Genomic DNA, 71,668 nt, shown 5'->3' on the forward strand with positions numbered 1-71,668 from the left:
CAGAGATCAGCAAAATTTTGGAGCCGGACCAAGGGCAGATACATTGGGGTCCGTTATTCTATTCTCTCTACTTTGGTGTCTATTTGAAATTTTTCACAACGAAAACTTGGGTTTTTTGTTTTTTTTTAACAAAATGTAAACTAGTTAAAACAAACAGTCATTCTCTTAAGGCCCTCTGTCTCAGTAGCTGGGAAACAAAGCCCACCTGGGGCTGTCCGTTAGACTCAACTGGGAGCCTTTAAAGGCGCCAGCTGCTGAGCCACACCCCAGGCCAATGAAATGGGACCTCTGGGACCTCCTGCCACCCGCCCCGGCACTTCTGAAGGCCACAGCAGATGGGGGTCCTCTTCTGGCAGAGCCTGGGAACAACCTTGTCAGGGAAAATTGCCAAGCCCAGAGGACACGTGAGCTGCAGCCTTGTCACTCTCTTCTCTCTTCTCTCTGATGGAAACGGGAGTCCCGGAGCACAGCAGCCACAGTGTGAATGAACTGCACACCCTTGGGAATCCTAGAACCATGACGACACAGATACACTGCAAGCGTTCAGGAAGAAACAGACCACGCAGAAAACTTAAGAGCCTGGGGCTGTGAATGGGAGCTGGAGGCAGGTGAAGGTAGGGGACTCCCAATCCTCACGCACGAGGCTGGGGTTGAAGCATCTCACCGACCGAAGACCACACCAGGGCACTACTGTGAGCACTGACCCTCTCGTGCCTCAGGCTGAACGTCCACTCGTTTTCTGACGTGAGATAGTCGGCCTTTGAAGAAGGCAGGAGCGACATCATGTGAATCAGAGTTAAGAAACAAAAATGTTGCAAGTGAGCAAATGAGCAATGGTTTAGGAATAAATGACCAGAGACACAGGCTAAATGGGATGGTTAGATTTATGACTGGGAGTAGGAAATGTAGAGAATGAAAAATATGCACATGCACATGCAAACACACACACATACATGTGTACCCACACATAGGCACAGTGTGCACACACACACATGCACATGTGTGCAGAGTGCTATGCAGATCATTTTGTTGAGTGCTTTACAAGCACCGTGTACTTTAATCCTAGCACCTCTCGGTAGATACTGATAGAAAATTTAAGGTTTAAGAGATTAAATAATTCGCACAGTCACGTAACTAGTGAGCAGAAGTGAGGGTCAGAAATCGCCTGATACTATTATGGAGTAGGAGACCCTCAAAGGAGCAAGCTCTCTCTGGACCTTTCCATTCCCTGGTCCTTCACAGTCTTAATTAAAGCTCTCCTGGGAGCTATGATCAAACCGTGACACCCCGTCCCAGCTCCACCCCCAGGGTGACTAACATTTGACATTACACAAACTGGGCTTTCTTCCTTCTTGCATCACTGACAAATGTCTTCATCTAGAGAGGCCTGTGGAGGACCCCTCTCTTGGGGTTCCAGAGCCAGGAGATTCATAGACCGCAGGGCACGGGAAGGCTGGTGGGGGTAGGTGGATGGACCTGCCAGGGGCCAGTCTGAACGAGGAATCAAGGAGGAAGATGATGGTGACAGTAACGGTGATATAATACCCACATATTACCCGGACTCATCACGGGCCGGCCACCATCTCCACTACCCTGTGAGGTACCAAAATGATCCCCACTTAGCAGGGAAGGGACTGAGGCACTGGAAGGTTACCTAATCTGCCAGGATCCCAGAGCTAGACAATGATGGGGCTGAATTCACACCCAGGACATCAGACTTCAGAAGCTGCTCCCAGCGTGGCCTGGGAAAAGATGGAAATGGAAACCACGCGGAGGCCACCCATCCCCAAACCAGTTGCCTTCAGCCACTGGGCAACAAAAGCAGCTCTGGTCCTCCGTCCCTTCCCAGGCATTGTGCCAGCTGGGGGGACTTTGGGGGTTCATACAGTAGACTGAGGGGCCCCAGGGGGCGGACGCCCAGGTTTCCCTCTGAGTAACTCCCTGCAGATAGAAGCCAAGTCCTAGAGGCTGGCTGGCTGAAATGACCAGTGGGCCCAGTAAGTCCCATCCCCAGAGATGGTGTGCACTGAGGGCACAGACCAGGCCGCAGGGGAACATGGATCACCCTCAACGAGCCTGTGTGGACACCCACCTGTCCTCTCGAGGTAGGACAGGACTCATGCCCCTCCTCAACACAGTGCATGGGGCGGGGCGGGGAAGACCCACATTTCATCTCCAATTTGGGGTTTCCACAGGTATAATCTCACTTCCCAGAAGACTTTATTATAGAATTTAAAAATTAAAATTTAGATTTTAAATGAGAGAAAAGGCCTCTCTGTTGAACTGACACATCTTCCTGCTTTCACCCAGTTTCCTTCTCCATGTGTGAAGGTCAGGATTTCGCTGTGGGATCATCTGGGCAGACTGGTAGGGAGCAGGAGTTTGGACAAAGCGGGCCGGGCCGGGTGGTGAGAGCTGCAGCCAAGCAGTGGGAGTGGGTCTCGTGATGCTGTCGTCTCGACTCCAGACACGTTTCAGTATTTCCTAACCCAATTTTTTTTTTAATGTGAAGGCAAATGATTTATGAGTCATCAAATATCTTTTATTTTGAGCATCAGGCCACACGGTACATCTTGTAAAAATCCCATGATACTGCATGCTCAAAGGATTCCTAACGCCTGTGTGGGTCCTCCACGGAGAGGGGTCACTTCTCTCGCAAGGGACACGTCCTCCCTCAGTCACAGACCACACTCCAGTCTTTGGATTTCTCAGGGGACTCGGCTTCTCTTCCAGCCGGGAATCCACCTGAATCAACCTCTGCCCCTCTCGTCCCTGGCCAAGGCTTTCTCTGCCTCGGGGACACAGGCCCTGTGCCAAGGTGGACGGACACGGGGTTGGGACATGGGCGGGTTGGCCTAGGCCGAGCAGGAGGAGGACAAGGGGGGCTACCCTCAGTACTCGATGTTGAAGGGATAGTCCTTGTGATTTCCAGCTCTGAAAAACAGAGGACAAATCCAAACCAGAAACAGAGAAGGATGATTATTTTTGCAGAGAAACATTTTAAAAGACGCAGTTATGGATCTTTAAACTCCCTAATGTATTAAATTTAGTCTTGGGATTCGTCCAGTGGCTCATCCTCAAACAGAAAAGAATCATGAGAAGCTAAAATGTGTATGATAAACACCTACTGAGGAACCAATCATTCAATCTGAGTTTTCTGAAAGGAAGCAAAGGACGAGCCGTATTTACATGGGGAACGTCGCCAGTCGGAGATTCCTGTCCAGGCCTAACATGTCATTCATATCCTCTTCTGATAATTCGAAGTCAAACACCTGGAACCAAAATAAAATGTTCATAGGAAATTCAGTTCAGTGAGCACTTGGCTGGCATATGTTACCTGCAAAGCACTGTGCTAAACCTATGGGGGGGGGCGGGCACAAAGACGTAAATGGGACACTTCACGCAACACCCGAAACTTCCCCTGCACGTCAGCCTCGGCTCCTGGATGCTCTTGGACTTGGACCATTTGCCCGGGGTTGGCTGAGCTGGGGCCGATTAGGAGCCCTGGAAAACATGGGACATGTATTGCATTGGTGCTGTAGGAGCGAGGGACATGCTGTAACCATTAAAAGGTGCAATGAAGAATTCTTCCCATTTCTCAAGAAAAACCCCAAAACAAAAGAACATCTGTTCCACCCACCCCACCAGCTAGGGAGACACTTGGTCGCCGGGACTGTTAACTCTATAACACAGTGCCATTTTTATTTCTGTTCCTTCGAAAACAGTATTCTAAGCTGCCCCACCGCCCCAGGTTTAGGATTTTTTATCCTAAAATTGGGGCTTTTCACACAGGTGAGCCAACCCCACCCCACAGCTGAGGAGCCGGGAAAGAAGAGAGCACGGAGTGATTCCGTCTGCGCCCGGGAGGGGACAGGTCACCTCGACCCACAGGACATCCCCCGACCCCGACCTCCAGCAGAAGCAGGGACTCAGTGTCAGTGGTTCTGACTGGAGGGAGAGCTGGGGACCGGGGTGGAGTTTGGGTTAAGGGGGGAAAGAGCACGGTTCTTGGAGGGTCCCTACACATCAAGTGGGGCAGCATGGGGAGCATCACTGAGCAGCGCCGGGACAGGCAGTGCCCTGAGCTCTGGCCGTGCCCTGCCTGCTCGTCACCTCTCCTTCCCCTATAACCCCGTCTGCCAGCCCCCAGGCTGGTAAGTGCCTGCCCCGCCCTTGGCGCCTCCTGATGTGGCTGATGCTTCATCCCGCCCCTCTCCACCGCGTCAAAGCCACAGGGGCTGGGCCTGCTTGGGACAGGGGTGAGCCCCATAGTGAACACAAGATCCCAAACCCTCTGAGGCCAAAGAGCGGAACACTTTCCTGGAAATTCTCAAGAATCCAAGTCTGGGTGACAGACTTGGGAATCACTATCACGTGCCTCTGGATGTGAAACCGGATCAAAATCTGCAGGAAAAAAAAGTCTAACATCAGACAAAGGGAGACCGCCTGGGGTCAGCTCGGGCGTCTCCCTCACAGTTCGTGTTTGATGGTGCAGTCAAGCCGAAAAGTCAGGGATGGCAGGAGTGTCTATTACAAGCTCTTTTGTTCCAAAGGCCTTTAGAAACGAAACGGGCGTTTTCTGAACGGTTTTAGCAGTGTGCCTGTGCTGGCTGCTGCTGGAGACGCTCAGAGGACCTTGAGTCCAGTCCGCCAAACAGCTGGACATTAGAGGAAGGAAGAGAGAGAGACGCTCCCTTTCCGTTCCATCAGCTGCGGGGCTGAGGGACACGGCCTGGGGGTTCCATGTGCACAGAACTGCCCGCTGGTCAATTCTGTGACGGGCTGAGACAGGAGCGTGGCCCGAACAAGTGGGAACGTGGCGGCCCCCAAGGGGCAGGTGAACACCGGAAAGTGCTAGTCAGTCATCAGCTTGTCCAGGGTAAGCAAGCGCGTCCTCCTCCAGCCCAGTGGGCAGCCCCCACCCACCTGAGCTGAAGACTTGCTGTGCTTCTCTGCGATCCTCTGAATCACAGGGTCCTCCAGCAGGTGCACCCCCTCACTAGAGCCAAGAGCACAGGGCAGGCGCTGTGAGATCAAACACGTCTGCATCCTTCTTAAAAAGAAAACAAAACTTTCTCCAAAACGGAAAAGCTAGATTTATGTTTTTGTCTGATCACGATACTTGCTCAGTGTGGGAAATGTCAAAGATGCAGAAAAGCTGGTCACCCAACTCCTACCATCTAGAGATGACCCCATAACATTTTGGTGGAGATGGCTAGACACGTGGCTTTTCACGTATAGTTGGTGCTTTTTCTGAGAACCAGCGGGCATCCCCAGGGCATACAAGATCATAGGCTCTCCAGGGTCTGGCGGGCCCCTATCACATTTAAAGGCTCTCTGACTTCTGAGCTCTTCTTGTAGGCCCTAGAACAACGCCTACAGCACCATAATAAATAACGGTTGATGAGGATGATAACTTCAGAAGAGTTCACCTCAAATACCAAGACAAGTTGAGACTGTGAACAGGTGGGACCTAATGTGCAGAGGATTTGAAGGCCAGCACAGAAGCTCTATCCCTCAACGTCTGTCCTGCAGAGGACAGGCCCCAGTCACTCCGGAGAGCCACTTATTCAGCAAATGTTTATTAAGCATTTACCACGTTCAAACACTGGGCTAGAAACAGGCTTCGGCCTCTCCTGAAGGAACCAGCAGAACCCACTCCATTCTGGCCTGGGCCCAGGATCTCAGGGGGCTGCCCTCCCCCCCGATGGCTCCCACCACCCCAAGCTCAGCTGCCGAATATGACCCAGCTTTCTAGGAACTCCTGAGCTGCTACCAAGCTCTAACACACATGCTCTATTTCACACAGGAAACACACAGGTAATAACAGTCAAGTAATCTCAGCCTTTTCTGGGCCCCTGATACGTCCCAGGCACTGAGCTGGGGGCTGGGCAGAAAGTCATGAATTAGGTGCAGTCCCTGCACTCAAGGAGCTCTGACAAGGGGAAGAGACTGAGAAGAAAATAATGAGAAGACAGTGTGACAAGGGCTGTGGACAAAACATGAATAAGGGGAGTCAGGTGGGCTTCCTGGAGGAGGTGATGCTGAATCGTGCCTTTCGTCAGAAACTGGAGTTAGCTAGGTTAAAAAAAATACTACTACCAACAAAATCTCGAGGTAAAGAGGACAGTATATGCACCGAGACCAGAGAGAACATGTTCCATTCCAGGAACCTCGCGTAGTTTCCAACAGTACCAGTGTGTCTGCAGGAAGAAACGAGGCCAGAAGTAGGCAGAGGCCAGACCAGTCAGGACTCCTAGGCCATGCCGAGAAGGGAAGGAGATTTAAGCAGGAAAGTGACACAATCATACTGAGACAGCGCCCTTCAGCTACCGTGTGGACAATGGATTGGAACTGGGCAGATCCGGCAGGAGTTAAGAGGCGGCTATCACAGCCTGAGAGAATTCTGATTTAAGGAAGGCGGCAATGGAGAGAACAGAGACCAGGAGACAGACTCCACGTTCTCTGGCAGCGCCATCAGTGGATGTGCGGATGGACTGGACTGGGGGCGTTGGGAAGGCGTGACTTCCACCTTTCTGGCCGAGGCGGCTGAGTGGGTGGTGGCTCCTCCGCTGACGTAGGGAGCACAGTACACAGTTCAGTTTCTGGGGAAAGTTCACATGTGGAGGTGGAATCCACAGAGATCGAGCTGTCTGCACAGCATCCCGATAGAGAAGTCTGGTGGAGGACTAGATGTCGTCAGGAGCTCGGCGAAGAGGTCGCTCCCAGCTGGTTATGTCTCTAAAAGGGTCACTGCCCTTCTCAAGGCAGCCCCTCAAAGTGACTTGCCTCTGGCTCCCAGTGCCATCTCCCTCCCTCAGCCCACTGGGCCCAGGGGTGGCGACAGTGCCCCCTGCAGGGAGCCTGCGCTCTCTCCACACCCTGCCCACACCCTCATTAAGCCCTCCACTAACTAACCACGTTAAATTGGAGGGTGCGTCTATTTCCTGCTAGGGCCTCAACTGGCAACCACTGGGCATCTCTACCTGGAGCCACCGAGGGGCAGGTAAGCCGTCACGGACACACCTCTGGATTGGCAAAAACTGATGAGATTCTTCTGTGTAAGATACGGGTGGCACTCGATCTACAAAGAGAATCGCAGCTTACCAGAGGAGACTGTCTCCTAGCACCCTCGAGAAGAGGGCCGCCCTTCATGTCTGGGCTCCGCTGCTGACAAGCTACGTGAGCACCTCGGGGCCTGAGGGTCTAGGCCCGTGACATGAAAAGGCTGGACTAAGTGACAGCTGAGATGCCGGCCTGCTGTAACCAGGCTTGAGGAACACTTACGTCATCTGGACGCTGGCGCAGCACCCGCTCGGTGAGGTCCCCCAGCCCCGCCCCCTCACCTCCTCTGCAGCACCAGCTCTGTCTGACATCTCATGTGTGGCAGTTACTTGCTATTTTCTATCTGCTGCCACTAGGATGGGAGCTCCTGAAGCAGGGCTTTTGGTCTGATCTTGTCTTGTTCACAGACGTCTCCCGAACATCTAGAAGAAGCCAGCCTTCCAGAAGTTACTCAGTAAATACTTGTCAAGTGAATGAACGAAGCTGGGAGTTGCATGTGACAAACTCACGCTACAGGCAACGCCAACCCAACAGGCCTTAGAGAAAGGTCTCTCCCCATTCACCCGTCACCTGCCTCACTGCTCCCTAAGTCACGATTTTGGACAGACACGAGGGAAAAAGGCCTCCTTCACATGCTCCGCTCCTGCTTGCATTTCCAGTCCGGCCGTGTGGAGATAACAGCTGAACAGCCAGCTCCAGCCATGAAAGCCGCGCGGCTGCTCACAAGCTCACCTGGTTGTTCACCGGCTTGAACCTCAGGTTGGGTTTGTTCAACAGCCTCTCAAGCTGCTCGTGGTTGAAGTTGGACACCCCGATGGCTCTCACCAGCCCTGCATCCACCAGCTCCTCCATGGCCTGAAGAGAACTAGGAATTACTTGGGCGTATGGGCTCTGTCTACTCCACTGACAATCCACGTCGCACAGTAGTCTTAAACTGGCTCCCCCCACTATTTTTAAATCTTTCACGTGAGGCTTCATCGGCATTTCCGCACTCGAGGTCTCCTCCCAGCTCCATCACTTGGTAGCTGGGGGACCTTGGGCATATGACATGACCTCGCTAAGCCTCGATGTCCTCATCAGCAAGACGGGAACGACCTTGTCCAGGCCCCAGGGTCAGTTCTAGGATTCCATCAAATGATACACACAGAGCATTAGCTCAGGGTGGGATCTAGCAAACACTCAACACACTCCAGCTGCTGCTACTGCTAGTATTCTGAGTAACTGCGGATATGGGGCTTGCAAAGATGTCCAGTGCAGCTTTCTTTGCTCACTTCTCCTTCTACCCTAGAATATAACCTTCTTAGGGACCATGATGCATCAGCACTCTCCTAGTCCACCCTCCAGTTAACATTTTAAGGGACTCAAGGGCAGAGCCAGCCAAAGCTTTGCGCTGGTCACAGATCAGCGAGATGGTTTGGCCTTCAGCTTCAGAAAGAGCGTGGCTCGAGGCCAGGGTAAGTGACAGTGACAAGTCTTGAGTGGGTGCGGGGCTGGTGACCAAGTCATTGTGCACCAGTTACTGCCTCAAAGCTGCAACAATCACTGGGGACCTCAATCGTGCCACACAAAAGCCCCGAGTTTAACCCAAATCTTTAGGAGAGGCAACATAGTGTGACAGAAAGGGTTGGCCCCTAACACTGGTCCTGACATCTCAGACACCTCTGGAGTCTCTGCTTTGCTGGAAGGAGAGGCCAGCCTGGCCTGGTACTCCTCCCTGTCTGTGCTCCCCTCCTCTCCCTGCCTGGAGGACCTCCGCACTCCCCGGGCTGCACCCATCAATCTCACACGAATGGCTCCAGAATCTCATCTTCTGAAACTCAGCAAGTCCCGATTTGAACTCGCTTTCTTCCTGTGTCCCACACCTGCCGTCCTCTACCCTTGTGTTGTTTGCAAGACTGCACACACCTGGTCGCCTGCGCTAGAAGCCGGGGTCGGCAGGAATCCACCTGTCCTCCTCCCACCCCCTCACTTCACTGCCACGCATCTCACACCCATCACCTCCCCTGACTCCCACTTTACTTCAGGCCTCATCGCTTTTCGTCCAGACTCTGGCAGCAGGCTTGAAACGCAGTGACCCTCCCTCCAGGCTTCTCCCAGCCCCACCCCAAACTTCACCACGCTGCCAGAGTTGTCGTTCTGAAATGTTTACAAAAGAGCTGAAAGGAATCATAAAATATTAGTAGTGGTTACCACCGGGTAATGGAAAAATGGATTTTTAAATTTTTTTTATACCCTTCTATAGTTTCTGTAATGACCATGTGATATTTTTTAACCAAAAAAAATAAACATTTGAGAATAAAAAAGAGGTCTGAATTAGCTATCCCTAAAATAAATGTTTCAGAGACGAAACAAACTAAAGTAAGGAAACCAGACAGCCGTCTGTCGTCTCAGGTCCTCAGCCAGGTGTCCGTTTCCGCTTCAGACTGCACACCTGTGTCTCGAGGAGACAACCCAGTGTCTCTGAAACAACAAGCTCAGGATCTCACGGCTCAGCTCACCTCCCACGTGTCCAGGAAGTCCGTGTCGCTGGGTATAACCATGCCTTCTTGGTCCAAGGGCAACTCGTTTCTCCCAGACTGTGAGAACCAGAAGAAAAGAGCTTACTGGGGGTTTGTGGTCACCTCTGAAGAGGAGACAGGGTGGCGGGAGAATCCGGATGTAGGGGAGATGCTGGAGGTGGATCAGCAAGTCCAGGTCAGAGCCACGGCCCTCACACTAAGCCGAGTGCCTTCCCTTCTCCAGGGCTGGTGTCACCTGTACAAGACCAAGGGCTGGGTGGACTGGATGGTCAGCAAAGTTCCAGCCAACCTCGACGTTCACTGCCCACCTTGCACGGACAGGAAAGGGAGACCCTGAACCCTCGCCTGTTACCAGAAAAGCATTTAGCAATTTCAGGTAAAGAATGGGGAAAAGGGTCTTCCTTCACGTCTTAGGAGCCCCCTCCATCAACCTTCTCCCAAGCCCACTGTTGGGATCTTCTTTTCTTACAATTCTCATCACAGTGACAGAGAATGGAGAATTAACACAAAGTGCCCGGGAGAGTAGGGCAGAGGGACGGCATGAAAGGGGGACTGAAGTCATCCCTCAGAGCACCTGCAGGTACCGCTTCGCAATCTGCCTTCCTCGCCCACGCACGGCTCCGTGTAGCATGTCACGGGGGATGGGGGACGACACATGTTTACTTAACAACACCTACTCCTTAGCTCGAGCAGCAGTGGGGAGAATGTCTAAAACTGCGGGCTGATCCACATCTTAGGGAAATTGTTCATGATAAACCGAAGCTTCAAATCTGCCTCCCATGTGGACATGATATTTCTCTCTGCCTCTGCACAAACACCCTCCTGACCTCGCTCCCAACCAGCAGACAGCACAACAGGTCCACCGGTTCCCACCTGGCTGAAGACGCACTGTCTACACTGCATGAGAATAAGGCCCAAGGAGTTTCAATATTTCTGCATGATGTTTGGATTCCCCTTCTAAGCATTTATGCTTTATTTTGTTAACTCTCAATTTCTCATAAATGGAATTCTATTCGGTAATAGGTTGAGTGATCTGAGGGCTCTTCCTTTTCTATCCCCCAGGCATCTGCCAGAAGATGCGGGCCTGGCAGAGCAACGGGCATCTGACCTGAGCACCTGCTTCTGGGCCCCGATAATCTTACTCAACCTTTCTGCGCCTCAGTTTCATCATCTGTACATTGGAGATATTAACAGTTCCCACTTTAGAGAACCATCGTAAGGACTGAATGAGTTCACATGTGTAAAGTGCCTAAAACAGGACCTGGTTCATCGTTAAGATAACACTAAGAGCTGACAGTAAGTGCGACCCAGCTGTTATCATTATTTTAAGCATTATTCTCTGAGTGCACTGGATTTCAAGGATACAGAAATAATTTCTGAACCATTCTCTCTTGTTCTGCTCCCTGGGTGTCTCTGTTCTCTATGGATGTGCCGGATGCACAGTGCCACATCCTTTTGTGACGCTAAATACAAAGCCTTCACGGAGAGCTGCGCCAGAATGAAGCAGGTTCTGTTGGTGCACCAGTAGATCCTCCGACAGGTGCACCCACGGGAGGTGCCCAAGGGGCACTCGCCCACTCCGACGTGGGACGAATCCTCCCCAGGACTGCCATGCTCCCCGATGCCACCTGTGTGACTGTGTCCTCAGCCAGAGAGGCTGTCATCTCAGTCTGGGGCAGGTGTGCAGGGACATCCTGGCCAAGACCAACATGAGACTGAGGCCGGGAAGCTGCTGAGCAGGGTTTAGAGACAAAGGGGATGTGCGGAGCAATCAAGTAAAGAGAATAAAACCAAGTGGAGAAATCATCCACCGCCAGGTCGAGTGGACCTGCTGCCAGTGAACAAGCGAATGTCTCCCAGATGGCGAAGGAGCAGCCACTCCCCAAAGAGAACAGGCCCAACAAGGAAAGACGGAGCCAAGGAATTCACTTAGCCTGGGAGGTGACACGGCAGCTGCTCGGAGCAGCAGTATTTCCCGTCTCATATCTGCTCTCACCTGAAGACCTCTAGGCAAACCAATGCTCTCTCTGCTTGGAGAAGAAATGACTGGTTTGGAACAAAGAATCACAGTGTGTCAGAACTGTGGGGGCCTCAGAGGTCCCCATGTCCAAGCCTGCCCTGAGCTGAGGCCCAGAGATAACCGAATGTGTGTGTGAGGCCGACGCAGCCCGAGAACCCACACGCCCTGGCTGCTGGCCCAAGCTCGTCCCACAACCAGATGGGGTGTGATTGGGAAAGGAGGCGCTGCCAGCAGGGTATCTCACCATCTCCCGAACGGTACCTGGAAACCCATGGGCCAGTGCATGAGGTAGAGGTCCAAGTAGCTCAGCTTCAAGGCCCTGAGACTCCGGGTGCATGCTGCTTCCACCAGGGACTTCTCATGGCAGGTGCACCAGAGCTAAGAGGAGAGGGAGCAAGCACTGACACACGGGGCCACAGAGCCAGTATCAACACGACATCTGCCACTGGGGCCCACAAGTCTGGGATCCGGAGGAGGAACAGCCTCCAAGACTACATGGAACAGACACACTAGAGCAATGGCATCATCCTCAGAGGGTTCCGGGACCCCTCAGGGAGGGATCTCCAAAGCTGGGCTCCTTTGGGCTGATTGCTCCAAAAGGGAGTTGGAGACCCCGTGAAATATTTGACGGGAGGGCCGTCTGGTGGTTTGGATCCACTGGGAGCCCCACCCAAAAAACAATGCCTGCGGGCAGAAAGGATATGAGGAAAAGTCAGAAGAATTTCTACGTCGTGTTTCTCACTTAAATGCACTCTATGTTAAAGGTCCTCTGCTCCTAAGGCCTCACAATCGTGCAGGATAAGAAGTTAGAGAAGTTAACATACACCGCCTTATCCTTGTTAGACATCTCCATCCACGCCCTCTTTAAGGAGAAAATCTGTCATTTGCTTTTCCCCTCATTTAGTATTAACTGTGACAGAAACTAATCTGAAGGCCTATCACAGCAAGAAGAAAAAACAAAAATAAATAAGTAAAAGAAAGACAATTAGAAGATGTAAAAACAAACTACAAACCCAGTGTATTAACAAAAGTGAGAAAAACTGCAAGTAAATACATCACAGTGTAAACAACAGTACTCTCCGGATGGGGAGGATATAAGTGATTTATTTTTTTTAATTGTATTTCCCTGACTTTTCCAAACTTCAAGCACTCTGAGCACACACTTCCACTGCTGGCTGTGATGCACTCAGGAGCAACCCATCCCCAGACTGGCGGCCAGACTTAGGAATCTCCAGTCACCCATCTCCCCTACCTCGACAGTCAGAAGGGATTCCCGCTCCTCTGCCACGTTCACAGCCAGGCCTCTCCACTACCAGCCCTGCACTCTAGCTTTAGACAGCACTGAGGAGTTACAGAAATTATCTATTTTTTTTTTTTTCCGTTTAAAGATTGGCCCTGAGCTGACATCTGCTGCCAATCTTTTTGTGTTTCTTCTCCCCAAAGCCCCCCAGCACATAGCTGTATATTCTAGTTGTAGGTTCTTCTAGCTCTGCTATGTGGGACCCACCTCGGAGTGGCCTGATGAGCAGTGCTAGGTCTGCGCTCAGGATCTAACCAGTGAAACCCTGGGCCGTGGAAGCAGAGTGCGCGAACTTAACCACTCAGCCACGGAGCAGCCCCCAGAAATTATCTTAAAGTAATACAGAAAAGCAAATCTATGACAGAAACAACAGTGAATCTTGCAATTATAGAAATTTAAATCACTCGGGAGACTACTGAGATCCAGAGTCTCGTTTTACATGACGAAGCTTGGACCCTGAGCCATCCAGTGACTGACCCAGTCTCTCACAGCCCGTGACCTACAGCTGGAATGTGAACCCATGACTCCTGGCCTAACATTCTTTAATTCTCCACTATCTCAGTCTACGCTGGCATTTCCTACAGGGGCCGCCTCCTAACTGGCCTTTACAGCCACTCTTCTTCTCTATCGTTTCCCACTGTGCTAGTTCAGGCTGTCATCATCTCTCACCACACTGCCGTTAATGTCTCCTGCCTCCTATTCAAATGCATGCTTCTTTCAGCTGCTACAATCTCCTGCCTACAATACAAGTCTCGCTTATACAGAATATAAGTCCCCTATTTAATAACCTCCAACGGTGCTCCTCTCTCTATGCGAAAAGACTAAGCTCCTTAGATGGCATCCAGGCCTTCCATGATCTGGCCGGTCCACTCCGCCAGCCTCGCTTCTCATTGCTCTCTGCTGCCTAACAGTTTTCGATCCAGGAACGCCAAGCTTCTTCTAGGCCCCTGAACCAACTGCGCTGTGCGTGCCTTGTGCCTTTGCTCGAGCCGTCCCCTCTGCTTGTCACGCTGTCTCCGACACCTTCACCTGCACCACTCCCAGCACATGCATGAAGCTACAGACGTCCTTGTCAGGTCTGGTCCAAGTACGAATGGAGTCATCAGCTCCTCTGAGGAGACCAGAGAGCCTCCATGCGCTGTTTCAGCGACCTGCTACCCAAGCCCCGAGTAGTCCACGGGCATTCCTACCTTACTGACAATGAACAGGTCCTCCCGCTTTACCACGCCCTCCTTGACCTTGAGCTGGATCCCCACTCCAATCTCAGTCTCGTTGTGGTAGAAGGAGGCGCAGTCGAAGTGTCGGTAGCCGGCGTCAATGGCCACCTTCACGGCATTCGTCACGTCCCCCGGAGCCTCCTGCCACATGAACAAGACAGAAGTCACTCAATTTCTCCTTCTCTTTCTAGAATGTAGAGTCAACAATACACAAAAAATGAAGTCATTGAGTCGGTACTGCTGTCAGTCAGTCCTAACATTGGGGCAAGTCAGAGTCAGACAGGATTTATAGATAATCTAAGTTCCAACTCCTTTACTTACTTGGGGAAAACACCACAGGTATTTTTCGTGCCTGCAAGTAACCGAGCTAGAGGCAATGCTTCCTGAAGGAACGAAGGAATCAATAAGCGCAGGATGAATAATAATAACAACTGAGACACAAGGAGGTAGAGACTCACCTCCACCCACAAAGACCACAAGTCCAAGTGTAAAGGTCAAGCGGTGTGTCCTCTCACAAAGATAATCCATCACACAGAGCATCTGCCCAAACCCACAGGCACAGTGTGGGTTCCATCGGGAAAGCGGAAGTTCAGAGAAGAAGCAGCTCCCTGTAGACATGGTGCTCAAGCAACAAGGGCTGGAACTAGAGGGAAAAGCGTGGCAAAGGCTCACGACACCACGCGACCGAACACTCCCAGAGGGTGTCATAGCTCACAAACCACTTTCACACTTGAACTGCACAGGGAGCCCATGAGATGTAACAGTATAATGATCTTCATTTATTAAGCAACAGATTCAGAACGGTTGAAAGCTAATGAACCAAGTATCCATCTTAAATTAGAAAAAGAACCACCAAGAAATGAGAAGGAAAGAGAAAATGAAAATAAGAATGAGGGCCCCTGGGACTGGCTCTGTGGCCGAGTGGTTAAGTTCGCACGCTCCACTGCGGCGGTCCAGGGTTCAGATCCTGGGCGTAGACATGCCACCGCTCGCCAGGCCACATTGAGGCGGCGTCCCACATCCCACAACTGGAAGGACCTGCAACTAGGATATACAACTATGTACAGGGGGAGTTTGGGGAGATAAAGCAGAAAAAAAAAAAAAAAAAAAAGAACGAGGGCCCGGCCCTGTGGCCTAGTGGTTCAGTTTGGCACGCTTTGCTTCGGCAGCCCTGGGTTTGCCGGTTCAGATCTTGGGCACAGATCTACACCACTTGTCAGCCATGCTGTGACAATGACCTACAAACAAAGTAGAGGAAGAGGGGCCAGCCCTGTGGCTGAATATTTAAGTTCACGTGCTCCGCTTCAGCAGCCCAGGGTTTCACCAGTTTGGATCCTGGGCACAGACATGGCACCGCTCATCAGGCCATGCTGAGGTGGCGTCCCACACAGCACAACCAGAGGCATTCACAGCTAGGATATACAACTATGTACTGCAGGGCTTTGGGGAGAAGAAAAAAAAAAGAAGATCAGCCACAGTTGTTAGCTCAGGTGCCAATCTTTGGGAAAAAAAAAATTTCATTTAAAATAATTATTAAAAAAAAAAAAGGAGAGGAAGACTGGCACAGATGTTAGTTCAGGGCGAATAGTCCTCACAAAAAAATAAATAAATAAGAATGAACATCAAATAAAGATATGCTAGAGAAAATCAACAAAGCCAGAGGTCACTTCTTTGAAAAACCTTAATAAAGTAGACAAACTTCTGACAAGACTGAGAAGACCTTTTTTCCTTTTCATGACATGAACGAAAACCAGCACATAAAGGTAAGAGATTTAAAATCTAAGAAAATATTATCAATAACTATAAGCCAACAATTTAGAAAAATGAAACAAAGTGAAAAAATTCATAGGAAAGCTTAAGAAGAAATAAAAGCTGAACTGTCCTATAATTATTTAAAAAGTGAAGCGATTAGTTAAACACACACACAGTTCTATAAAACTTTCAAGAAAGAAATCATCCCACTTTAACATAAAACCTTTCAGAGAAAACAAAGAGAGGAAATACGCCCAACTCCTTCTACCAAGCCAGCATAACCCTGAAATCGAAAGCAGACAAAAATATTGAAAGGAAAGTTACACATTCATTTCACTTATGAATATAATTGTAAAACTCCTAAGTAAAATAATAACAAATTGGATGCAATAATACATATGGAAAAATAATATACCCACCCACATTGAGTTATCTTGGATAGCCAAGGATGGCGTGATATTAGAAAATCCACAATAATTCACCACATTAGTAGATTAAAAGAGAAAAAAATTAAAAAACAAGAAAATCATCTCAATCGCTGTTGGCTAAGATTCAACACCCATTCATGATTTAAACTCTCAATAAATTAGGAAAGAAGGAAACTCTTTAACCTGATAAAGAATATCCATGTTTAAAACAACAGCAATGACAAAATCAAGAATAAAAACAAACAAACCAAAAGACCTAGGGCAAACATCATCCTAATCCTGGACACAGCAGAAGCATTCCCTTTAAAATCAGGAACAAAGCAAGAAGGGCCCCTGCAGTGGAGGTCCTAGCCAGAACAAGCAGCTCAGAAAAAGCAATCTGAGACTTCAGGATTGGAAAAAAGGAAATGAAACTATCATTACTCGCAGATGCATAAGATCATGTATGTAGAAAACCCAAAAGCATCTATAGGCAAGTTAAAACAATAGTATCGTTTAGCAAAGTGGCTGGAAATTTGATGAGCATACCAAAGACGACTGTTTTTCTATGCACCAACAGCAAACAAGTTGAAAACATAATTTCAGAGAAGTGTCACTTCCAATAGCATAACAGACCATCAAGCACCCAGGAATACATCCAACAAACGAAGTAGGTGTTCTCTAGAGGAAAAACCATATGAAGAGATAATTAGTGACGGAATATATTTAGGACAATTTATTAACAGAGAAATATACCATGCTTGTAGAAAGACAGATTTAATGTCATAAAGATGTTAATTCCCCAAGTTGACCTATAGATTTAACGTGATTCTACAGGCCCAGTCAGAGCTCCATCTCCACCTCTCAAATCTGGGCGGTCCTTGTGTTTTCCTTGGACCAAGAGAATGCAGCAGAGGGGCGGGTTCGAAACTCAGGCCTCAGGACGCCTGGCGCGGTCCACCTAGTCCCCCTTGCTCTCTTCTGCCTCGGCCGTTACCATGGGAATATTCCCAGACCAGCCTGCTTGAGGAGAAGAGGCAAGTGCAGGCAAGCGGGGGAGTAGCCACAACGGTCCCAAGTGACACCTGACAAACCCCAGACGTGTGAGAGAGTCGGGCCAAGACCCACACAGCTGCCCAGCTGACCACCTAATGCAGGGGTAACGAACCACACGGTGTTGTAAAGCCACCAAGTTTTTGTGGTTGGTTGTTGATGTAGCTATCTCTTGGGCAAGAGACAGCTAATGGTAGATTTGTGATGTGACATCATCCAAAGTAACTAAATAAAACAAGCCTTTGCATGGATCAGGGAAGGGTGATCGCAATTAATCCAATTCTCTGTACCTGAGGTCTAACAATAACCACAAATGAATGTCTCAGCCCCTTCAGAACAGTTCTCACAGCTTTTCCTTACCCTGTGTACAAGAACACAGGTGTGGACTCGCACACTGAGCTGTGTGCAGACGACATAGCAGACAACGGACAGAATTAAAGTCAGGCAAGAAATGCAGAACACTTAAACCCACCCAGTGCTTACGGAACAGCTGCCTACTGTATGTCTTTGGCTAGATGCTGAGAACCACAAGGAATAAAATTACATCCTTGGCCTCTAACAGTTGATAAGTGGATAGAAGAAATAACTGAAATAATAATTGGATGAGCAGGGGTTGGTCATTCTAATTCCTACTCATCCAATAACCTCCTAAGTGACTTCTTAAATGAACATCTTTTTATTAAAGACTAAGTTAAGGGGCTGGCCCCATGGCCGAGTGGTTAAGTTCACGTGCTGCACTGCAGGCGGCCCAATGTTTTGTTGGTTCGAATCCTGGGCACGGACATGGCACTGCCCATCAAACCACGCTGAGGCAGCGTCCCACATGCCACAACTAGAAGGACCCACAATGAAGAATACACAACTGTGTACTGGGGGGCTTTGGGGAGAAAAAGGAAAACAATAAAATCTTTAAAAAAGAAGACTAAATTAAAAAAAAAAAGCACATTTGAAAGGCTTTTTAGTTAGTGCTGTGTCTTAATCGCTGACAAGAATTAGAAAGTCCCAAGCAGAGAAAGTTCCAACATGATCTCACTATCGTGTTTTTGCACAGGGAAGGAGATAAAGTTTCAAAGTTCCTTTTTTACAACCCAGTTGGCAATGTCAGCGCTTCCTTATCCTTTCAATCCAGATAACATTTTCTCATCTTCCAGGCTGGCTGCTGTTCTGATCTAGTTAGGTGACTGTCAATCTTTCTGCCCTTACCCAAGCCTCACAACCTTTTCTTCCGGGCTTTCCCTAACATTCTTTCTGAATAATTATGATTTGGCCTTGTGGGGACCTGGAATTGGCCACCCCAAGATATGTCTCTTTGGCATCAGGATTATTTGAGGCTGATTGCTTTTGATAAACTGGGACAGGGAAGGAGGAATGGAACTTGCCCTTTCTTAGGACACATTTATGTTTGTAAGGTAAATCTCTATCTGTAAAAGGTGCCTCCCCCTCTGTACCAGGAAGAAGAAAGGTGATGACCTTCTCTCTAAAAACTCTTAATCAATACCAAAGGCAAGGACTTAAATCTGCATTTTATTGTGCTAGTCTGGTAACCTCCTGTACCTGACTTCCCTCCCCCTCCCAACTTTGGCATTTCTTTAAGGATTAAGCATCTTTCTTTAGGCTAGGAACTGATTGCTGAGCTCACCTGTGACCGCCCAGCTCCAGACAACCCACTTGCCTCTGGCTACGCCCTCTGAGACAGCAGACCCACTACCTGCTGTGTCCATCAAGCAATGTGCCGACAGGGCAATCTTGTGACTATTGTGGGAGGGACATTTCAATCACATGTGAAACACCCTGTTTGGGGGTATATAACCACTATGTGCACCCCACTTCTTCAGTGCCCTTTCTTCCTTCGGGAAGAAAGGCCCCGGGCCATGGTTCCTCATAAAGCTTGGTTTAAATTTCTCTTGCTATTCTGTCTCATGTGAATTTAATTCGTTCTCCAGCCAGACGAACCCACATTTGGGAAGAGGAAATGTCCTGCTCCCCTACAGCCTCCATATGAAAATACCACAGGGAGACCTCCATTTTCAGAAAATCTATCTAAAAAGTCCATCTTTCAAACACAAAGGAGGAGGCCCAGAGGGAGGTACGGGCGACCAGCTGAGCCGGGTCAAGGCTGCAGCAGGGGTCCCTGCGGGTGTCCGCGTGGGTGGCCCCGCAGGTGGCCCCTCCGCGTCAGAGCGCACGCGGAAAGGAAAGGCGCCGGCTCCCCTCGACTCGGAGGCCCGCTCACCTTCCAGGTGCCCAAGCCCAAGATAGGGATCTTCTCTACCGTCTCCATGCTTCAGGACATCTGTGGCCGCCCCATGGCTCCTGAGGGACGCCCCCACAGCTGACGCCCGGATTGGATGGGGGCGCCCACGCGCCGGTTAACTGTTGCCGGTGGGCCCGCCCACATCCTTGGAGGAGGAAGGTTGGAGGTCGGGGAGTGGATGTGCGCACACGCCAGGCGTTGCTACCCAGGCAGGACCAGGGCGGGCACCGGGTCTCCCAGCAGGACGCCCGGGGAGCACAGCATCTGGAGGGGAGAGATGTCGGACTGACGGGCTGGGGTCCCGAAGTTCCCAGGGTCAGCTGGGCCGGGCCGTCCCCAGGGCGCCCGGGACGAGGGTGAGACCCCAACACCCACCGCATGGGGAGAGAGCTGATTCCTCCTCTAGAAATTGACGTTCTTGGGGCGGGGACCCCGAGGGTCCCACAGGCTCGTGGAAGAGCTTGTTGGCCTTGGTTCTCCATCGCTAGCCCTCTGTGCTGAGTCTAGTAAATGCTTTGCACGCCCTGCGGTCTCTGGGAACAAAGGGCAGCCTGGGGGCCTGGGGCGGAGGACCTGGGTAGTGCGGAACATGGCAGAACACTGGACCGCTCTTGGTGGGACCAGGGACCGGATCACCCTGCAGGAGCCTGGGGTCCTCGGTTGGAAGTGAACGGAGTCATTGCCCTGGCTGGGGTGTGGAGGCCTCGTGAATGATCTGGACACCCCAGGATGGTGTATGGAAACTGGGGGACATGGAGGATCCGAGGTCCTCATCCCCCCTGGAGCCCGCAAGTCCTGCTCCTTTGCCCCCTGGGGCCTGGGAACCCCACTGCCTTGATGACTCCCAAACAAAGGTGTGTTTTAGTTTCGTGTTTCCTGCCTGTGCCTGCAGTGCTGATGCTGACCACCAGGGAGCGGCTGTGCCCACTGTGCTCAACAGAGCAACTGGAGCCTGGAAGGGACGCCTAGAGGTCCCTCTGGGCCTCCCCCTGTCTCCGACCCAACATGCACCTTTTGTTACTAGCATCCATGCCCACAGTGTGAGCTGCTCAGATGCGAGAGGGGACTCTGAGATCCTCTCATTCAGCAACTGTTTCCCCAGCACCCGCCCTGAGCAGGGGCCTCCTTAGGCCAGGGGGCGGTGCTGAAAGGACCAACATGGTGTCTGCCCTCCAGGAGCTCACAGCCTGGAGGGGGAGGTGGACAAAACCACGAAAGCAAATCCACGTGAAAGAGAAGAGCAGGTGCTGTAGGGAAACGAAGCAGCGTGCTAGAGGGAGGGGAGGCCCCGGGTGGGGGCTGAAAGGCCTCCATGGGGACGTTTATTCTCTAACCAGCCAGCCCTGCACAAGGTTGAGAACAGCGTGCCAGCTGGAAGCCCAAAGGGGCAGAGATTCTGCGGCAGAAGAGACTTGGGCCACAGACGAGCTGAGAAAGGAGCCGGTGTGTCTAGAGTGAGCTTGGAAGGAGAGGAGGGCAGGGGCAGACCCTGGGGCCTGGAAGAAAGTGCTAGTTATCTATTGCTGTGTGACAACATTACCCTAACTTAGCACTTACAGGAACAGACATTTATTATCTCACAATTCTGTGATCAGGATCCAGGCTCTGCTCAGCTGGGAGCGTCTGCCTCAAGGCCTCCCAGGAGGCTGGGGCTGCACTCTCACCTGAGCCTCCACGGGGGCAGGATGCGCTTTTGAGCTCATTGACGAGTTACTGTGGACCCACAGTCTCAGTTCTTTTCAGTCAGCTGATCGTTGATCAGAGCCCTCTATTGATTCTTTGCAGTGGGAACCCAGGTGCTGGGGGGATAAGCACAGGAAAGCAAGCAAGACAGAAGGTCAGACTCTGTAAATCCTCTTGGAGGTGATAGCCATTACTTTTGTCATATTCTATTGGTTAGAAGCCAGTTACTGAGTTGAATTCACCCTCAAGGAAGGGATTACACAAGCACATGTGGACCAGGAGACAGAGGTCTCTGGGGGCCATTGTGGCTGCCCACCACATAGGCCGAGATGAGTCACTTGGGCCTGATTCTGAATATGAGAGGTCATTGGAAGTTTGATGCCAGAGGAGGATAATATCTGAATTTCATTTCATTTCAACCCTCCCATGGGATAGACAGACTAGGAAATGAACCCAGGCCTGTTTTGAGTTGTATCCTGTGCTACGTCCCCCTCCTTTTTGTCGTTCTCCCATCTCTAAGTTTGTGTATTAACCATATATATCACCCTACGAGTTTCATAGGTCTTCTCTCTCATATGCCTGATGACATCCTTAGGAAGTAAATGCTAGAATGGTCCCCGTGGTGCAGACAGGGAGACTGGGAGGCCGTGTGTGTGTGTGTGTATGTGTGTGTGTGTTGCAGGGGAACATGAGGCACTCCCACCCGGTGTGGGATCAGGTGGTTGGGGATTACAAACACAGGGCTTTGCCCTTGAGTGGCCACATCCCAATCCCAAGGAGTGGGGGCTGCTCCCTTCCTCTGCCTCCATCCATCAGCCCCTACCCCCGGCCACTTGCAAAATTACTTTAATGCACGTGTGGAAATATCTGAGAAAATTCTCTATATACTGCTTTCTCTTCACGTTACGGCCATGGGTATTTTTGCATTTTGCTACTGTTCATATTGTTGGCCCGTCCCTCCTTCGTCCTGCCTCAGCATCAGAATCAGTCAGTCCTGAACCTGGGTGAGACTTGCAGGCTGGAGACCATGAAGGCAGGCCGGCTGGAGAAGCTGGTGGAGCACCAGGTGCCTGCCCTCCAGAGCAGAAGCGCCTGTGTCCTCACCTGCCCGTCCACCTACTGCAACCTCGCCAGCACCCAACACGTCATGGTTTGCTCTTCAAAAAGTAGGTGTTTCTCCCCTCTACAGCACAGTGGTCACTCAGGCACCTCCTAGCTGTGTGTCTTGGGATTGTCACTTCCCCTCTCTGATCCTCAGTTTGCTCATGTGAAAACTGGGCTGCTAAGAGGACCAAACTCATAGGTTGTTGCCAGAAGTGAATGGGATATGCCCTGGACAGTGCTGCCCCTGGGCCTGGCCCTGTGGGAAGGGATGCCAAGGGCTGTGGTTGTCCTTATTTATGATTTTCCTCTCCCCCGTGAGGAAGCTCTCTGCCTCAAGCCTCACCTATCGCGTGGCCTTCAGCAAAGCTGTTTCCCATTTGTAAAGGAGGTTTCACATTCTGTGTGGGGGAGCCCATCCTGGGTGTAGCCAGAGCAGGAATCCCTGGGGGCTGGCTGAGGGGCCCCAGGTACACTCAGATGTCTGAGAAGGTTCATTCTGTCAACAGTATATCTATTAAGTGCACACAGTAGGTACAGGTACTTTTCTAGGCACTTAGCCTAGTTTAATGATCGGAGCAGACAAAGCTCCCTGCCCTCTGGGGCTTCCATTCAACTCGGGGAGTCAGCCAGTCCCACCAGACATCAGAGCAGGCAGAAGACACAGGATGTTCAATATGACGCCCTGCTGGCCTCTTTGAGATATGGATTGCTCTGCCCTCATGGTCAGAAGGATGACAGATCCCAGGAACTACTAAAGAAGTGAGTGGGCTTTGGGTCAAGAGAGAGGGCTCCTGTCTCCACAGTGGGGGACATTTGAGGGCTGAGGCTGGGGTCCTGGGCAGACCCTGGCTTCCATACCTGCTTTGATTCCCACTAGAGGGCCCAGGTCTGGGTCTGCTCCTGCAGGAGAGGAGTCAGAGAGCTGCCTCAGGGAGCAGAGGGGAGGCTGGGGGCTCAGAGCTGGCCCCTGAGAGAATCTATCCCCACCACAGCCCCTCCCAACCCTGCTCGCCCTCTGTCCTGATCCTGGGGCCCAGAACAGGATGTGTAGGGAGCACCCTGCTCACACATCGGCCTTGCACCTCCGTCCCCTGAGCCCAGCTGCACCTGGGGCTGGGGCTGGCTGTGCCTGCCATTCCTGAGAATAGCGTTGGTGGGAAGACGAGCCCCACACATAGCCACAGAGAATAAGGGAGCATGTTGGTGCATGAGCTGCAGGTTGAGGTGCCACGCTGGCCCGTGAAGGCTGGGCAGGACACACTCTGCATGTTCCCTCCTCCTTCACATATTTCTGCAGCACCTACTGTGTACCAGCCAGTGCAATGAATGGAGCAGGTACAGCCCCTGCCTGCCTTTGTGGAATTTGCCTTCCTGTGATGAAAGGGACAGAGAAGTGTGTCAGGCTTCCCTGAGGAAGGGGACAGGGGTCAGACCCTTGATCTGGGCTCCTGCAGTAGACACTCTTTGTAGCCCTTGCCTAGACAGCCAAATGGGGGTGCACTGGAGTGGGGCTGGCCTCTGGATGGGTAGGAGCTGGCACAAGAGCCCAGGTGCTGCAGGTGTGTGAGCAGGAAAGGCTAGGCCTCTGACTCTGCTGCCCACCTGCCTACCTCCAACACGGTCCGCTCCTTCTGGGCACCTGGCTGGACCAGCATCCAGAGGATTTTTGTCAGCCTGTGGGTTTGACTGCCCTAAAGCAGTTTTGGCTTATGTGCAGCTCACCATGCCTGGCTTGAACCTGGAGCACCGTGCCCACCTTCTCCTGACCCAGCTGGATGACCAGGAGCCCAGTGAGGCAGAGCCCAAGGATGAGGAGGCCAGGGATGGGTGCATGTGAGCATATGAGGAGGGATCCCTACTGGACCACTGAAGGACAAGCCCCCAGGGGCTGGTGTAGGGCCATCAGGTGGCCTGCAGTCTAGGAAGACTTCCTCTTGTGGGGTCCTGGGCTGCAGCTTCTCTAGAAGGCACTGGGAGGTGTTTTGTCTTTGAAAAGGCACATGGGAAGGCAGTCACGTTGATCTTTTCTCCTCTTGCAGCTCCAGTGCCATCTCCAGAGTGGCGCTGGCTCCAGCACCAGCTCCCGTACAATGTCGAGAGGTGGATCCAGCTGCAGACCTGCAGAAGCAAAGCTTCTCGAGAGTTAGAGGCATTTCCGTCTTTAGATTTGGCCCCACCTCCAGGAGCAGGTCCACAGCTAGAGCTAAGTGCACAGCCGGTCCGAGCAGAAACTCTGGTGCTAGGGCCAGCCTGCATCTCTTACCACCTGTGGGGCTGGAGCTACTCCTGGCATCCCTCAGTGCCAGCTCCTGAGCCACACCCAGCATGGAGCCTGCTTCCTCTTCCCTCTGATGGTATCATTTTTTTTAAAATTTATTTTATTGTATTTTTCTCTTTTATATTTTCATTTTTTTAAACATATTAAAATTTAGATTAAATAAAATCTAACCTTTTAATCATTTTAAATCGTTCAAGTCAGAGGCATTAAGTACTTCCCCATGCTGGGCACCCAGCAGTACTATCTAATCGCAGACTACGTTCCTCTCCCCAAAAGGAAAGTCTGTACCCCAAGCTGTCACTTCCCGTCCATCCCTTCCCCACGCCCCCAGCAGCGGCTACCCTGTTTTGTCCCTCTGTTTCTTTACCTAGTGTGGATTATTCATATAAATGGAGTCCTAGATGTCGCTTTTTGTGCCCGTCCACATATTTTAAGAGGGGACTAATTAATTTTGGCTTCTTTTTAAAATTTAAAATACTTTTTTATTTAAAACGGAAATCCCAGATGAACCAAAGGTTGTATGTGAAAACCGAAGCCTTTATAAGACATAGAAATATTCTAAATCTCAGGGTAGAAACCACTCTTCTAAGCGCCACATGAGAGCCAGGAGCCATAAACAGCTGGCCGTTCTGTAGCCAACCCAAAACAAGGAAAATGTCACCAGTGGAAGGACAAACCAAAACTAGGAAAGCATTCCTCAGAACCCAAGGCCACAGAAAGTTTTAACATCCCTGTGGTACCAACAGGTCTCAAAAAGCAGTGTTTTAAAAAGGGACAAAGAACAAACACATGCAGTTCAAACAAGAAGCAATGCACGTGGCCATAAATGTCAGAAATGCTCCCTCCCTGCTAAGGACACATTCAAATGTGAGCACTAGGGAGATGCCATTTGTCACCATCACTTAAGGTTTTGTTTTGTTTCTTTTGAGGAACATTAGCCCTGAGCTAACTGCTGCCAATCCTCCTCTTTTTGCTGAGGAAGCCTGGCCCTGAGCTAACATCCGTGCCCATTTTCCTCTACTTTATATGTGGAACGCCTGCCACAGCATGGCTCACCAAGTGGTGCCACGCCCACACCTGGGATCCGAACCAGTGAACCCTGGGCCACCGAAGCGGAATGTGCGCACTTACCTGCTGTGCCACCGGGCCAGCCCCCACTTGTCTGTTTTTATGTCTGGTGAGACCAGTCCTGGTGAGGGTGAGGAAGCAGGGGCCCCCGGGATGGAAGTGTGAAAGGACTCTGGGAGAAGAGCTCACGGACCCATCAGATCCCACAGGCCCACCTATAACCCAGCAGTGCTGATCCCAGGAATTTATCCAAAAGAAATTCTTCCACATTTTTCCAAAGATATAAGACTACTCATTACAGTCTATACAGACTATTCACCGCAAGGCTATGGTCCTGCTTCTGGCCCTGTCCATGCCTCCCGCCACCTCCTGCTCCATGATCCAGCTTCTGAGGTCAGCAGCCAGGCCCTGCTCCCTGCGACAGGAGGGCATGGCCTGGCTGCTCCTGCCTGCTCCCTCTCCCTCTGGGCACAGAGCCCCTTCCTCTCAGTCAGGAAAGCACATCTAGAGCAGCTCAGCAAGTCAAGGGGACAACCCTGAACATGCTCCATCCAGATGAAATTCTCAGTTGCAATAGCAGAACCCACGTGAGCTTGTGTGAGCAGAGGAAATCTTTACGAAGCACAGAGGGGGCTCAGGAAAGCTGCTGGAAGGTCAGGGCATTGGGCTGGGGCTTTGGAAATGGAAAAAGTGCTCAAACCACATCTGAGGCTTCACCAGGAGTGACCCCTGCGCCAGCCCCCAGCCCACATATCCAGCACATTCAGCTTCTACGTGGGAGGGGGCTCTGCTCAGTGGGGAGGAGGGAGAGGCCCTCATCTCCCTCAAAGTTGGGTCAGGTGGAGTCCACTTGGTGTGAGGCTGCTGGGTGAAGCCACGGTCAGCCACATGTCTGCCCAGACATGGAGCTGCCAAGCAGAGAACATTGTCCTCAAAGGGGGAACTCGCCAGGTTCTCCCTGGAGGAAGAAGAGAGAAGCCCCTGATTATACAGTGAGCAGGTAGATGTGAGCAGAGGGCAGTGAGGTACAGCTGCCATGTGGGGGGACAGTGCCTCCTAGTGGTTAGGGGCACAGACAGACCCATTGACCTTGGAGAGGTGTTACTATATGAGCCTCAGTTTCCTCCCTGTGAAATGGGGGTATGGCAGCCTCACATCGTACTATGAAGACAAGTTCGATGAGATTGCACCTAGATTGCCCCCTCCCATCATACTAAGAGCTCGGCATCTACTGGCTCTCATGATGAGGACCGGACACAGGACCTGCCACCTGGAAAGGGTGGCCTGTCCCAGCGGGAGGCACATTCTTGGGTCACAGGTGCACTGTGAACATCTGTAGCTATCCTTCATGTGTGACAAGAGTTGTCAAAGTGCCTGTCCCCTGTGCCCCAAGAATGGGACTCTGGAAAAAGACACAAAGCAGTGATTTGCCAATGGTGTCTCAGCAGTGGTGTCTACAGTGCAGGAGGAAAAATGCACCGGGGGCCCAAGATGCACCGTGGAAAATGCCAGGTGGTGACTCCAATTGCTGGTGCTCTCTAGATGTGACTTCATTGCTTGAGCAAAATAGCTCATCCCCTCATACCTGACGTGCATCCACTGATCTGGGAAATGCCTTTCCTGTCCTACCTCGGGGTATATCAGCTCTCCAGCCATGTCACAATTTAGTCTGCAGGGATCTTAGCTGTCTTCCCTTCCACAAGACATCACACTGGTCCATCACATTGATGACATTATGGAGACCAGACCCAATGAGGAAGAAGTGGCAACTATCTAGACTCACAGGTAAGACATTTGCATGTCAGAGGTGGGAAATAAGTCCAACAAAATTCAAGGGCCTATACATAGGTGAAATTTCTAGAGTACCAGTGGTCTGGGGCAAGTTGAGATATCTCTTCCAAGGAGAAAGATACAATGTTTCATCTGGCATCTCCTTCAACCAACAAAGGCACAACTCCTAGTGGGCCTCTTCCCATTTTGGAGGCAACATATTCCTCATTTTGGTGCACCACTCCAGCTCATTTATCAAGTGACCTGAAAAGCTGCTAGTTAGAGTGCGGCCCAGAACAAGAGAAGGATCTGCAGCAGGTCGAGGTTTGCTGTGCAAGCTGCTCTGCCACTTGGGTCATATGATCCAGCACAGCCAAGAGTGCCTGAAACGTCAGGGGTAGACAGGATGCTGTTTGGAGCCTTTGACAGCCCCTATAGGTGAATCACCGCACAGGTCATTTTGAGATTATTTTTTTCTATGGTGTGACATAAGGGTACATCTTCATTCTTTTGCATATGGATATCCAGTTTTCCTGACACCATTTGCCGAAGGAACTGTTCTTTCCCCATTGAGTGGTCTTGGCACCCTTGTCCAAGATCACTTGACCATATACACCAGAGTTTATTTCTAGGCTTTCTATTTTATTCCATTGATCCATTTGTTTGCCTTCATGCCAGTGCCACACAGTTTTGATTGTGGTAGCTTTGTAGTATGTTTTGGAAACTGGAAGGTGGCCCCTAGGATTTTGTTCTTCGTTTTTAAAATTATTTTGGCTATTCAGATTCCCATGAACTTCCACATGAATTTTAGGATGAATTCTATTTCTGCAAAAAATCCTATTGGGACTTCGATAGGGACTGCCCTGGACCTCTAGAACGCTTTGGTATGGACACCTTCGCAACAGCAAGTCTTCCAAGCCACAGACGTGGATATCTTGCCATTTATTTTTGTATTTTTAAAATTTTTTCAGCAATATCTTGCACAAGTCTTTCACCTCCTTGGTTAGGTTTATTTCTAAGTATTTTATTCTCTTTGATACTATTATACATGGAATTGTTTCTTAATGTTCTTTTGTTGTTACTGTATAGAATTGCGTGTTGATTTTGTATCCTGCAACTTGGCTGAATTCTGTTTTAGTTTTGACAGTTTGTGAAACTTTTACAGTTTCCACCTATAAGATGTCATCTGTGTCTCCAATGTGGTTCCTCTTACTCATTTTTACTGTCTAACTGTTCCAGCTAGGACTCCCAGTACTATGTTGAACAGAGGTAATGAGAGTGGGAGTCCTTGACTTGTTCCTGAACTTATGGCAAAAGTTTTCAGGTTCTCACCACTGAGGATGATGTTAGATGTGGGTTTTTCACAAGAGGCCTTTATTAGGTTTAGCTTCCTTTTATTCCTAGTTTGAGTACCTTTATCATGAAAGGGCGTTGAATCTTGTCACATGCTTTTCCTGCATCAGTTGAGATGATCACGTAGTTTTCCCTTCCCCCCGTTAATGTCGAGCACTATGGTGTTTAAGCCGTCCTCAGAACGTGCTCTCATGTTCGGCTCCCCTCATTGTTCTTGCAGCATTCATGAGTGTCTGTTTGTGGGAGTCTGCGCTGGGATCTATACTTTCTGTTGCTCCATGTGTCTATCCTTGCACCTCTACCTCACTGCCTTGTCACTGTAGCTTAGTAAACAGTCTGAGTGTCTGGTATTGTGTGTCCTCCAACTTTGTTCTTCGGGACTGTTCTGAGTGTTCTTGGCCCTTTGTATTTCTCTCTAAGTTCTGAAATTAGCTCAGCTGTTTCCACAAAGAGATACCTGCTGAGGCATTTCATGGCAATTATATCAAAACTATAAATCAAATTGGGGAGTGCTGACATTTTAATATTATACCAGCATAAAAGATCCTAACTTAAAAAGGGACAGATAACAAGCTGGAAAAAAATATTTGCTACTCAGAATCTCAGGCAAAGGGCCTATCAACCCCTATAGAGATCTCAGAATCTGATTATAAAAAGAGCAGCCATACAATATAAAAATGGAAAAAAGACATTATCATACACTTCACAAAAACAGAAATATAAATAGCCTTAAACACATGAAATATGCTTGGTCTCAGTCATGATATGACAAAATTACTAAATGCAAAATATTGCAAGTATACTCTGAAGCTTTGTAGAAATAGGAACTTTATTCTTCATTGGTGGAAATGCAAGTTGCCTTCCACGGAGGCAGTTTGGCTGTATCTATCAAAATTATAAATGTCTTTACCCTTTGATTCAACAATCCCAGTTCAGGGAATTTATACCATGGAAACACCTCTACCTTTGATATATGTATACGGTTATTCATTGCAGCCTTTGTCATATGAGCAAAAGATTGGAAACAACCCAATTTCCTTCATTTGTGATCTAGTTAAATGGATGATGACCACCCATGAGATGAAATATAGGTGGGAAAAGACAGGAAGAGTATGTGAAGGGAGGGAGCTCTTTACTGATGTGCAAAGTTCCCTCCCTGGCTGTTGGCTCGTAGGGCTGACCCTCGCTGTTCTGTCCCTCCCACTTCAAGCTGGCTTTTTTGAGGACCTGGAGACATGGCTTGACTAGTGTGCCACCAATGCCAGGGTGTTCATGCCCACTGGGAGTTAAAGCCCAGGAATCTGGGCCCAGTGTGGACACTGACCAGAAAGGGGACCCTAGCCAGTCTCCTGGAAGACATTTCCCAGTTCCCTCGGTGAACTCAAATGCCACTTCTCTGGGTTACCAGTGGGAAGACATCACAGGGAGCTCTTTGTCTAGTAGGATCAAGATGAACTTCATGGAGGAAGCTAGGAATGGATTTCCTCACATGCCCATTTTAAAGATGGCAAAACTGAGGACCTGTGAAGGGAATGGTCACAGGGGATCAGGTGTAGCATGGGTGTTTAGACCAAGGAGTCCATATCCCTCCATCCCCACCTAGGTTGGCAGTTGAGCTGCTGGACAAGGACAGGTGTACGATCTGCTGATCTTGGCAGCTGCTCCCAGCTGAGCTTGGACCATTGCCTGTGACCCACACTCCCTCATTTAAGCCCTGCTCCAGTCAGCTCCATGCAAGCATGGGTTGTGCTTTTTCTTGGCTGTATTCCCAAGCCTCTAGAATAGTGCCTAGCACATAGTAGGCACTTACAGATGTACTGAATTAGTGTAATCCTCCATACAGTCCTATGGGGTAGCTGCTGTTCTTTTACAGATGTGAAACCTGAGACACAAAGGGTTGATTCATTCATTCTTTCATGTATTCAGCACCCGAGTACTGCTCCCTGTAGTGTGCAGGCACCCGGAATATAAATGTGAACCCCAGACACCTTCCCTGCCTTCAGAGCTCACACCCTAACAATGGGACAACATCTAACCCACAGCCAGTGAGTGGTGGCTACAAAGCTACAGCCACCCCTAGCACAAGATCTCACACAGCCATGAAGTTGGAGATAGCCCTAGGACCAGCCATGGAATCAGACAGCTCCAGCTTGAACACTTGGACCAGCTCGAGAGTTACAGACAGCTCTGGTTCTAGCTCCAGACATAAAGCAATACCCATCATCAGTTTTCTCACCAATTCTGGAACCAGCACCAGAATTAGAGTCAGCCCCAGAACTGCAGCCAATTTTAGAACCAGCTTTAGCTCCACTGTCAGAGATAGAGGAGCTCCAGCACTGGCACCAGAGCCTATGCCAGTGCCACAGCCAAAGCCAGATGCACCTCTAGCATCCGCCATAGCACCGGCTCCAGTGCTGGAGCTGTCCTTCCCTCCCTAGTGATGACAACTTTTGCTTTAAATTTTCCTTTTCTATTTCGTATACTTATGGTTTATTAGTTTATGTTTTAAAATTTACATACAATGAAAATTTGCCTTTTAATCACTTTAAGTTTTTCAGTTCGGTGGCATTAAATAAATTCAATATGCTGTGCAACCATCGCCACTGTCTATTTCTGGAATGTTTTTATCGTGCCAAACAGAAATCCTGTATACATTAATGCAGATGTCCGGACTCTGCCAGGCACACCCGGCCTGCTTCTGGCTCTGGAGGATTCCAGAAGCTCTGTTCAGGAGCAGGGGATACGTGGCTCTTTCTGTGTGTGCAGAGTGGGAAACACTGGCACCAGGAAGGGTCCAATCCCCATACCCCTCAGCCCCTGACCACCACTAATCTCTTTTCTGTTTCTATGCACTTCTTTCTCCCTGGCCCTGGCCCGCTCCTGAGCACAGCTGACCCTCTCTGTCTCTCTCCCCACCAGAGCTGCAGACCCCTAACGCCAACCTGTGCTATGCATGAACCCCAGCACTAACCGTGACTGTGTCCTGAAGAAGTGGACGTTCACCAAGGGGGTGAAAGTCAAGCACGGAGCCAGCTCAACCCTCCCTCGCATGAAGTAGACAGGACTCAAGAGTGACAAGGACACCTTTGAATTGGTCCCTACCACTGGCCAGCACAAGGCCGCACCCCCCAGGGTCTGGCTAGTCAAGTAGCTAAGCACTTACAGACTCCAGTGTCCCAGACCAGGTGGGCATCTTCGGCCCAACCTGCCAGCCCAGGCCACCCCCAGAGTCCAGATTCACCCTGAAACTCTCCTGCTGCCAGCCATCATGCCTGCCCTTCCACAAGCTGGACTGGCCTCCCTTTGTCCGCTCACAGCCATAAGTTTCTTCTGCTTTTTGGGAACCAGACAACTTATTGCCACTTGCCAAGGAGCACTGGCAATGGGGACAGCAGGCTGCCCACCTCACGGGGACCACCCTCTGTACATATCTCTCACTGCCTTCCAGAGTGCTGGTCACAGCCACTGGTGCCCACAGGCATGTCTCACTATCCAGCCACAAGGGCACCAACATGGAGCCCAGGACCAGTGGCAGCTCCACCCCTGGTCCTGGGACCACTCAGGTGTGGCCCCCACCTCAGCAGTAGGCATGTGGCTAATGTGTTCAGCGTGCATTCGGTCAGCTCCTCCAGCTCTGAAGTGGAGGTCGTCACCTTGAGCTTTGTCCTGAAGTCCACTGATGACCAAGAAAAGCAGCTGAGTGCCCACCCCTTCTCCCTGGCACTTCCACAGGCCCTCTCTTCCCAATCTGCACCCACAAAATAAGCCAAGAAGCCCCCATTTCTAGAAGCCTCCAAACCTGCACCCTGACATGGGGTGCCTGCAGAGTTCAGGGCCTCTGCTGACCTTGCCATCCCGCTCTGTTCTGGGAGTTGGCCTCCTCACAGTACCCCCAAATCTACGGCATCAGTTCTGCCTCCAGCAGCATCTCCTCCTCTTCAGCTTCCACCATGCCCATGACGGCCACACAGTCAAGGGCACTGTCTCTGGGCTCTGCTAACACAGCTCTTTTGTTCTAGATCCAGCAGGTGACCGATGATGCTTCATCCCCTCAGCCTAGAGGAACCCAACACCACCACAAACGAGCACGCTGGTGATGTGGACAGGTGGCCCGGCCCCTTGGTCCCTTTGTCTCCTGCCCACTCCCAATTTGCAGTGGCCCCTGACTCCCTGCCTGGCATTCAGAGCCCTCTGTGATCTGCTTCCCTAGAACCCCACCCCAACTCCCGCCCCAGCCTCCCTAGAGCCTTCCTCACCCAGGCACCCCCTCCAGAGCCTGGCCCCCTCCCAGCCCCAGCCTGCAGTGCCCTCCCCTTCGCCCCATCCTTGATGGACTCACCTCCAAAGATGGGCTCAGAAGCCACTTCCTGGGCTCCTGTGCACAGCACAGCCTTTGAAGTCAGATTGACCTGGGGCCACATCACAACCCTGTGATGGCAAGCTTATTTCGTGACTTCTCAGAGCTTCATTTGGGCTAGGCTTGGTCACTCAGAGCTGAGTGACCTTGAGCACTGGTGCCACCGCTCATCTATAAAGTGGGGTGAACTCACTGAGCGTCCAGGAGAGGCTCCTAATAACAATAACCACCCTCAACCCTTGTTCTGCCTCACTGTGGGGCCACCTCCTCCCGGGGCTCCCTGCAGCCACTTACACCAGTCAGGGCGGCCAGGGACAGGCTGGCCCTCATGTCCCAGGGTCCTGCCAAAGAAGACAGGGAGACGGGGGTGTAGAGGAGGAGGGGGAAGGAGCGGCCTAACCTTCTCCCTGTCCAGACTGTGTCCACTGCTGCTTCCAGAACCCCTGACCCAGCCATCCATTGCACTGACCCCTGGGGTGGAATCTGGGGGCCAGGACAGTAGAGTGGGGGGTATTCTGTGACTCTCATGTCCCAAGTCTCCAGCCCTCCTGGCTGGAGTGGGGTGGCCCAGAGGTCCCAGAGCAGCAGCCTGTGGGGACGTGTGGTACTGACCAGCTGGGCACCCTTGGTGTATTGTGGGTGCTCTCTGTCACTGTGGACAGGAGGCCCCTGTGCCCCGGAAGGACCCCGCCACACTCACCCACAGGGCAGGAGCCTGGGCAGCATCCACACTGAGCCAGGTTCATGCAGTTCCATGTGCAGCCCCCATGGAACAAATGGGAAACTGAAGCCAGGAGAGGCAGGGACTGGCCCAGGGCCCAGGAGGTGGGCAGAGCCCAGAGGAAAAGGGACGGTTTCGTACTCCTAGGCCAGGGCTCAATCCTCCCATAGGCTTTGCTTTGGGAATGAGAGCCCCTAAGATCCTGGGGATCCCTGCCCACTCCTCCCGTGTGGAGCCGTTTCCTCTGGGCATGCCCACACGCACACGCTCCTTCTATCTATCCATCGATATGCCTGGTATGCAGAGAACATTTTTGGAGTGTATGAGAAACTTAGCAGTGTTACCTATGGAATGGAGCAATGAGGAAGAGATCATTTAAAACACTGTGGATATTAGTGGATTATTTTTACAATATATATAATTTTTTAATTTTCAAAAATAGTTCATAAATTGAAGCAATGTGAGAAAAGGCACTTTTATATTTCTTTGAGCAGATCAAAAATGTAGGGCTAATGTATTTTTTATGGAAAGTCATTTTAGAAATAATTATTTTATTATTGATTATTTAGAGACAGATACAGAGAAAACTCACAAATTATAAATCAAGTAGATTACTATTTAGAATGTGCTTCACCCGAGCTTGGGAAATATTTTGTGACTCTGTACAGATGGGTTTATTTATTTAGGGAATGCAACTGGGGAAAAATAATTGTATGATAAAAAATTGTGACCTTTTGGTTGAGAATATTTCTTCTAATAACATTCTCCAGTTGTGGTGAACTGCGTGCAGACTTCAGTTTGGGTCTCCTGCCCTCTAGTGGTCATTCCTAAAACCGCAGACAAAGCTGTATTAAGGTCAAATGTTTGAAACTCTTAATACAACCCAGGTCTGTGAATCACGCTCTGAATTTTAAAGACTTGAGGAACCTGAGAAATTTTCTCACTCAGTTTCCTCATTTTAATTTTGTAACATAATCACCAAGTCTAGATTACATACTCCCTTCAGATTACTGACATAAAACTGACTTGCAGTATCTCTTGACTTTGACTTAGAGAGTAAATTATTCAAAGCTACAGTAATTTTCTGTAAAATGTTTACAAATATAGTATAATCTTAGACCTTATAACTACCACATAAAGGTTTTTACAAATAAATAGATAAATGAAACACTTTTAAAAGTACTCACTGTGTTTCCTACTATTAGGCAAGTCATTTATATACTATATTTTTTATTCCTCAGAACTTCTCCATACACCTTGTGAAGTATATATTGTATCCAGATTTCAGGAGGAAATAAAGTGATACTGAGGGAGGCTGATAAAATTTAGGAAGTGGTACACCCCAGACTTGAAAGACTGAATTTTGTGCCTTACCTTTCCTTCTTCTTTTTAAAATCCATAGTTAATTAATTTTAAATTGATTTAAAATGATTTAACCAGAATAAATTGGTAGTGTTTTAAAGTTTTAACTTGTTAGTTTGTTTACAGCAACACTTGTATCTCATATTTTTTCATATCTAATGTATGTCAGCCTCAAAGACCTAGGTTCTTCTATAAAGTTTAAGAACCAGGCCGCAAGATTTTAGAGAAGGTGAGTTTTTAGAAAGTCTTAAAAAAGAGGTTTTTCATTTTTTAACTGAAGAACTTAGCAGCAGAAACTAGCACTTAGCATCCTTTTCATGGTAGACAGCAACAAACGCTTGTGGGCCAAGAAACATGCACCTTGGGAAAGAGTTACATCCTACAGAACTAAGAGTATGACTTCATATAAAAAGGATCACTAACTTCAAAAAGAGTCTTCATTGCTATGCAACTCCAGACTAAACTTTCTTAAGAGTCCTCTGTCTAAATGAGCTTCATTAAAATATCCTTTGGGCATTCCTCTGACAGCCAGTTCCAGGTCAGATCACTAAGCTCCTAGGCATCCACAGACAGGTCACCCTGGTCATGCTAGCCAGCAACGACTTTTCCTCTCATGAATTTCTATGACATCTGGTTTATGCTGCTTCTACGGTATTGTCTTTACACATAGGAACAATGAGATAACCCCCAAGAACTAAAGAAAAAGAATCATCCTATAAGAGTTAAGCACATAAAACCCATCCATAATGGACAAGGTGAGCTGTTTGTAAAAGAACCAGAGACGTGTCTGGAAATGTGTGACTCCCCACAGAATCAAGCGACTGGAGTGAAGCCTCGGGGAGGCAGATCAGAGGCTCAGCTATAAACAGGAAGCTCAAATCTAGAGCCACTCGTACCATATCCTGTGTGAAGAGTGTGTAAAAATATTCATGTGACTGTTTTGATGTTAATTTAATAATAATAGCTATGTGAAATACTTAAAATCCAATGGTTCTCAGTATTAATTCAAGCAGTTTTCACACCCACCCCCAGGAGATGGGGTTCTTGTTAACCAGACATTCATGATAAATAAACTGAGACATGGACAAGTTCACTAACTTCCAGGATCTCAGTCTACAAGTGATGGAGCAGGACTCACTCCTGGGTTCTACAGTCAGCACACACAAACACCCACTATCCTGCCTCATTTAAGATAGTCTACCCTTGTGATGGTCAATTGTGTGTGAATTTGACTGGTCCACGGGTGCCCAGATATCTGGTCACACATTACTCTGGGTGTCTCTATAAGGGTGTTTCTGGATGAGATTAACATTTTAATTGGTAGAGTAAAGCAGATTGTCCTCCCCAGTGTGGACAGGTCTCATCCTTCTGAAGGCCTGAATAGAACAATAAGGCTGACTCACTACTGAGTAGGAAAGAATTCCTCCTGCCCGATGGCCTCTGAGCTGGGACCCTGGTCTTCTCCTGCTTTCAGACTTGGACTCAGACTGGAATTTACACTATCAGCTCTCCCGAGTGTCTAGAGCTCGTTGACTGTTGAGGTTGGGGTTTCTCAGCCTCCATAATCATGTAAACCAATTCCTTATAATAAAAATTAAATATATGTGTGTGTGTGTATATATATATATATATACACATACATATATATATATATATACATATATAGACTGGGAGAACCCGGACTCATACAGGTTTTTGTCCTGAAAACGGGGATACTATATATATAAAAATACATATATATACACACACACACATACATATACACACACATATGAAACCTTTATAGACTATAAGCTCCCACCAACGTGGAAATGTATGTTAGCTTTCCACTGTATATCCAGCACTTGTTAAAATTCCTACTGAAATATAGGCTTCCTAAATTAAGTACGTGTTTCTTGGAGAAGAGAAGTGTCCAGATAGCAAGGATCTGCCCTTATTCTTTTCACACAGCGCTGTCTGGGAAAGAAAGGGACCAGATCTCGAGGAAGAGGAAGCATTTGTTCCCTTAGTTATCAGTCACTTACTGTGAATGTAGCATGTACTGTGAAACAGATCTTGTGCTGGGTGAAAGAACACAGAGATAAAATACACAATTCCTGCCCTCACGGGCCTCACACTTTTCAGAACGACAAGTAAAATCCACGTGGATAAAATGCTAACTAACAGGGTGACTTCTGTATTAACCTTAAACGGGCATGGACCTAACAACGAAGCTTCAAAATATATGAACCGAAAGCTGATAGAAATGAAAAGGGAAACAGATCCACAATGGCGGCTGCAGGTTTCAATCCGCGGCTCAGTAATCACAGAATGAGTAGGCAGAAAACCAGTCAAGATAGGAAAGATCTGAACGACTCTATCCACCAACGGGACATCACTGGCAGGTATAGAGCACATGCACATGCTTTTCAGGAGCACTTGGAACATTCGCCAAGAGGGACCGTATTCTGGGGCGCAGCATGAGTTTGGGAACGTGTACAAGGACCGAAATCCTGCGGCCGGGTTTGCACTCCTCCTAGCCGCAAAGCCTCTCCTCTCGGGGGGAGGGGGCAGGCGGAGAGGACTCGGCAGGGACAAGGTCGCATTCGGGGGTGCCAGGCAACCACTGTTTGCAATTACACGCACCTGCGCTCAACAGCGTCAGAGGGCGTGAGGGGAGTGGAAGGATCCGAGAGACCTGGAAGAGCCATAACGGAGAGGGGTCGACTCCCGCAGAGACCGTGGGGAGGAGGGGAGGGCGCGTCAGCCAGGAATCGCCCCGGCCGTCCAGCACGGCTAACAGGATGGATGACGATTCCGTTCCCCAATAATAAAAAAGAAAGACAGGCCCCTCCATTCCTCCCTTCCTACAAAAGGAATGATCGCTCTAGCTCGTCTTCCTTCTCCAGTCCCGCCCTTTCACCTACCCGCTCCGGAGCCGAAAATCACGCGCTAAGAACGCCGGCATGTTCCGAGAAGCGGAAGTAGATTTCGCGGAGAGCCGTAAAGCGCGCCTCCCTTCCGGTTAACGACACCCGCACCGACTATCACTGCCGGCCCGCCTCCGGTAAGAGCGTCTCCGGGACCCTCGCGAATTCAATTTTTTTCCTTCTTCCGCGCCGTTCTCTGTTGTTTCGCCCCCTTCGCCTTGGATCATGTTCAAGAAATTCGATGAGAAAGAAAACGTGTCCAACTGCATTCAGTTGAAAACCTCCGTTATCAAGGGCATCAAGAACCAGCTGGTGGAGCAGTTCCCAGGCGTGGAGCCCTGGCTGCATCAGATCATGCCCAAGAAGGACCCGGTCAAGATCGTGCGGTGCCACGAGCACATAGAGATCCTGACCGTCAACGGGGAGCTGCTGTTCTTCAGACAGAGAGAGGGGCCTTTCTATCCGACTCTGAGGCTGCTCCACAAGTACCCCTTCATCCTGCCGCGCCAGCAGGTGGATAAGGGCGCCATCAAGTTCGTGCTCAGCGGCGCCAACATCATGTGTCCCGGCCTGACCTCCCCCGGGGCTCAGCTCTACCCCGCTGCGGAAGACACGGTGGTCGCGATCATGGCGGAGGGCAAGCAGCACGCCCTGTGTGTGGGCGTCATGAAGATGTCTGCAGAAGACATCGGGAAGGTCAACAAAGGCATCGGCATTGAAAACATCCACTATTTAAATGATGGGCTGTGGCATATGAAGACGTATAAATGAGCCTGCCAAGGAGTGCGCTTGGGCTGGAGATGGACCTGAGCCCCCTAAAGGAATGCGCTTGGGCTCCAGACGGACCTGAGCCTCCCAGGGAATGCGCTTGGACTCAATGTGGACTCTGCTGTATCTGTGTCCGTGTCTGTGTGTGACAGCATAAAGGCACTACCTCTGTGGTTATGCTGAATAAATTCAACAGATGCTAAAAAAATAAATAAAAGACAAAGTAAAGATTTGGCACAAGCGCATATGTCGGTGTATCTGTGTCATTGTGTGCATATGAGTGCGTGTGTGAGTATATATGCCTGTGTGTTTCTGTGGGTGTGTATTTGCAGAGGGGTGATTAGTTTAGATTTGCTGTCTCTTCTGTCCAAGCAGATATCAATTCAAACGCAAGTGAATTACCTCTTGTAGAAGCATAGATTTCAAAATCAAGAGGATACGGTTGTTAGATAGACCCAAAGTTGTGAGTGAAGCGATGGGAGGAGGAGAATGGCTGGAGGGGGGCCCTGAACAACTGTATAAATATGAACATTTAAGGGATGAGCAGAGGATGTGAAGCGTCAGTAGTTGTACTAGAAGCAGAAAATCCAGTGAAAAGTGTACAGCAGGCATTATTGGTTGTTACTCAACAAACATCCCACCCTTCATCCTTGCTGGCAGAACTCTGTCCATCCCTTTTCTACATAAATCAGGAAAAAGCTGATTAGTCTAGGCCCATTATGATGGTCTTTCCCTGTGAGATTAATTCATTTATAGGTGGGCATGGAACCTAAGGCCAAATGGGATCTTCTCTATTTAGGAACCCCTAAGAAAATGGGAATCTTTTCTCTCATGGTTTTGAATGGTTTATAGGTGGGTATATGACCTGTGTTAGGGGGCGCTGCTAAAAGGTTTCTGGAAAAAATTTTCAGGTTTTCAAAGATAGGTACATGCGGAGAAACAGTCTCCCTACTTTGGATGGACATTGGCATGTGCAATCTTGTCCTTGCCAACACACACACACAACCTTGATAAGCATAAAGTCAGAACATGGTAAAATTGAAAATGAAAAGCAGCAGTGCCCTTGACGGTGTATGAACTGATGATTAATCAACCATGGAGACTCCATATATTGGGACCCCCTATTAAGGGGTGTGGCTAGGTTATGTGAGATAATAAAATTTCCTCATAGATTACTTCATTTTTACTTGAGTTTTCTGAAATTTAGAGCCAAAGACATCCCAATTTTTATAGAATGGCATGATAGACATCCACCTGAAAAATTCCTTAAAGGGTGATAAAATAGGTCAACTGAGAGTTCATCAGTGACTTTCCTGTGAGCAGTTTCAGTGTAATTCATATGAACGTAAGATGCATTGCAGTAGATTTAGGGGTGAGTGGAAAGTGAGAAGGTAGGATGTGGAAGTTTAGAATTCATGTTATTTTTTACAGAATTTTGATTATAAATGAAAATATACTGGGTGAAAGATAGAGGAAGGTTATAGTCCAAGATATTTTATTTTGTTTTGGAGTTTAGATAATTTTGCTGTTTTTGTCATTTGTTGTTGTTTTTGCATGTTTGCTAATGGTGTATCTGAGTAGGTTTATATGCTGAGGGGAAAGATTAATTAAGAGAGGGAATACTTGGCAGAGATATAATCAGCAGAATAGGGAAGCAGGAAGGAATGGCTTCAAAAGAAGAGGTGGAAGGACTAGCCTCCTGTTCTCATAAATCCACACATTTGGATTATCTCCTTTCACCACAGAGTTGTCATGTAACAACTCAAACACTTCTTATCAGGGGCTGGCCCCATGGCCGAGTGGTTAAGTTCGCGCGCTCCGCTGCAGGCAGCCCAGTGTTTCATCAGTTTGAATCCTGGGTGCAGACATGGCACTGCTCATCAGACCACGCTGAGGTGGTGTCCCACATGCCACAACTGGAAGGACCCACAACTAAGAACCGGGGGGCTTTGGGGAGAAAAAGGGGAAAAAAAAAAATAGAATCTTAAAAAAAAAAAAAAAAAACCACTTCTTATCAGCACACTACTTTTTCCTCAAAGGATTAAGGCTTTTGCCCCTATTAATTCACCCCAGTCAACACCACTAACTCTGGCCGTTGGTGGATACCTGTGGAGGACTTCTAAATTTCTCATGATAATATTCTGGAGTACCGACAACTCTGAAGAACATTGAGGGAGACAGTCAAGGTAAGCAACCCTACAGTTCTTCTTTTACCACATCCTAACCAACTCTCTCCACCAAAAGTGGAAGGAGGACCCTCTGGATCCTTGAAAGAGACTTCTTTCAAGTCTCTTCATCTGTGCCTATGCACCCTTTCTTCCATTCCTTCCTGGTTCACCTGGTCTTGTTGGATACTGTTGTAATCATACCAACCAACTCAAAATGGAAAGCCTGTGTACACATTGGAAAGGAGATGGAGATCAAGAGTTCTGTGAACTTCCTGGAATTTCATACAAAATTTGGTGTGTATGTGCATAGATAGATTTATTTGTTAAAGTGTTGTCTACATTCATCACGTTTCAGGTGATCTGTGAGCCAAAAGTGTGTATTATGAACAATTAAAGTAGAAGAGGATCATCTTCACTTACTCTTGGCTAATGCCAGCGCATAGTTCAATGATAAGGCACAAAATACTAACTAATACTGGCTAACAAAGTACAAATGATAGTCACATCTTCCTCCAGCATTCTCCCCACTCCAGGGCTATTTAGCCCAGAATAGTTCAACAAATATTATTTGGTACTTACTTTGGGGCCAGACACTGGGCTAGAAGCGGGGGACAGAAATTTAGATATAATACCACCCTATCTGTTTTCCAAGATCTTATTCTTGTTAGGAAGGCAATCTTATAGATACGTAATTTCACTTTCATATATTTGTGTATGTGTATACAACTATGTATAATAAATATCTGAATTACATATTATGATATAGTATGAATAAATGGGATAAAGTTGCCTTTGCGTAGAGAATCAAAGGGGGTTTCTGCATGAGAGGCTGCCTGAGTGGAGATATATATATATAAAAAAAATGATTAAAGGTATCTTCTTAATGAAAATGCTGAATAAAATTCCAGGAAAAGAAATAGTGTGAACAATGAAGAAATCACAGAAATACAAGCAGTTTGGCTTTTGTAGGCCATGATTTTCCAGGAAAAGGTGAGAGGAGATGAAGCTACAGTCTTATGATAGAGACCCATTTTTAACATGCTAAAGAATTTATATACTTATAGTTGAAATGGGTCTTCAAAAGGCTGTTAAAAAAGAAGGAGACGTGAAGAATATTATATTTTGGATCGATGGTGGTGGGGAGAGGGTGGATTCAAGTGGAGCTAAGACTAGAGGAAGTAACTAATATTCCAATGTTGCAAGTATTTCAGACAAAAGATGATGACACTGGTTAAAAAGATTTGAATTATTTTAAATATATTTGCAGAGGAAAATTTCTTAGGACAATTACTGGATTGATTAATATCAGGAAAGGAAGTTTTCAAATGAATCCTGGATTTGTTCGTTAGGAACTTGGTAAAAAATGGTCCCATAAATGGAAGAAGAGCCACAAGGGAAAGAGTTGGGATGGGACAGTAGAAGAGAAAAATGAAATCATTCCAGGAGGCATATTAAGCTTGAATTTCTTATAGGACATCCAAATAGAAGTATGCAGCAGACATTAAGTAATGAGTCTGAAGACCAAGCAATGCTGGGACTTTCATACAGATTTGAAAGCCATTGGTGCGTAGATGGTAGCCAAAATGATGAAAAGTCAACTCCTGTGAGTGACAAAATCAGAAGGCTAAAGATGGGGTAGTGGGAGCAGTGACATTAATGCGTGAATGGAGGAATATCTATCCATTTAGAAAACTAAGGGGAAAGAGTCAATGACACTATCAATCCTATGATAAACTATCTAATTTCTGGGAAGAGTAAAGCAGTTTCCTTCACCTCTAGGGGAGTAGGTATATACGTAGAATCAGTGACTTACAGGGTCTGGAAGTTTGTCCCTATCCAAATATAGAGTGCCTGCTGATAGCAGAAAAGGGATATGTGCATTTTCTCATCACTCATTAATGGCCAATCCCACTAAACTTTTTGTCCAGTTAATATTCCTAATTCTGGCCAGCCATTTTGAAAACCTATGTCATTTTCAGAATTCAGAGAAAGGATTGGGTTGGGAGAGGCAATCCAGCATGGCCCTGAGGGCAGGCCAAGAATGCAGACTCTGACCACTCAGAGCCATTTTCAGGATTATGTTGGGAGGCAGTAGCCATGAAGGATGGGGTAACATCTTCCACTGGGATAAAGAGCAGACTTGCTTCTTCTCACTATAAAAGCAGTGAATGCAGCGAGTTCAGCTTCCTTTCCTGTAATGTGACCCACTATGTTTGCAGTCATCCCTGGTAGGCCCCTTGCATCACCCCTGTGGCACTTGAGGGGCATGGAAAATCAATGCAAATGAACATGAAGCTCTGGGCACTGCTTTTGTCATGACTCGTAAAGTCCTTTGTCCGTGACTCAGGAGTCTCGTCTCTTCTGCCTGCATGCATGAAACAAGCTAGCTTGTTGGCTTGCATATGGGGTAACATCTGAGACCCTGCACATTTCTTGACATTTTTGGTGATGAAGATGGGATGCTAATGAACACATGGTGTCTGGAAGAGAAAAAGTCAGGACCCCACAGGCTAGGTGAGAGGATATGAGAAGACTTCTCAGGGTTCTGCAGGGAATGCTGTCACCCTACTAGTAGGTAAGAAGGAGGCAGGGTAGCCCCCTCTTCCATCCGTTCAGGAATGTTTAGAGGCTTAGCAGGGAGAAGTAGGATTGAAATCCACCTTTCAAATGATACCTCAGCAGTCGTGCACTCTCTTCCCAATCGGAGGAGAGAGAGATGATGTCATGGTCAAGGGCAGGGAGCCCCAGTACCCCAGCTGAAAGGTGATATGGCTGTGACTGCTGACTCACAGGGTGTTCAATGCTGAATTAAATGATGTCCATAAGGGGAGGAGGGCTTTGGAGGAAAAGTTTGTTTTTTGAGCTCAACAGGCAGCCTCTGGAAAATAACTGCCAAGCATTGCTTCCTGTTGAGAAGCTATGCTTTTCCCTGAAGGACCCTCCTGCCTCTTCCCCCCTCAACTCTGGCCTCAGCTGCTCTAAGAACAAAGCTGAAGGAACTGGGGAAAGTCAGTGGGGTAAGGACTAAGGTGACCAACCATTCAGTTGGCTGGGATTGAGGTGGTTCCAGGACCTGGACTTTCAGTGGAAAAATCAGGAAAGTCCAGGCACACAAGTATGAGTGGCTAACTCTAGGAGGAACTCAAACGTTTATGGCTCTTTTGGGTGCAGATGCCAAGTCACCATCCTGCTTTGTCCTGTGGAGAGAGCAGTGCTAGGTGTAGGGGTGACTGAAAGGGCTGAAGGCAGAAACTAAGTTCTCCTGAGCCAAGAGTCTTTCTGGATGCTGAGGTATATGCATGGGTAGGGATGCCACTGATGGAGACAGAGGAGAATTCCCCCTGGCTGCTCCACCATCAACGGGCTAGCTTCTCCTGCCACCTTTCAGTAGCAAGAGCTCTCAGCTGGGAGACATCACGCCCTCCTGTGGCTTTTATAGCCTCTAAGCTAATGTGCACGTGTTAAATCCTCAGTCTATGTTAGCACAGGGGAGGAGATGGAGGAGCGCCTGAATTCAACTGATAGGGTTTGAGAAAAACTCACAAAGAAAAAATGGTAACACACTACCAGCTCATTTAAGAAGATAGGTAACTAGAATAGTCTTCTATCTATTAAAGTAATTAAATTTGTAGTTAAAATTCTTCAGACAAAGAAAACTCCAGACCCAGAAATTTTCACTGGTGAATTCTACCAAACATTTAAGAAAGAAATAATAAAAATTTTACAGAATTTCTTCTACAATAAAGAAGTTGAGGTGACACTTTCCAACTCATTTTATGAGGCCAGCATTACCCAAAAATCCTAACCAAAGACATTACAAGAAAATAAAACTACAGATCACTATCCTTCATGAACATAAACACAAATATCCTAAAAAAAAAAATTTAGTAAAGTGAGCCCAGCAATACGCAAAAGTGGTAAAACATGAGGTTTATTCTGGAAATGGAAGGCTAGTTTAATATTTAAAAATCAATCAATATAGTAAACCATATTAATAGATTAAATAAGAAAATACACATGATGATTCACTAGATGCAGAAGAAAATATGTGACCTAATTTAATATTAATTCATTCAATAAAAGAAATCTTCCTCAACATAATAAAATAGATCTACAAAATACCTACAGCTATCATATGTTTACTGGGGAAAGACTGGATGCTTTCTTCCCAAAATCAAGAACAAGACAGGAATGCCCCCATAACGACTTCTAGTCATCATTCTAGGTAGTGCAATAAGGGGAAAAAAGAAATAAAAGGCAGACAGTTTGCAAATAAAAAATAAAACTGTCTCTATTCACAGACAACTTGTCTAAGAAAATCCAAAGGAATCTACAGAAAAGCTGCTAGAACAGATACTTGAGGTTAGTAATCAGTATTTAAAAATCAATTGCTCGTCTATATGCTAGCAATGAACAATTGGAAATTGAAATTTAAAAATAGACCCCTTTCAGTAGCACCAGAAAGCTTGGAATACTTACGTATCAATACAACACCGTATGTGCATGATCAATGTGCCAAAACCAAAAGACACTTAGGAAAGAAGCACTGATGAAAGGAGACATGAATAAACACAACCGTTGGCTCTGTTCCTGAACTGGAAGACTCAGTAAGGTGGTTACGTCAACTATCCCAAAATTAATGAATGAGTTTAATATAATTCGAGTCAAAATCACACAAGATTTTTTATAAGAATTAACAACTATTTCTAAAATTTTAATGGCAATTCAAAGCAACAGAATAGCCCAAACCATTTTGAAAAAGAGAGAACAAAGTTGGAGGGCCTGGCACTACCAGACTCCAAGCCTTGCTAGATGCTACAGTACACAAATCTGCGGGCTGTTAGCAGGTGGATAGATACATGAGTCAGTGCAACCGAGAGGGGTCCAGAAATAGATGTGCTGAATGTTTTCAACTGATTTTCTACAAAGTTGCAAAAATAATTCAACAGAGGAACAATAGCCTTTTCAACATATGGTGTCAGGGTCATCCTTATCCAAAAATATTGAACTTTGGCCCCTACCTTGCAATGTATACAAAAGTTAGCTCAAAACAGCTTATAGACCTAAGTGTTAAAACGTATCGAATTTCTAGAAGTAAATGTAGGAGAAAAAGTTAGTGACCTTGAGTTCAGCAATGATTTCTTAGAGATAACACCAAAAGTACTACCCTTAAATGAAAAAATAGAATTACTTGAAATCAAGAATTTCTGAGTTTTGAAAGACACCTTTAAGAAAATGAAAACACAAGCCAAATACTGAAAGAAAATATTAGCTATATACTTAGTAAATAATTAGCATTCAGAATATACAACAAACTCAAAATTCAACAGTGAAAAGGCAGCAGCAATAAAAAAACTAGGCAAAAGATTTGAACAGACACTTCACTAAGTAATATATGTGAATAGCAAATAAGCACATGAAAAGATGCTCAACGTCTTTAATCACTAGAGAAATTCAAATTATACCACAAAGAGGTACATATCTACTAGAACGAACAACAACAAAAAGACCAGCCATATAAGTGTTGGTAAAACTGCTGACTGACCAAAGTGAACTCTTATCCATTGCTAATAGGAATGCCAATAGTGTAGCCACCTTGTAAAGAAAATGCTTACAGTGGCTGTATTTGTAATTCCCCAAATTGAAAGCACATAAAGGGACATTCCTACCATTGTCGTACATTCACCCACTCTCAATTTTTATTTTACTAGGAATCTTTTAATGGTAAACATATTACAAATAATGACCAATAAGGATTTTGAATATTATGCATCAAGGTTTTCAAATTCGAAGGATTAATGATAATGTACATGTTGGCACTTTTTACTTTTTATCTCTATGCACTTTCTCATTTTTTTTTAAATCAAAGTCTACATTAATCCTGAGACTCCAGTCCCTTCAGTTCATCCTCACTTGATAAACTCCAGGAAAACTTCAAAACATTTACAAAGAGCGTGATTGCAATCTTGCACACTCTTTCAGCAGAGCTAAATTCAGGACATAATTATTTTCTTTAAAAATTCAGTCGGCTCAGCATATTTTCAAAAGAGGAAATTCCAAGGCTTTGAAAAGCACATCTGTGTTACAGGGAAAACATTTTCTAAGCAGGAAAAGTCTTTCTGACTATGCAAAATATCAAATTTTCAATCACGTGTTTCAGGGTTATCACTATCCAAAGACTTTTTTTCTTTAGTCCGAATGATTTAGAAACGTGGGCAAGCAGGTCATGGAAATGTCAGAAGCTCAGCCAAAGAACCATGAAAACCAAATGCTATAGTAAATGATTTTCTTAAGACAGAATTTTTAAAGTAAGCTCTGCATTTCCAGTATGTTGAGGATTCGACCTGAAGATGACCATACTTTTCAAAAGCACGAAATGAATAGCACCTCCAAGGGCTCTTTACAGACCCACCAACCATTGGTAATTATGTCTGTATTCTTTTGAGGTCAAATGTCAATTGATTCTCTTAAATTTGTATTTATCTCTATATCTCACTAAAAATCTACAAGAATGTAAAAGAAAGGAATAGAAAGAAGAGCTTAGATGGAAATCCTGACATTTGAGGCAAGATGGGTGGACCTAGAGGGCATGATGCCAACTGAAGATTCATTCTTAAAGCCATGCCAGATTCCCAAGCCAAAGAGAGCTGTGATGTGTTTGTTGTGTTTACTGGTTAGGTTGGTTTTCTTCTTTCTTATTAACTATCCAAGTTGTACTAGACAACATTTGAGAGCTGCACTAAGGTGCTGAAAATCACTCAATTACCGATAAAGCACTGTTTCTGTGACTACGATTTAAAAGTGAGCCTTTAACAAAGCAAAGGCCACATTCTGCTGGATGCACCAAAGAGGCTTAGATTCATTGGTTTTGTTAAAATTCAGTTAGTATACAATCACTCTGTGATTACAGGCTGCTGTTTCACGCTACATATTTGCAGATGGACACAGGAGAAATCCCCTGAGCTGTGGACACTTCTCTGCAAGATTGAGCGGTGATTAACTCTCCATAGCGGCTACCACCATTTCTCCATGCTGCCTGTCCTGCTGCTTCTTCTCCCAAACCCACACAGCCCTTCCTCCGCAGCCTCCTTTCCCCCCATATACCCTTAAAACTATCTGTAATTTGTAAGAACAACCCTCTGAGATGGGACTATAAATTCCTTTTTGGAGCTGACAAACTTGAGGCACAGAGGGGCTAGGCTGAAGGTCACAGAGGTCACCCAAGGTCACAGAGCCTGTGAATGGTGGAGATGGAATTGGGTCTCAGTCTGACTCCAGAATCTGTGAGCCAGTCTATGGAAGACACCATGATATTTCTCCTACTGATTCAACATGTTAGGCCACTTGTTAACCCACCCCTAGAGAGGACAAGAACTTCCCTTAGTTTGCTATTACTTGCTGCAAAGAAGAGGGATAGAGAGTCTTAGTTTTCAATAAGATCATCTCCACAAGCTGAGCCCTCCGCTCCAATCCAGCCAACCTGTTTTTCTCACTCAGACCTTTTGTGAACATTTTGGAGTCTAGCTTCGGTTCAAATTATTATTTTATCTTGAGCTTGCTATCCCCTCTTGGCTTAATTACATTATTACTTTTCTTTGGGACTTAATGAAAGTTTTACATTTCCTCTATTAGATACTCCTTTATTATTCCACTCACCAAAAAGTCAAATCTTCTGAAATATTAACAGAATGTACTGTCTGTGTATCTCATTTTCCCGTTTTATCACCCTGGACTTAAGGAGTCAAATAAAAGCTGCATCGATTGTCATCTAGTTGCAAACACACAGTGTTGAGTACTTCTGGAACCACAAAGCAGTATGAAACAGGGCTGTTGCACTCAGTGAATTTATATATATATGTGTGTGTGTGTGTGTGTGTGTGTGTGAAGTCAAGATATAAATACGAGGTTTGTTTTTTTTTTTTTTTGAGGAAGATTACCTCTGAGCTAACACCTGCGGCCAATCCTCCTCTTTTTGCTGAGTAAGATTGGCCCTGAGCTAACATCTGTGCCCATCCTCCTCTATTTTATACGTGGGATCCCTGCCACAGCATGGCTTGATAAGCAGTGCGTATGTCTGCCTCTGGGATCCACACCGGTGAAGCCCAGGCTGTCAAAGCAGAGTGTGCAAATTAACCGTTATGCCACTGGGCCAGCTCCATAAATATGAATTTTTTTACAAAACCAAACAATAAATGATAAGGTGAGATGAGAGCAAAGGAGCTGGCACTACACGGATATGATTTATGTGGAAAAAAATCACTGTATGAATGAAGAGAAGGAAGAGGTAACTCGTCTCAAGCAGTCAGGGAAGATTTATAGAAGACAAAAATGAAACCCAGATGCCATGAGAATGTAACTTGTATTCCTTCTGCGTGGAAGTGGACTATAAGCATGGAAAAGGCAGATGAAAGCCACGTAGGAGAGGGCTTTGAGTTCTCAGTCATTACGCTTATCTGAGGGCAACAGATCACCCATTCTTTTGATCCCAGCAATGGAGTATTTATTTTGAAAATGTCACACAAGGGAGACCAGACATAGGAAACTGAGTGCTCAAAACCTGGAGGGCTGAGACGCTGAACCTGGAGCGCGAGCGAGAGAGGAAGGGAGGGGAAAGAAAGGCGAAAAGTCATGTCTATGAGTTATATATGCATTGTTGTGTGTGAGTGAGTGTGTGTGAGTGTGTATGTATGTAAGTGTATGTGTGAGTGCACACATGCACACTCTAGCAGGAGAAAAATATTTGAGAATTGAATAGGCCAACTCTATATGGGCTTTTTCCTACAGAATCCCCGAATAATCAGCAATTCAGTAGAAAGGATAAAGTCTGTTATCTGACATCAACTAGCCTAGCAAGAACAAATGGGTGGTAGACATTCTTCACTCTCTTACATTATGGGCTGCAGTGACTTGGCACTGTCTTAGTGTCTGAACTGTGTCTTTTTACTCTAACCCACAGTAAACATTGGAAAGAACATCACGCAGAGAAAATGTGAGTGTATTTGTTTTCTTTTTAAACTCAATGTGAACTATGAGAGCCTAGATCTTTTTAGCACTAGGAACATGGATCATTTACAACACGCAATCAAATTCAGGTAAAATAAAATTAGTTCAGAAATATGGCTATGAAAGAAACACCAAAGAAGAATAAATAAAAAAAATATATAAAATATAATGTGCAGTGATTTTTTCCCATCAAACTCTAGTTCAGGGATAGATTATGCATATGTTTGTATATTTAAACACCCCAAAATTAAGAAATGTATGACATAACATATGTATAAAATCTAAAACATGGAAATTGAATGGTTATGTAGTATAGCTTATCCCCTTAGAAGATTTCAAGATTTGAACTTGATAATGCATTAAATTATTAACAATAAAAACAATTTTATAAAACACTTTTCTCAATTTTAATACACAATCCAACAATCCCATAACAATGGAAAGCCCTCAGTACTTCCTGTAGCTTTCAAAAATTGTAACTCTTCCTTTCAGACCTACAGCCAGAACTGTAAAGAAGAATTAGCTTTTTTTGCTTTTTCATTTGTGAGGCGGATTGGCCCTGAGTTAACATGTGTTGCTAATCTTCCTGTTTTTGCTCAAAGAAGATTGTCCTTGAGCTAACGTCTGTGATAGACTTACTTTATTTTGTATGTGGGAGGCCTGCCACAGCATGGCTTGATGAGTGGTGAATCCCAGGCTGCTGAAGCGGAGCATGTGAACTTAACCACGATGCCACTGGGCTGGCCTCATGAATTAGCTATTTTTAACATTAGAAAATACAATTTTTATTGAGAACCATACGTTAGATATTTCTTGCCTGGAGAGTTTCATAGGGAAGGATCTCCTTCCCCCATCTCTCTCTCGCTCTCTCTCATGCTCCCTCTCTCTCTCTCACATACACACAAAACACACTACACAATCAAGTCTTTTCATTTAAAACAAATATGTTGAACAAAGTAATCATAATAGCCTATGAAACACAAACTGCCTCCTTTTTGCGGGGAGAGGGTGGAATTGGGAGTGAAAATGTAAAAAGTAGATGAAGATAATCTGTAGGAAGATATAGTAGAAAGCCTTATGTTGTTAATAAAATTTTAAAAAGTCATCTGAAGCCATTGACTTAATTTATGTATTCATTTATTCTTACATTAACTCATTTAACAATTATTAATTAACAACCACATGAAGTGTAAATTAAAATACTTAGGCAAGTCTTTTTGGTTGCAAGTGCGAAAACCTCATTGCTCCAGTAGAAGCAAAACATGGTGGGCTGTAGTAAAGATTCAGAGTGTCTAAAGGAAGGCTCAGGCTGGGAGAGGACCTGGTTCTCATGGGGCCTGTGCCCACAGAGCTGTCATGACTCAAGGCAACAAGACTCTTGTCTCTCTTTTCTCTGCTTTGTTCTTTCTCTCCCTGCAAACCAACATGCTCTGATTTTGGTGTACATGAGTCAAAACTGCCCAGACTATTCTAAGTCGGCATGGACACCAGTGCAGGCCACCTACAGACGCTGATTAGTGTCTGAAGCCCAAATCTGAATTCCAGGAAGAATGGATACAATGGGCCCTGCTTTGCTCTCATTACACTTCAGGATCACCGATTACATTTAGGAACAGGGTCAGGCAGTGTAAACACTGCCCCAGGATCCTAGCCCCGTGGATTCGTAAGGAGTAGTTCTCAGAAAAGGGAGTGACATGGGAAGTGGAGTCAGGAACTGTGACACACCCTTAGAGCAGTGTCTTCAATGCTATCATCCCAGCACCTCCCTTTATGACTTGGATGTAAAATCCACAGACAATATTACACAACTAGACAAATGACTTTTAAAAGTCAATATGCTGCCCTAATTTTAATGTACAGCAAAATAAAAGGAAGACAATTAAAAGGTTTTTCACTCTCAGGAGGGTCCTGCAGCATATTGGAAATCTGGGTAGGGTGCTGATGATTCTATCTGTGTACAAGACTGCGTACTGCACGATATCCAGGTCCTCTGACATAGTCTATTAAAGGACAGGAGCACCACAATCATTGTGACAATCCAGAACACTTGCCCACAAATTCCAGACTACTGCTCCATGGGCTTAGAAATACATTTCTTGAAAGATTACTTTACAATCATAAAATTCCGACTCTCAGCTACCTTTCAGTTCTCAAACCCTGAAATTTGTCTCCTCAAAGTGACCAATGTACTCCTTAAATATATTGGCAATTTTTAGCCCAGATCTTATTTGCCCAAATTCTTTGCCCAAATTCAAGCAGTTTCCCGTGCAGACATCTCTTCTGATATCCTCACTTTAGGATTGGTGTTCCTCAAGTCTCAATCCTAAAATTTCTCCCCTTCTCGTCCCACATACTCCTTGGGTAGTCCGTGTCCTCTCTCAGACCTTCTGGAATGAACTCTATGATGACGACTCAAGCATTCATATTTTTGGACCAGACCTCTCTTCAGAAATCCACAGAATATGTTCTACTTTCTATTGAAAATTGCCCTTTGACACTCCCACAGGGACGTCAAATGCAACATTTACAAAACTGACCTTACATCTCCTTACCACCCTGCCTCTGCCTGGACCCCAGTGACCCCATCTTAGTTTAATGGAGTCATAGGTACAATAAGATCCTATAACTAAGGAGCTACTAGCACCTGCCCGTGCAGGCAGAGATTGATGGTCATATTAGAGCACAATTATCTTTGGTCCTCCAGTTCACTAAATGATTGATTCTCACGGTTATTTAAACATTAGTAGACCAGTAGAGACGTAGGTCCTATACATAGATAACACTACTATCTTCTGGTTCTAGGTTTGACTGGATGAGGAAAAGCTGAATTTCCCTGTGGTATGCAGAGCCCGTGGAGAGGGTGTACAGTGTGAATGAGAAACGAGGGAAATTTGCAAGGAAGAGACTGCAATTCTTATTCCTTCTCCCCAAGAGATGAAGAGAAGGCTGGAGGCTTTGATCTTGGTTCTGATCATGGTCCACTGGCAGATAAGTTTTACGGTGGCAGGTGGATACTCATGCACAGCCCATGTTCCCAGTGTCCTTTCATCTCCTGACTAAGCACGGGCCACCGGAATGGGGCGGAAGTTTTTTCTGCACATCTGGTGACCTCAATGTCAGAGCTCGTTGCTCTGGGCTTTCTTGTCCCTCCCAACATGGAACACGGACATGGGCATGACCTGGCTTCCATCCTGCAAAGTAAGACAAGTCTCCAGAGAGACTCTTGGCCTAAGCATCCATGAATTAGTCATGGAAAAAATGGTTATAACTTTTTTTCATGAACTTCTAAGAAATTTACCATTTCCTTTAACTGTGATTTAGAAAAGAACCCACAACAATATCAGCAGTGTCTCTGTCTTTGTCACTAATAGCTTCGCATCATATCACAGTAATTAGAGACATCTCAAAATGAGCACGTGGTGACGTTCATCACTACTTGACGGGGGTAATAGGGCCTCTTCTGGACTGTGTTATTTAATGCCTTATTAAAGAAGCACAAATATTACTATATGTAATACTCTGCTCAGCCTGTCACAACGATATACCACAGACTGGGTGCTTAAACAACAGACACTTATTCCTCACAGTTCCGGAGGCTGAAAGTCCGCCAAAGATCAAGGTGCTGGCCCACTCAGTTGTTGGTGAATCCTCTCTTCTTCGCTTGCTGTGTATTCACGTGGACTTTCCTCGGTGAATGCACATGGAGAGAGAGAGAGGGAGAGAGAATGAGAGAGGACAAAAGCTTTCTGGCGTCCCTTCTTATAAGGACACTAATCCTGTTGGATCAAGGATTTATTATCCCCTTATGACCTCATTTAACCTTAATCACCTTCTTGCTCCAAATATAGTGACACTAGGGGTTAGGGCTTCAACATATGAAATTTTTTTGGGGGGGGTGGGACATTCTGTCCATAAAACTACCACAATTTTTTAAATTTTATGTTTTTTTTATTTTATATTTTGATAATTATATTCATATATTGCTTCCTTTGTAGTCCTCTTTGTTTTATGTTTGACATTTAAAATATTTTTTGAGGGGTCTATGGGCCTTGTCAGGCTGCTGCAGAGGAAGACTACGCAGAACAAGGCTAAGAACCCTTGACTAGCATGTGGCTTTACGACGTCTCCTGAAGAACATGAGTCTCTAAACCACTCTATGGGACACGCTGCTCCACAAGTCTTGGCACTCTCTGTGGAACCGCTACATGAGAGAGAAATCAAATTCCACATTACTTAACTCACACCTCCGTGTGCCTCTTCATTTTAGGAGTTTAACCTAGCGAACATACCCAGGCTAGACTATGGGGCTGCATGCCTATGGTAAGTCCTCTTTCTGGAGCAGCAGGAGCCTGAGTCCGGCAGTTCCTCTGGATCTGGCCACCCTGAAGGGCACTGAGCTTTAGGAAATGGTGGGTGGGATTTGGGCCTCAGTCTGGGGCAAGAATTCATCCAAGAGTGCACTTTTGAGGCACTAGATAACGTGACGTGTGTGGGGATGACTACTCACCTTCTCACCTTGTCATTTGAAGTTGCAATCTGCCCCTTTGGCCTGAGAACTCCTTGGGTTTCTCAGGCAATCTGAGCTAAATGGAGTCATTTATGAGGGATCTTGGACTTTATGCTACTTAACTGAAGTGGATGATAAAGACACGTACTGGCAAAGTGAAAGAGATGATCAGTGTCTGCACCTGTGCTGGTGAAGGGGTCGTACACCAGTGATGGCACCTCCAGTTACCCAAGACAGAAACCTGGGGGTGATCTCAATGCCTGGGTCTCTCTCCAACCCCATAGTTATGTGTTTCCACCTCCTAAATTGTCTCAAATCTTCATTTTTGTTATTCCCGCTGCACTTACTCACATTCCAGCCATAACAATCCTTGAGGTACCGCAGCAGCTTCCTGACCTCCCTACTTCTGCTCTTTTATTTTTCCAAAACTGTCTCCTTGCTGCATCCAGAGGAATCCTTCCGGAATTCAAAGCTGATAATGCCTCTTACCTACTTATCAGTCTTCAAAAGACTGCATTACTATCGGGATAGAATAGAAGATCTTAGATGGAGTGCACGACACTTCCTAATTCAGACTCAAATTCTCAGGTCTCCTCTCCCACCAGCTTTGCTAATTCCACCACTCCATACGGCAGAATCACTGGATGTGTACTTTTTCTAGGGCACTATGCTGTCCCCTGCCTTTGGATTTTAACTTCTATGTTTTCTCTGCATGGAACATACTCTCTGCCTTCAGGTGGCTCTCTCTTACTCCTTCTGTGGTAACTGCATGTTGCATCCCGCAGACTTTCCTGATACCAAGTCAGAGCGGGTGCTCCTTGCATGCTCCCCTTACCCTAGGTACCAACCACTGCTCTGCTGCCCTGGAGATTTGTATGGTAGCTGTCTGTTCATATGTTTGTACAACACATGAAAACTTGTTTTCACCTATTACATACTGTGTCCTCAATAAACACTGATTAAATAGGTAAATAATCAAATCAGTGAACTCCACAATCAAATAATGGGATTCCCAAGTGGGAGGGAGACATGAGTATTGACTTTGCCCGCCATGCTAAGTAAAATAACTGTCAGAGAACGCTATTGTTTAAGGGAAATAAACTGATGATTTAACTCAGCAGAAAGCAGGTTGAGTGATAGAAAACAGGAGAGATTAACTTTATTGTGATGAGAGTTTGAAAAATATAATGTCTAAACCTGGTTCTTCACAAATTGGTTGTGTGAAATTAGTCGAATTGCCTTACCAACATCCAAGCATTGTTATAAAATTTAAATAAAATGATGTAAGTATTTAGAAACTGTAAAAGTATCTCCCCAAATAGTACAAAGTCTAAAATGCCATTATGAATAAATATCTACATAAATCAATAAAATAACAAGTCTAAAGGGCATCTGAATAACTTGGAGATTGGCGTTCACATAATACCTGAAGTATTAGTTCTTGTCTTGGAATTTCTGGGTTCACATAGCCAACCTCATGCTTGTTCTGGGTGGTGGCACTCAATATGTGTTTCCCTTGTTCCTTTTCTGCGTTTGGAAAGACAGAGAAATCAGGAAGATGGGGATTCAGATATTCACTACCACAGATACTATCAGAAAACATGGCTTAATTGTGTGACAACACGTTCTTACTAACACTGTGACAAACTCACAAAATTTAGTGTCAAAAACTGTTGGAATTAAGGCTTTGAAACCTCTTAGCCCTAGTGATTATGGCCAAGTCATACATCCTTGTTTGAACCTTGATTTCATTGTCTGTGAATGGAAAAAATGACCTACCACCCCTGTACACTCTCTTGCAGTTGGTTTGTGAAACTCACTGATATCATGTGAATATATTTTATGTATTTTTAAGTGGTGTAGACATCTTATTAATTAGGCATTAAAATAGCAATAGTACATTGTAACATCCCCTAGATGGTATGAGATTTAGTTACTCAAGAGACTGAGAGGCATTGGCTACAGGGCAGATTGCTCACCAGGCACTCTCTCAGTGTATACTTTGGGGACAAAAATGTAGTTCCAGAATTTGTACCTTGAATACATTTAAGTGTATTTTCTCATTTTTGTTCAATATTTTAGTCAACCATGCATTTGAGTGTCTTTCTTCTAGTCATATCATTTTATCGTACTGTATAAAGAGAATCAATTTGGGTTGACTTCAGTTGTTTCAAAATGTGACCTAAATGCATTTACTCATCTGGAACATCCTTTATTGTTGTGAGCACTCTTTCTCTCCATCGACATCATCTATTTTTATCTTTTTTTTTGTTTATTCTGAGTTCCAGGTTACTGATGAGTTAGGTAAGTTCTTATTTTAGAAACCATTGCTCTACCCCTGGTCAAAATAAAGAAAGGTTTTGACTTGTAGTCAGTGAGTTTAGAAAGAGGGAAAATTCAGAAAACAAGTGAGTGAGTGAGAAGTGAAAATACCTCTCAGGTGCCTGGAATAGACTATAGAATCACGGCCTTAAAAGATGCTTAAATTCTCATTCACTCACACAACCCCTTTGGCCCTTGAATGGGGAAAAGAATGAGTGACCATAAACCCTTGTTGTCGACCACCACCACCATCATAAACCAAATTCCAACAGTAGATTTTGTGAGTAGACACATTATTCACAATTAAATGACAGAGAAATTATGATGAATAATTTCCAAATCCACCAAAATAAGAAGCAGCCATACACTTTTTATAGAGAAAATATATAGCTTATAAACATTATATACCTACAGAAATCCCACAGTTCCTGTAAATAAACTATTATCTGAGTAATATAATAATATTGTGAAGGTATAAGTTGGGAGTACCTAAATCTTGCTGTCAATCAGACACTCCTTCTCACCATGAGCTTCCACAGCAAGATACCTGCTGAAATCCAGCCTAGGAAAGTAAAGTGGTACTTTATTATCAGTGGATCTGCGGCCCTCAAATCCAGTGCAGAACAATCCTATTCAGCTGACCTAGTTCTCAATTAGCCTAAATCCAAAGGATGCTCAAGAGTTGCCACAGTTATTGACTCTGAAGGGGGTTCCTCTTTCCGGATTCAATGTTGTCACTCTAGACAGAGATTGCTTTGAAACCCCAAACTTAGATTCTTGAAGCCAACTGGCACTTTTAATTTATACAAAATATAAATTTTATGCATAAAACACATGTGCGTGTGTTTGCATATACGTAGTTACGTAAGTAAGAAGGTGTACTAGTCTTGAGGATGAATGACTCTCCTAGGTAAAATTTCACCATGAACGTTAAGCCAAGTGAAAAATAATTTAAAGAGCAGTTATTATATATAAAAAATATAAATGAGAATTTGTCACAATTAGGTGTTTTATTTCTCTTCTCTCTTCATTCTGATTATATAAGTGCAATTTATTTGCAATTCTCCTTGAAATATTTTCTTCTATTTGTGTAAACCAGGCTATTTTACTCGGAAAAATATTTTTCAGTTTTCTTGGATAGCAGCTGTAGTGACTTGAATGATGGCCCCTAAAAGACATGTCCACTGGAAACCTCAGAAAAATGAACATGGAATAAGGATCTGTGCAGGTGTAATTAAGAGAAGGATCTCAAGATGCTATCACCCTGGATTAGGATGGTTCCTGAATCCAATGACTGGTGTTCCATAAGATAAAGGAGAGTCATGCAGACACAGAGGGAAGAAGGCCCTAGGAAGACACAGTGAGAGACTGGAGTGATGTGCTGCAAGCCACAGGACTCCCAGGATTGTCATAATCACCAGAAGCTAAGAGAGAGGCATGGGACAAACTTTCCCTTAGAGAATAAAGAAGGACTCAGCCCTGCTGACATCTTTTTTTTTTTTTTTTTTAAATATTTTACTTTTCCTTTTTCTCCCAAAGCCCCCCAGTACATAGTTGTGTATTTTTAGTTGTGGATCCTTTCAGTTGTGGCATGTGGGATGCCACCTCAGCACGGCTTGATGAGTGGTGCCATGTCCGTACCCAGGATTCAAACTGGCGAAACCCTGGGCCGCCAAAGCAGAGTGGACAAACTTAACCACTCGGCCACAGGGACAACCCCTGCTGACGTCTTGATTTTGGACTTTTGGCCTCCAGAACTATTGAAAATAAATTTATGTTGTTGTAAGTCAAGTTTGTGGTAACTTGTACAGCAGCCCTGAAAAAGAAATAGAGTAGCCAATTAGAAAATTCAAAACAATTTTATTTAGATCATTTCCTATTGACTTTCACTAAGATAGCTCAATAAGAAATTGTCATTAAAAAAACCAACCAATTTCCTGCCCTTGGACTTTGCTTTTGGCTTTTTAAAATTTATGTTCTGAATTTTTATAATTTTTATTCTATTTCAAAAATAACTAGGTCAGCTAGAGTTTATAGCTTATTATCATCCAAATTATTAATTGGAAAAAGGAACTAATAGACTTTGAACAGTGAAGAATGCTCACTTAAACTTATCCTTCTTAGGTCTCTTGGTCAATTTACTGTAAAGTCATAACATGCCTTTTGAGAACTTGGGATATAATTTAGATGATCTCAAAATGTAGATGGCCATGTAGGAAGGAGGACTTTGGGGATACAAGATGGAAAAGAAAATTCAGAAATTAAAGAATTTATTGTCATAATAAACATTATCATCATTATCTAAAAATTGTTCCTGAGGTTATAGTGTTGTATGCAGACCATTGTAGTAGGTTCCAGAAAGTCTAATGCAAGGTATTGTTCCACCCTCAAGATGGACACAACATAGATAGAGGAATAGAGATAAGTAAACTTGACTTGTCTGAATATTTCCTGAGACTTGTTTGTATGTTTCCAAGTGGAAGGCAGAATCAGCAGAACTTAATCATCACATACATAAATTGCGGGGGGGGGGAACCCAAGATGATTCCATGTGCCCAAATCTGAGAGAACAGTGGTGCTGCTGAGAGAAACAGAGTGTCCTGTGGGCTGGTGTTTACAGGAGAAGGTTTGTGTGCTCTTTTGTAGAGCTCAACTCTTACATTGAGTTGAGGGAACAACAGGACAGCTGCATTATATAGCATTCAGTTGCAGATGTGTGTGTGAATTTGAAGATAGATGTTAGGAATTAAGATGTAGTTTTGAGCATCCTCAATGCACAGTTATCATTCCTCTGTTTTAAAGGAATAGCTTTCCAAGGCTTACCTACTATGACCATTTTATTTGGGCCTAAGTGGAGTAAGTAACTCTCCACTTCCTCCTTTCTGAATAAAATCACCTAGATTTTTGTTGGAGTATTTCCCCAACCCTCAAATCAGTTTGTTCCAGGAGGAACTAGATCCCCATGCAGCCCTGGGCTCAGCCTGAGCTCATCAGTACAATCTCTACCCTGCCCCCCACCCTGGTCTTGTTACCACCTAGTGGGGGTCATCTGCCCACTGCAAGACATACCAATAGTCAAGAGGCAAAGTGGTAGGAGAGAAAAGACTTTTTACTACAGCTTGCTAGCAAGCGGGAAGATGGCTGACTAATGTCCAAAAGTACGATTTTACAGAACAAAGACTACAGGCCAGTTATATGGGGGCTGGTCTCCAGGTCAGGGAGGCATCTGGGCTTAGCTCCCGATAGTCTTTTGTTTTACTGGATACGCATCAGAGACCAGAGCAATGCCCTGTACCCTGATCTTTCAGTTGTCATTGATGATGGCTATCAGCATAGACTCTCTGCCTGGGGGTCATCACATTCCTAAGGAACTCAAAAGAACAAAGTTATCATCTTATCACAGCCGGAAAGGGCCATAAAATCTACAGAGCCTGCAAATCCCCCAGGAGACAGACCCTTACTTATCTGGCAAGCTAAAGCAAGAATTCAAAGGAGCTGGTGAGTCAGGGTTAGTTAATCAGAAGTCATTCAAAGTTGCAATATGGTTTCTTTTCTACAACATGGCTTCCCTCATGTCAACCTTGTGTTGAGCTGGCATCAGCCTCATTGATTGCTTTAGGGATCTAAGCAATTATGTACTCCTGTTTGGCCTCATCAGAATGATGCCCAGGACGTTATTTAACGATGGAGGAAGAAACTGGGCAGCAGGCTTGGAACTGCAGCAAGCAGATTGCTCCAAAAGGCAAGGCCAGGCAGCCGGAGTATGAAGCCCAGACACAGAATGCGGGCAGATCCAAGAAGATGGGAGGAGCAGACCTGGGGCTCTGGCCAAAGTGCCTGTGAAACCTGAAATTCCTCTGACCTTTCAGTTACGTGCGTTCATAACTTTCCTTTATAGTTTTAGCCAATTTGATTTGCAGCCTGCAGCTTGCATTTTTGTTACATTGTCACATTTGCTAATATAATTGATTCAAGAGATTGAATTTACAGATTGTCCAAGATATTCAAACCATGCATTAGCATCATATATTTCTAACCAAATGATAGGAAAGCCTTGGCAATTTCATCTAACTGCATAGTATTAGGAACCTCTGAAATCACCTAGTTCAATCCCTCATTTCATAAATGAGAAACTGAGGCCATCAAAAATAATTGAAATTGTCCAACTTAATGGAATTAGATAACGACATAGTTAAGATTAAAAATCAGTTCTCTTGGCACAGAAGAAATTTCTCTGGCACAGAAATCACTTCTCCTAGCACAGAACAGTTTTCATCATGTTTTCCATGAACTTTGAAATCCCAGCACAGGTAGCCAAGCTAAGCCAGCTAAGAGCACTTTGCCGAGGTGAGGGTTTGGTGCGGCATCCTCTCTCCAACCCAGAGCAGAAGGAGAGCAACAGTCTGTGAAGGGGAGTAAAATACATTTTCAGCCCTGGAAAGACTTCTGCCTACCTCATGGGACAACAAGTGCAGAAACAAAATGAAAGGAGAGAGAGAAGAGAGTATACTGCCATTCCGCCTCCATTGATTTATTGATTCAATATGTGTGTGTTTGCTTTATTCCAGGTTCCCTATAAAGCCTGCGGATGAAGTGCTGAACAGAACCAAGTCTACCCTTGTGCATCTCCATCCAGAAGGAAGGGGACTTTACCGAAGAGAGACAACACAGACAGAGGGTAAGTTCAAGGACTTCCTCAGGGAACACACACCTGTCTTCAGACTCAAGTTCAGGGAGGATGTAAGCAGGCGGAAGTGGGAGAAGAGTGTTTCAGGCTGAGAGAAGTGCATAAGCAAAGGTTTGTGGTAGAGAGCAAAAAGATAGAGAGCAATTCATATTGTTCATGTGGCTGGGTTGTGGAGAGACAGAATGGCAGGGATGCTGGAGAGGAACAAGTTCCCCAACAGAGAGTTGGAAGCCCACAGGAGTCCAGTCACAGGAGTTAAACACCTCCCATGAAAACAGCATTAATGAGCCCCTCATGGCAGGAAAAGTCTATTTTCCAGGGTAATCTGGATAGCGACGCTGCAATTTAGAAACTCGTTTTCAAAGCGACTGACCTTTCAAAATTTTAAAGGCCACATGCCAAACAGCATTTACAATAATATGTTTTTGGTTTTTTCTTATAGACACATGGCAGGTGGCTTTCCTTTCACATATTATAAGACATTTTTAGTTTTAGAAAACTGAATGCACGACCGAACAAAATTCCTTAAAATTCCTACAAAATTCCGTAAACATTTATTTTTTTGTGTCTTTGAAGAAATAAAAGATCTCTCTCTTTAAAGTTGTATTTCAGTAGAAGCTGTCTTTTCTACAGAGAGGTATCTAGATTGAATATGTAAACATTCCCTTCCCCATATAACCAAGTCTCACTTATTCCGATAACATCATTTTTTTTCTTATTATATACATATGTTTGTCAAATTATGTCATGGGTACTGATGCTACTTGGAGTAAAAATAGTAGATGTCTATATTTTCCAGCTTTCTGTGGATCCTTTAAATGTATATAATCCCTCACTCAACTGTAATTTTCTTTGTAAGTAAAAATATTTGTTGGGTACATCTTTTCATATTAAGCTATATGTGCCTTATGTATAAACTCTTTGGCCTCCTTAAAATAATATTTCCATAGTATTTGTGGTTAACCAACCACTTGCCAAACTTTTGACACACTAATAAATTGTCAATCTACTCCAAAAATACCATGTTCTCTCCAATTTCCTGGTGGGGATTGGACAGAACATTTCATTTCCTGTGACATTTTTAACCCCCTTCTAGCCAGTTTCAAGTGTTCCTAGCTTCTCCAAAGTAGCTACAAGATAGGAAGCTTGAGTTCAAACACATTTATGAATTCCATTCAGGTATTAGGAGCACACCACTGTCCAAGTTCCATGAATGCCTTTATGGCTACACATCTGAAACCCAGTGTGTGGAGTAGGCGGAACTCATCGTTCACAAAATGTCTCAAAAATTGAGCAAGCCTGATGCTCTAACTTAGAGTGGAAGGCTCTATTTTATTAAATTTTGGTCAACTTTATTGAGGTATACTACATACATACAATGTATAGAGTACAATCCATACAATGAAATGAACACACTGTAGGTGTACAGTTCCATGAGCATTTTCATCATCCCATAAAAGTTACTGGCGTGTTCCTCCAAACCCTGCTCCAGGAAACTCCTTAACTTCTATCACTATAGCTCAGTTCTGCCAGCTCTACAAATTCAAATAAATGGACTCACACGGTATGCATTCTTTTATTTCTGGCTAACTTTCCCTGGCATGTGGGTGAGATTCATCTATGTTGTGAGTCTGTGTCATCTGCCCTTTCTCATTTCTGAGTAGTGCTCAATGGTCTTAATATGCTGCCATTTGTTTATCCATGTTCTTATGGGTGGATTGCTGGGCTGTTTTCAGTTTTGGGTTAGATACCAGTCTTGCCATTTATAAGTTGGTTTTTTTTTTCTAGAAATATGGTTCACTTCTTTTGGGTAAATACCTATGAGCAAAACTGCTGGGCCATAATTTTAAATTCCCCGGTGGCAGTGTATGAGACATCCAATGGTTATACATCCTCGTCAATATTTAATATTGTTAGTCTTTTAATTTAAGATTATATTGGCTATAAATTGGTATCTAATTATGGTTCTAATTTGCATTTTTCTGATTATTAAGGACGTTGAGCATCTTTTCACATATTTATTGGATGTTCTCTAGTGAAGTAGCGCTAATTCAAATCTTTGCCCATTTTTTGTTGTTTTGTTTGTCTTCTATTATTGTGTTATAAGAATTATTTATAGGGGCCAATCCAGTGCTGCAGCAGTTAAGTTTGCACGTTCCGCTTCTCGGTGGCCCGGGCTTCACCGGTTTGGATCCTCGGTGTGGACATGGCACCACTTGGCACGCCATGCTGTGGTAGGCGTCCCACATATAAAGTAGAGGAAGATGGGCACGGATGTTAGCTCAGGGCCAGGCTTCCTCAGCAAAAAGAGGAGGACTGGCAGTAGTTAGCTCAGGGTTAATCTTCCTCAAAAAAAAAATCATTATTTGTATATTCTAGATAAATATTATTTATATTTAGCTATAGCTATTTCTATATATAAATTATCCATGTCTATAGTTTGCAATTTATTTCCTTAATGGTGTCTTCAGAAGAGCAGGTGGTTTTAATTTTTATAATGTCTAATTTATCTTTTAAAAAATTTATATTTTGTGCTTTTTGTGTCCTATGTTTTAATATATTTTATACAATCTACCATGGATCTATGATCCATTTCAAATAAATTTTGTAAATAGTGTGAAGTAGAGGTTAAACTCTATTTTTTCCCTTTTCTTTTTTTTGAGGAAGATTAGCCCTGAGCTAACATCTGTCACCAATCCTTCTCTTTTTGCTGAGGAAGACTGGCCCTGAGCTAACAACCGTGCACATCTTCCTCTACTTTTTATGTGAGACGCCTGGCACAGCATGGCTTAATAAGCAGTGCGTACGTCCACACCTCGGATCTGAACCAGTGAACCCCAGGCCGCCAAAGCAGAATGTTGAGAACTTTACTGCTGCACCACCAGGCTGGCCCCTAAAGTTTTATTTTTGGCATGTAGATGTACAGGTCTTATGAGACCTTTTGTTGAAAAAAAATTATCCCTTCCCTTTGTAATGTACTTGTGCCAACAAATAACTGATCACATATGTATGGGTCTATTTCTGGACTCTTTCTTTTCCATTAGTCTGTATGTTTAAATTTATGATTGCTTTATAGTAGCTTTTGAAAGAATATAATGTCTCCCAACTTTATTTCCTTTTCCAAACGTATTTCTGCTATTCTAGAAATATGCATTTAAATTTTAGAATTGGCTTGTCAATTTCTACTAAAGAAATATCTACCAGCATATGGGTTGGAATTACATTTAATCCACAGATGCATATGGAGAGAATTGGTATTTTATTGATATCATTATCATGACATATCTTTCTACTTATTTTGGCTTTCTTTCATCTCTCTCAACATTGCATTATATTTTTCAGCACAGAGAACTTCCATAATTTTGTTAAATATATTCCTAGATATTTCATGGCTTTGATACCTTTTTAGGTGATTTTTTAAATTATATTTTCTAGTTGTTTGGAATATACATATTACCGTAATTTGTTTTTGTAAAAAAAGATTTTGTAACCTACATTCTTGTTAAATTTATTAATTAATCCTAGTAGATTAACTTTGTTTATTTCTTAGGTTTTTATACAGAAACAACACATAATCCTGAAGAGGCGATTTTAGTTTTTCATTTCAAATCTTTCTTCCTCTTTTTCTTGCCATCTTACATTGGGTAGGAGCTTGGGTAAAATATTGACTCCCAGCAGAGAGCTGACATACTTTCCTTTTTCCTGATCGTATGAGAAAAACATCGAATCTTCCACGTTGTGTCACACCAGCTATAGCTTTTTGTTTTTGTTTTCATAGAAGGCCTTAATCAGTTAGAGAAAATTTCATTGTTTTTCTGGTTTTCTGAGAATTTTTCATGGATGGTTACAGAATTTTGTCAAATGCAATTTCTGCATCTCTATGATGGTTATGCATTTTCTTTTTATTCTGTTCTTCTGGTGAATTACATCGACTGACTTTTTTGATCAACCTTGCATTCCCAGAACAAAAACGACTTGGTTGTGATGTATGCTCCTTTTAAATGTCACTTAACTCAATTTGTCGATATTTCAATGAGATTTTAAAAATTTAAATTGAGTACATTTTATGCAACTTGAGTACATTCTTTTGATATCTTTGTCAGGTTTTGATAACACGTTTATTTGGTATGAAACGAATTAGGGAACATTTTTTCTTCCTCTTTTTTTTGAAGAAGTTTCTGTAATTATTATTTCTATATTAAAATTTGATATAATTTAATAGTGAACCTATCTGAGGCTGCTATTTTCTTTCTCAAATATTTTAATTATTAATTCTATTTTTCTGTCTTTTTATTTTTTTAAGGAAGATTAGCCCTGAGCTAACTACTGCCAATTCTCCTCTTTTTGCTGGGGAAGACAGGTCCTGAGCTAACATCCATGCCCATCTTGCTTTTCTTTATATGTGGGTCGCCCACCACAGCATGGCGTTTGCCAAGTAGTGCCATGTCCTCATCTGGGATCTGAACTGGCAAACCCTGGGCTGCCAAGATGCGGAACGTGCGAACTTAACTGCTGCACCACAGGGCTGGCCCCTCTATTTCTTTAATAGCTATTCAGCTTCTCTCTCTTTCTCAGAATAATTTTACTAGAGGTCTATCAATTTTATTAATCACAAAGAAACGACTCCTTTTTGTTGCTGTAATGGAATAATATTCTTCTGGTATATGTAGGTATACACATCACACTCTATATATGCTTTGCATTTTATACTTATAAGCGTGTTCTCATTTCATTAAATTATTGTAGGCATCAATATTAATGGTGGTATGAGGTTCCATTTTATGAACATTTATGTATCTTCTTTTCTAACATAAAAAGCTTTCATAAAAGTTTTTATGCACACTTTTGAGCTTCAAATTACTCATTATAGTAAAATTCCTTGAAGCAGTATTTCAGAATCAAAGGGTAAAAACAGAATAACTGCTGAATTATTTTCCAGAAAGTTTTGAAATAAACACTTTTGCTTTGTTAATTTTTACATGCTTTGACGTCATTAAGTTTTTCCCACTGATCTTTATTCTTTTATTTGTTCTTGTTCTGAGTTCGATTTGCTCTTTTTTATACTTTCTTAAGGTGAAAACGCTAATAATTGACATTAAGCCCTTATTTTCCCTAATATTGTCATTTAAAGTCATAAATTTTCCTCTGAGGAACACTTTAGGTGCACACCACAATATTACCGTGCTTTTTCACTCTCATTCAGTTCAAAACGTATTCTGATTTTTCTTGTGATTTCTTATTCAAATAATGAGTGATTTAAAAATGGGCTACTTGATTTGTAAATATATGGAGATTTCTCTAGAGTTCTAACTTTGCTTGGTTTAAATTCAAGAAAACGTGCCAATCCCACATTCCTGGAGGCTATCGCCTTTGGTGGAACTTCCACAAATTCCCAGCTATTTCTTTTTCCCACAGGATGTTTAGAAATGTGTTATTACATTTCCAAATATTTACGGGTTCTCTAGAAACATTAATGCTACTGGTTTCTGTAGAAGAAATTCTGTTGATCAAACAAGGTATGGCCGTATTTTGATAGCATTTTATAGCTTCTAGAGCAAAATATATGTATCAAAATATAGAAGTTCTTTTACCCTTAAAGAATTATATCATTTGTATGAAAGCTGCTTGTAACACGAAAGTCTAGGCTAGCTTGGGACTGTCTCAGTTTCTAAAGACCCAGTTCCCTGCTTTAGCATCCTCCATTGAAAATATGCAGGGTGTACGGCGGTAAAAAAGGGTTTCGTTAAATTGAGATAGCATCCACCAACTCTGAAACAGCTGATCACTATCTTCTGAAGTTTCTCCTGGACCACAAGCTCCTTTTTCACTAACATCTCCCCATCGACACTACTCAGGTTGGAAATTGAACTCTGGAAGGTTCAGTGTAGAGGCAGCATGACTATCCACTTTCTTACTCTTAGGTTTACTGTGCTAGCCTCCAAGACACTGGTGCACTCTCTGTTCCCATGAATGAGCTCTTGTGGTGGACCCCCTGCCTCCCGCCAGCTCCACTCCCTGTGTCAACTCCATCTGTTAACTCCTCTAGGCAACCATATCACGGGTCGCCTTTATTCTAACATTTACTACATTATTTTAAGATTATTTTAAGTTTTGCTTTTCTGGATTGTAGTAGGCACTCGAAATATACATATTGAATTTATTCTGGGCCTATTATATACAGTAAGACACAATCACTAACTTTAAGAGTCTTATAGTTTGGTTCAGAAGTCAGAATGTAAGTACATATAGTAACAATGCTAAACTGTCCTCTAAATGCTAAATTTATGGCAAGACCAACACCACTACAGTCTTTCAGATGAGAGAGTTAGGTGAGAGTTGCTGGGACCATCTAGAATAAAAAGTTCTTGGAGCCTATGGAGTGCTTGGCATATGACAAACTCTCAGTGATGATAATTATAGTCAATAGTAAAAAAAATACACATGTGTGTCTGTGAGTGTGTGTGTGTGTGATTTGTCTCCAAAGACTTGTATTGAGAGGAGAAGGAATGAAATTGGGTAGAAATATCAGAATGAAGACTTTCCAGTGCTACTGTTGTAGCAATGGATGAGAGATTGTGAGGAACTTCCCATTACTATAATAGAAGGAAAGGGAGAGGATTAAGGGTTTTTTCTTACTATGTGGGGGATTATATGCATGCGGCAAAAAAGAAAAGAGTGACTACAGTGATGGGAATCCTCGGGGCGGTCTGTGTTAGCCAGATGTCTCTACGGCCACGTGATCAATAGCAATAGTAATCGTAGTGCTAGAAGTGATAACATGCTTGATCAGAGGTCACAGGTTCGCACTGAAGATGCAGATTTCAAAGAGCACCTGCCTGTGCTAGAGGCCTCATGGTTTCAGTGAGACGCGTTCAACTCACAGAACAGCCCTCTTGGTTGAGTGCCGAGCAACAGGCCCGCCCACATCTGCAGCTCTTCCCTGGTTTCCATGGTTCCTGCTGGCTTATTTCAGCTCTGAAAACCTCTCACTCATTATGAATTTGATGATCCTGTTACTGGCGTGAATATGGATTTCTAGGAAGTAAAGGCAAGCCACCAATCAAGGTTTAGCAAGCTGATGTTGGCCTGAGGCCCAAGGCCAAGATACCAGGACTGTTTCGGGAAAGTGATTTGAAATGGTGCTTGACATTCACGCAATAAACTAGAAATGTCAATTGGTGCTTGAGGTAAACAATTATTTTCCAGGGTAAACATTACAGCCTCTGGTTTTCATGACCATGTGTCATTCAAGAACACATCTAAAGGACAGAAATACATCTTGGAAATAACTTTCATTCCTAATCCATGTTTGTGTTTAACTACAAAAACATTTAATCCACCAGCTCATTGTAATCATCGAAACAGAGGACACACTAAATATTTCCTTCACGGCAAAACAAAACAAAACCTAGTGCTTTTCTCTGGGTTAGATTCCTTTTGCATACTAACACATGAAAGCCCAGATTAAATTAATCTCAGCTGTCACAGTCACACTTGGCAAATGAATCATAAAATAGCTCTGTCTTCATATGACAAGTTGCCCTTGACAGCAAATTAAAATCTTAATAAGGGTTTCTAAAATACACATGCATATATAATCTCCTTTATTGGAGCTCAATGTCAAAATCCCAATTATTGTGCTTCATATTTTAGGAATTGTGAATTTTTAAGAACATTTTCCATATCTTTTTATCTGCTGGTTTCAAATTCTTCGTACATTTGAATACCTTTTATTTGCTTACAAAATAATTGTTAAGGAGATCTCACTAGAGTTGTTGGATAATGATTTTTTTTTTTTCCTAAAGATTTTATTTTTTCCTTTTTCTCCTCAAAGCCCCCCGGTACATAGTTGTGTATTCTTCGCTGTGGGTTCTTCTAGTTGTGGCATGTGGGATGCTGCCTCAGCGTGGTCTGATGAGCAGTGCCATGTCCGCGCCCAGGATTCGAACCAACGAAACACTGGGCCGCCTGCAGCGGAGCGCGCGAACTTAACCACTCGGCCACGGGGCCAGCCCCGATAATGATTTGGTTTTAAAAATCACATAAAAACCATGTATTAACTATTTACTTAAACAGTACAAATATCAATGGTGTCATTCTTTACCTTCTCCCTTTCCTCAATAACAGTGCTTCTTCAGGCTATGATGTAACAGAGAGAAGACCAATTACAGAGGCAGAGTCTTGCCAGCACCAAAGAGGAGGAAATGCAACTCTCCAGAAGGGGAGAAGTTGGTAGAAAGATACATTAGAAAACAGGTAGAAACTTACAGCTTCAACTCTGACATATGAAGAGCTTGGAAGTTCTCATCACTGTCCTCACAGCAAGAAAAACGGTGAACTAACCGAAAAAAAATCAGTAGGATGTCAGGTCTAGGTACCACTCCTAAATCTGGAGAGAAAGGTGAATCTGGAAAGTTATGGCCAGGATCTGATAACGTGGAACAGAAGTTGCTGGAGCCATAAGCTGGTAGAAACACAAACAGTAATTTATGAATTGCTGCCAGCAGAGTATGGACTAGCACGAGATTGAGAAATTGGTGGGGACGATGGAAAAGGGGTTTTGCCTCCAGGAATTCTGCGAAGAGCTGAGGAAGATCCTCTGTGGTTCTGGCAGGGGAGAGGGAGAGAAATCATTGTGAAATACACCCAAGCCTTCAATTCTACTCTGTGGGGAGAAGACTTTACCAGGGCCTTATCCCACCTCAGGGAAGACTATTTCCCCAACCCCCTCCAGGCTTCCTGAAACCAAGTAGCACATATGAAGCTCACACCCACAGACACAGGCCCAACAAGAGACTGAGATTTAATCATAAGATAGTAGAGCACTTGCCCTCTCCCACACCCTATCCCACGTCAACAGGGCTTTCATATAATAACAATAGGTTGTAACTGAGAGAGCTGCGAGATTCAGACTCTATCAAGGAGGAATTCTTAGGGAATCCTCACAGACATCAGAGGAGACAAAGACTGTGGAACTAGATGAATATGAAGGCTCTGGCACATACAGCTACAGCCAACATTAAACATAGCCCCAACCTCACATGAAAGGTCTGTTTATCCCGGTTCCTATTACCCAGCTCGTCATGTCTGGATTTCAACAAAAAATCACAAAGCATGCTAAAGCTCAGAAAATACACAGTCTGGAAAGACAAAACAAGCATTAGAAGTATACTAGACATGACGCAGATTTGGGAATTATTTACAATAACTATGATTTACACGTTAAGTGCTCTAATGGGAAAAGTAGACAATACACAAGAAGTGATGAATAATGTAAGCAGGGAGGTAGAATCTCTATTTGATGGTGTGGGAGATTGGGATTGGCCACCCCAAGATATGTTTCTTTGGTGTGAGGATTATTTTGGTCTGGTTACTTTTAAAAACTGCAGATATGAGAGAAATGCTGAAAAGTAGAAGTTACCCTTTGTAAGAGACATTTACATTTGTAAAGGAAATCTCCATCTGTAAAGGTGTCTCCCTCTCTGTACCAGGAAGAAGGGGGAATGGCTTTATCTTTAGACACTCTTATCAATGCAGAAGGCAAGGACTTAAATCTGCATAATAACCTTACTCTTGTTTACTGCACTTTTCTGGTAATCTCTCATAACTGACTACCCCCACATCCAACATCTTCCTTTGTCTTTAGCTGAAGATGACATTTAAGATGAGAACCTCTGCCATTTTGGTGAGTTACTGAGTTTTTCCGGGTCTCTCCCATATTTACATGTTATAAAACTTTGTTTGGTTTTCTTCTGTTATTCTGTCTCATGTGAATTTAATTTGTTGTCCAGCCAGAAGGACCTAGAGTGGGTAGAGGAAATGTCTTCCTCCCCCACCAAGGGCTTATCATAGATTAGACATAGCCAGGGAAAGAGTCACTGAACTTGAAGATATGTCAACTGAAACTTCCAAATGAAAATGCAAAAGGAAAAAAGAATGGAAAAAAAATTAGGAAGAAAAAAAAAGAAGGAGGGAAGGAGGAATGGACAGTGAAATATGACTAATGTCTGGATTTTATATC

At 45.1% G+C, this 71,668-nt stretch overlaps 2 protein-coding genes across 34 annotated transcripts; one reads left to right on the forward strand and one right to left on the reverse strand.

Annotated features, from left to right (window-relative positions):
• Nucleotides 1-2,520: 2,520 nt before the first annotated feature.
• On the reverse strand, nt 2,521-38,313 carry AKR1E2 (aldo-keto reductase family 1 member E2). Of its 33 annotated transcripts, XM_070601847.1 has the most exons (16): nt 38,190-38,267; nt 34,653-34,748; nt 33,495-33,541; nt 33,183-33,371; nt 21,252-24,492; nt 19,567-19,851; nt 16,830-16,961; nt 14,095-14,262; nt 11,866-11,982; nt 9,564-9,641; nt 7,798-7,920; nt 6,987-7,084; nt 4,927-5,053; nt 4,320-4,404; nt 3,190-3,271; nt 2,521-2,934 (listed from the first exon to the last, which is right to left on the reverse strand). In XM_070601847.1, the coding sequence occupies exons 6-16, from the start codon at nt 19,612-19,614 to the stop codon at nt 2,892-2,894; spliced, it is 1,101 nt and encodes a 366-aa protein (XP_070457948.1). In that variant the 5' UTR covers nt 19,615-19,851; nt 21,252-24,492; nt 33,183-33,371; nt 33,495-33,541; nt 34,653-34,748; nt 38,190-38,267; the 3' UTR covers nt 2,521-2,891. The 33 variants fall into 33 exon arrangements, 29 of the variants coding, with proteins under 29 accessions (XP_070457948.1, XP_070457962.1, XP_070457952.1 ...); XM_070601861.1 differs by lacking the exons at nt 33,183-33,371; nt 33,495-33,541; nt 34,653-34,748 and adding an exon at nt 14,443-14,504 and having other exon boundaries at nt 21,252-21,386; nt 23,977-24,492; nt 38,190-38,269; XM_070601851.1 differs by lacking the exons at nt 33,183-33,371; nt 33,495-33,541 and having other exon boundaries at nt 21,252-21,386; nt 23,977-24,492.
• Nucleotides 38,314-38,417: 104 nt separating this feature from the next.
• Nucleotides 38,418-39,205, forward strand: LOC103556033 (malignant T-cell-amplified sequence 1-like). Its single transcript, XM_008527948.2, has one exon. The coding sequence runs from the start codon at nt 38,418-38,420 to the stop codon at nt 38,961-38,963; it is 546 nt and encodes a 181-aa protein (XP_008526170.1). The 3' UTR covers nt 38,964-39,205.
• The last annotated feature ends 32,463 nt before the right edge of the window (nt 39,206-71,668 follow it).

Source organism: Equus przewalskii, chromosome 30 (assembly GCF_037783145.1).
Source record: "Equus przewalskii isolate Varuska chromosome 30, EquPr2, whole genome shotgun sequence".
In the NCBI taxonomy this organism is placed as follows: Eukaryota; Metazoa; Chordata; class Mammalia; order Perissodactyla; family Equidae; genus Equus; species Equus przewalskii.

What these genes read in the sequence shown, in the direction of transcription:
- AKR1E2 (XM_070601837.1), bottom strand. Translation starts at nt 14,829, where the DNA reads ATGACACCCTCTGGGAGTGTTCGGTCGCGTGGTGTCGTGAGCCTTTGC. An exon ending in ACCTGTGGTGTTTTCCCCAA is followed by an intron (nt 14,263 to 14,442) that starts GTAAGTAAAGGA and finishes TTCATGTGGCAG; the next exon opens with GAGGCTCCGGGGGACGTGAC. An exon ending in ACTTCCTGGACACGTGGGAG is followed by an intron (nt 7,921 to 9,563) that starts GTGAGCTGAGCC and finishes AGTTCTCTTCAG; the next exon opens with GCCATGGAGGAGCTGGTGGA.
- LOC103556033 (XM_008527948.2), top strand. Translation starts at nt 38,418, where the DNA reads ATGTTCAAGAAATTCGATGAGAAAGAAAACGTGTCCAACTGCATTCAG.